Below are 71,380 nucleotides of genomic sequence, written 5' to 3'. Positions count from 1 at the left end.
TGATAATGTGACAATCGGGTACATGGGATTTTAGTGAGACACTGGAATTGGTCAATGGGAGATAAAACTTTATGAAAAATCATTGCAATGTGGAATTTTGCATGCTTACTTTTTTTTAATTTAAGCATATGGGATTTGACAAAAAAAAAAAAAAAAACATGAAACTTTTCTTTTCTTCAAGCCATGCTCTGAAGAGGGACAAAAAAATGTTGGTAAATTGGAAAAAATGAATTTACATTTATACCCTTCATTGTACTAGTATTTGTTTAATAAACTCCATTTCTCCCTCTATATAAACCAATAATCCTTTCTCCTTTATCCTTCACACCAAAGCCAAAGGCAAAGACTCCATCTCTTCTATCAAACAGCTCTCTTTTCTCTCTTTCTTGGCTCTTAAAAGACTTGAAACCTATTTTTTGAGAGGCTTTTCTCATTGAAAAGTGCAAAAACAATAGGAAAAACAAAAGCCAGAATCATGCCAGAAGCACCAAAAAACACCCAGAAGCCATCAGATTACAACCTGGAACTGAAGAACAAGAAGACCCTTCAGTTCATTGAAGATGTGACTTCAAACGCTGATGAAGTTCAAAAGAAAGTCCTGGAAGAGATCCTTTCACGCAATGCTCATGTTGAGTACTTGCAAAGACATGGCCTAAATGGTCACACTGATCGAGAGACTTTCAAAAAGATCGTGCCTGTCATCACCTATGAGGATATCCAGCCTCATATTAACCGTATTGCCAATGGTGATACCTCTCCAATCCTTTGTTCCAAGCCCATTTCTGAGTTCTTGACAAGGTCAGGATAAGAAAATGAACCAACCCTTTTTTCTATACATGTTAGATTTCAGTTCTTTTTCCTTTTTTTTTTTAATGGTATGCTTCCTCTGCTCCAAGTCCATCTCAAAGTTCCTGATTTTCATGCACAACAATAACTTTTTGGTTTCTTTGCATTTTTTTAAGTTGGTTTTGGCTAATGGGTAGTTTTGGTTTCTTTTTTTCAGCTCTGGGACATCAGGTGGGGAGAGAAAGTTGATGCCAACGATTGAAGAGGAGTTGGGGAGGAGGTCACTGCTGTATAGCCTATTGATGCCTGTTATGGGCCAATTTGTACCTGGTCTAGACAAAGGCAAAGGAATGTACTTTTTGTTTATTAAATCGGAGGCTAAGACACCTGGTGGCCTTGTGGCACGCCCAGTTCTCACTAGCTACTACAAAAGTAACTATTTCAAAGATAGGCCATATGACCCTAACACAAACTACACTAGCCCAAATCAAACCATTCTTTGTCCCGATTCCTACCAAAGCATGTACTCTCAATTGCTTTGTGGACTTTGCCAACACAAAGAAGTCCTCAGGGTTGGTGCTGTTTTTGCCTCTGGCTTCATCAGGGCTATCAGGTTTCTTGAAAAACATTGGCCTCTCCTTTGCAATGATATAAGAACTGGAACCATTGATGCCCAAATCACTGACCAATCTGTCCGAGATGCTGTCACAAAAATCCTGAAACCTGACCTTAAGCTTGCTGATTTTATTGAGGCTGAGTGTAGCAAAGATTCATGGCAAGGGATCATAACAAGGTTATGGCCTAATACGAAATATGTGGATGTGATTGTGACTGGGACCATGTCACAGTATATTCCCACTCTTGATTACTATAGCAATGGCCTCCCTCTTGTCTGCACTATGTATGCATCTAGTGAATGCTATTTTGGTGTCAACCTGAAGCCTCTTTGCAAGCCAAGTGAAGTTTCCTATACTCTTATTCCGACCATGGCCTACTTTGAATTCTTGCCAGTTCACAGAAACAATGGAATCACCAATTCTATTTCTGTTCCCAAATCTTTGAATGAGAAAGAACAACAAGAATTGGTTGACCTTGTTGATGTTAAGCTTGGCCAAGAGTATGAGCTTGTTGTCACCACTTATGCAGGCAAATTTTTTGCTACATCAAGTTAAAATTTTAAGAATTATTGTATAGTTTTAATTGTCTGCTTCTATTGAATGTTAAAACTCTAATATTTTTGCAGGACTTTACCGCTATAGAGTTGGTGATGTGCTAAGGGTAGCAGGGTTCAAGAACAAGGCACCACAATTCAATTTCATATGCAGGAAAAATGTGGTTTTGAGCATTGATTCAGATAAGACTGACGAGGTTGAACTTCAAAATGCTGTCAAGAATGCAGTGAACCATTTGCTGCCATTTGATGCAACATTGGCTGAGTACACTAGTTATGCAGATACAACTACAATTCCAGGTCACTATGTGCTTTACTGGGAACTTAGCCTCAATGGCACCACCCCAATTCCTCCCTCAATTTTTGAGGACTGTTGCTTGACCATTGAAGGGTCCCTCAACAGTGTATACCGCCAAGGGCGTGTATGTGACAGATCAATTGGACCTCTTGAGATCAAGATTGTTGAACCAGGAACATTTGACAAGCTGATGGACTATGCCATTAGCTTAGGTGCATCAATTAACCAGTACAAGACTCCAAGATGCGTTAAATTTGCTCCCATTGTTGAGCTTTTGAACTCAAGGACCGTGTCCAGTTACTTCAGTCCTAAATGTCCCAAATGGTTACCTGGCCATAAGCAATGGAGCAACAAGAATTAAAGGCAATGGAGGGACTATTCTTAAGTGGTCTCTTTTCATGGAAGTTCACAACAACTGTTTCTGTGATCATGTTAGGGAAAAGTTAATTGGACCCATTCTAGGTTAATCCCCCACATGTTTTTATGTTTCTTTTTTCTTTTCAATTGTTGTTTTATATGCATAGGGAATTTTGATTTAGCCATGTACAAAAACAGTTCATGTTTCAAGGAAAGCTCTTCCAAAAAAAAAAAAATTATCTTTTTGCTTAGCTGTTTTATCTCTTGATAATCATCACATTTCATGGGAATTTGGTTCTTAATTCCAGCCAGGAATCATGCCCACTGAAGTCTCATGGGCCATTTACTAAAACGGCAAACAAGAAAGACAACTACCATAAACACCCATCTTTTTCCATTATTTTCAAGATGATAGCAGCTTTTGATGAAAGACCTTTTCAGCATCAATTTACATGCATGTTCCAAGAAGATTAAGCTTAGATTTAGAATTGTTCTCTGAAACTCAATTTGCTTGTTCCTCAATACTTCATCAAATCACATCACTTGACCTCTCAGTAATTTTTTTGACCCCATTCATTAGCTGAGATTGAAATTAGATTAAAAGAAATCATCTTCAAAACTAAAGGGTACTTTTCTCTCAACCTCCAACTCCCACCCCCTTTTCAATATTTTATTGTTTATATTCATGATATTTTCCTATGAAGCCAAAGTTATAAGGTATGTATTTAAAAGGAATGTGACAAAATTCAATGTTAATTAAAACAATGTCAATGTAAGCCAACTGTGAGAGTGTGTCACTTGGCCCCTGCAATTCTGTGTCAGGCCATAAAATTGTCCTGGTATTCATACAAAATGGTCATGAAAAACTCAAAAGACAAGAACTGCTGATCAGGCGTCAACTTGTGTTTTAAAGTGGCATGAAGAGATAAGGTAGAATCAGAGGCTGTTCCCTTTAATAGTGCCAATCTCTGAGTAAACAAATAAAAGCAGTTTTGTTTTATCAGAGGACAATGTCAGGATCCAGACAGACAATTATAGTAGAGTCACCAGACATAAAACACAGAAAGAAAGAGACAATTCCCAGGGACAGTTTTTCAGTTTTCAAATAAAAGCCATTTTTCTAAAAGAAATAAAGAAAGATTAAAAAAAAAAAAAAAAGCAATTGAAAGTGAATGAAGAGGAGATTAGGTATTTTTCTTTCTTTGCCTTCCCTTTTTTTTTTTTTTTATGTCTGCCTGTTGGTTTATTGTTGTGGTGCAAGGGACTGTTGCCATGATCATAACAATAATAACATGGGAAATTTTCTGGTAGAAATGAATGCTTCCTTTTACTTATGAGTTTTCCACAGCACACATTAAGGTTGCAATCACATTATCAACTCAACAAAAGTTGGTAGTTTTCTTTGTTCAATGTACAAGAGATGGTGATTTATTGATGTTGAAGTTTCTACTAGAAAATGAAGGCATTTCTAGGTCTTGATTGGACCTTTACTAAAATTAAAAATGTGGGATTAGGTTTTCTTATATAAATTAAAAAGAAAATTACATGACTATATAATTCAATGGAGAGAAACAAGCCTACCTTGTAAGAAATTGATCACAATTTAACATTTTATTCCTAACTGTTTGCTATAACTTGATTAAAATCAGGTCATAGAATATAGTAGAACTGACTTCAAATGGTGTGTTTAAGAATCTTAAGTTTCCTTTGCTTAGAAAAACTATGTTCCCTCCTGACAATAATGTCATTAGATGGTGGAATATCGAATTTTTAATTTCAATAATCAAAAATTAAATCTTAATAACTTCAAATATTAAAAAAAGAAAAATTGTTCTCTAGTTCATAATTTTCACCTTGAGATACTCAAGTTGACTTGGTTTTTTATGAACCAATTTAAGCTCATCATACAAGTCATGCTAGTGAACAAGCAAAAATGATAATGAAACTTTGATCAAGTAAAAAATTAGCCTTAATTAGGATGTGTATACCTAAAACATTTAGTTTAAAAGATTCTATAAATCTGAATCATAAAATGTGAATTCCAAACAGCCCTTAAGCTTGGAAAGAAAGAAATAATTGGACACTTGACTTGGAGAACAACAACCTAAAAAGTTGTGGTGAAATCTCTTTCAAGATGGTAAGCAAGAAGTGTCATCAAAGCATAGCATCTTTTTGTCTATAATGCAAGGTTGATGCTAACTTTATCCACTATTAAATGCCTTCATCATCCATTTTATAAAAGCCTTCCTCCTATACCTTTTTTTTTTTTTTCACAAAAGACGTCGTATTTAAAAAAATTATAAATATTAAAATTTAAATTATAAATTTATTAAATATTATATCTTAAAAATGATTAAATTAATCTTAATAATGATTAAATCATAAAGTCTTCATTCCATTGCTTTATTCATAGCAACAAACATTTTTATGGCAAATAGGTCACTTCACCAACATAATGTTGTACACCATTTTTTTTTTAATCACAAATCAGTGATAAGGGAGATTTGTAGGTAAGGGCTAACACTCCAATCCCATAAACAAGACATTTGAAAGCAACTTCACCAATGATTCTATGAAGTGTGGAAAGAAATGAAATGGTACTTTGAATAAATTATTGAAGTGATCAAATTATATTAATGAAACGAGTTAAGCATTGGATTTTTTTTGAGTGATTACAAAAAAATTGGAGAGTGTGGTACTTACTCCATTGGGAAATCCAAAATCAACCCCTCAAATAAAGAGTTAAAAATTAAAGATCAAAGACAAATATCTTTTTCATAGTCCAATAATCACATGCTTGAACATTATCTCTTGGTTTTATGCCTATTTTATGACTATGAAAGAGGACCCCCCCCCCCCCTTCTTTTGCAAGTTAGTGGCACTATAGTTGTGTACAAGATTTTTTTCTGTTATATAAATCAATAATGGGATTAAGATCAAATTTGTCATTTTATTATGAGTTAATATTGAATTTGCTATGTAATTTAATTTCATTAAAATTTATCATTATACCTTTAATTTTATTTATTTTTTAACTCAAATTAACATAATTAATAAAAATTTGCCACATACATTAACAGAATTTTATAAAATATTATAATTCAATTGTTTTTCTTTAAAAATTAATGCAATTGAAAGCATAGTAATAAAATTTAATAAAATTGAAATACAATGATAAACTCAATATTGAATTTTAGAATTGTGACAAATTAGATCTTAATATTGTAAATAATAATATAAATTAAATAAATTTTAAATAGAAAAATACTATTATCAATTCAATAAATTTTCAATGAAATATCAATTTTAATTTATGTTGATAATTTTAAAAAATATATATGTATCCAAATACATTTTGAAAAACAACTATGGCAGCATTAGCTTAAAAAAAAAATTTCAATAATTATTTTTTAAAATCTAAAAAACATTTTTAGGTTCTATCCGCTTACTAACATAGAATCAAAGCCCAACGTGTATCAGACTATCACGATCACAAGTTTAATAAATCGGCGAGGAGGACTTGAAAAGATAAAAAGGCGACAACTCCACGTGCACTTTATGTCAGGGGCCCACGGTGCTACGTGGGACCCAAGGTCCACCTAGATCACGGCTGCAGAGATGGAGCCGAAAATAATATTTGAGGTGGGGGACACTTCTCAGACCAAGCCACGTGGCAAGCATTCACATTTGACCATACCGCCAGACGTATGGTCCTTTGTGAGGACACCTCTAGATTGAGACCAATCACGGCACAGAAAGCGACGAGGGCTGATCTTCTTTCGGTTGGAGCCCAGCCAAAAATATGAAAAACGCCAGGCGCATTGGTAGCCGTTGGATGTGAAGACTTTGAGATGATTGGAAGATATCCATTTAGTCAAATTATTTTATCGTGCTGAGAGCTTATATGAAGGGATTAGGAACGTACCGTGACACACTATCCATAGGAAAGCTAATGGATATAATCGATATGCTTTGCTAGTTTGGCCAAACAAGGCAGTTAGAGATTCTCATCGGTGGAATAGTCTTTGATATAAAAGGTGCATTGTATGCAAGAAGTATAGAAATTCACATTTAATTTTTTAAATATTATTTGTTTTAATTTAAAAATTTTATGATTTTTATTTATAAAAAACATTTTATAAATTTAAATTTAAATATTTTTTTACATATTATAATAAATTTTTAAAATATTTTGATATAAAATTAATATATCACTAGCAGATTGATGGAGTGTTACAAGAATCCGATCTTATGTAAATTAACAAAGCCACGTATGCTATATATATATATATATAAATAAATACTCAATGAGATATTAAAGTATAATATTGATTCTCTTATTGTTGTGATTGTTTTGATTTTGATTTTATGTTAGATTGGTGACAAAAGATGCACGAAAGGCATTTTTAAAATGATTTTAATGTTTTTGGATATCTAACTTGCTTTGCTTCCACCTTGGCTCCAAACTAAATGTTGAAATTCTTTTTATAGGTTTTAAGATTAGGTTGAGTGATTCCTTTGAATTGAAGTTAGAAAATACTAATTTGGACACTATCTCTATCAACAATTTAAGAACAAGTGTTGAATGTTGTAGCTTATTATTCATATAAGAAAGTGAAGTCCTCGTTTATGTATATATAAACCTTATAAAATTGCAAGAGAATCATGAATTCATATGGTTAATGAACATGGACAGTTTTATTTTCATTCAATTCCCACATGCTTTTTAGATATGCCAAATGAAACACCCTCAAATATCAAGTTAAAAGGATTCTTGGGTTTTGTTTGGGTTTAATCGTATATTTTAACAATTGCAAAGTTTTGTTTGAGTTTAATATTATTTTCGAACGATTTTAAAAGTTTATTTTCTCACATTATTAGAAAATATGATTTATCGACATAATTTTCATTATTAATAATTTAAATTATTGAGAAACAAGGCTTTATCAATGGAATTTTTCTCTCAATAATAACTTAAATTCCTTTGGTAAAATATTTTATCGATGAAAATTTTCATTGGTGGTAAGCATATCGATAATAGTATTCCATAGGTAAATTTAAAATTTCATTAGTGATTATTGACATAAAATTTTGTCGGTAAATTTTTCGTTGTTTATTGCGTTGGCACTCCATCAATAAAATATGTTAATAATTTATTGCTAATCCATTGGCAATTCGTCAGTAATTGATTGATAATCGGTTAGTAAAAGCTGATTTTTGTCAATAAATTTATCTGTATTTTTTTGTTTTGTTTAGATTTAATCTTATCTTCTAACAATTGTAACATCTTGTTAGAGTTTAATCTTATCTTCAGACGATTTTAAAAGTGTATTTTCTCAGATTATCAAAAAATAAGATTTATCGACATAATTTTCATTGGTAATAACTTAAATTATCAAGAAACATGGTTTTATCGATGTAATTTTTCTCTCAATAATAGCTTAAATTTCTTCGGTAAAATATTTTATCGATGAAAATTTTCATTGGTAGTAAGCATGTTGATAATAGTATTTTATCAGTAAATTTAAAATTCCATCATTAATTACCAACGTAAAATTTTATCTGTCAGTATTGCTAATCCGTTGATATTCTATCGATAATTGATGATAATCGGCCGATAAAAGTTGATTTTTATCAATTAATTTATAGGTATTTTTAGGTTTTGTTTAGGTTTAATCTTATCTTTATAACAATTGTACTATTTTATCAGAGTTTAATCCTATCTTCCAATGATTTTAAAAATGTATTTTCTCACAATGATATGATACGTTTAAAATTTTATTTTCTTTACCATCTGAACTAATTTTTGTGAGTAAACATATATACTTATAATGTTAAATATCACTTTTAGGTTAAAGAAGGAAAAATGGTAGAAAGTTAAATGTTGAGTTGAGAGTGATTAAAAGATGAGGAAATATCACAAAGAGAAAGAAACTTTTTTAGTGTGATATGGAAAGGTAGAGGTTTTGCTTTTTAGGGACAAGGACCACTATAGCAACCAATTACAGTTTAAATTTGATGTTGATTATGAATCAAAAGATGATTGATGGATAATGAAATTTTACAACAATAATAAAGCAAAGGACGTTGCCTAGAAAATCAAAGTAAAAAGAGGTACCTTTTAAACTATTGGAAGGTAAAAAAATTTAGGTACGGAGAGATCACTTCATTTTTAAGCTAGAAGTTATTAACATGCGACGTGATTCATGAACACTTCTAATTAATATACGAATTTTTTATTTATCATATTTAAATAAAAAATTAACAATAATGTAAATAAAATTCTTTCATCCTAATATAGATGTAGAAAATAATAATCCTGCCAAATTATATAGTCGATTTCTTGTTCAAATTATTGTCGAAATAAGATACATGAATGCTACAAGAATTTAATAGATGCATGTGGAAATCGTGAAAATGATGGCTTTGAAAAATACAAGTCGGAGATGTAATTTACAAAGTACAATAATAGAACCCATTCATTGTCTATGAAATTTATTCTCAAAGGAGATAATTTCAAATTAAACAAGAAAAATCTAAAAAAAAAATTATTTTTGTTATATTCCGATATATATTTGATGCGCACAAAATTTAGGATACCCTCTATTTTTTTTTTTATGAAATAGAGTATTTGAGGATATTTATGACTCTTTAGTTTGTAAATATTAGTCTTTTTATCTAAATTATTATAATTAAAAATTTAATATTCTATCAACAGATAACGTGATTGTTACAATTTATTAGTTAAATTTTGAGAATTTGGTCAAAGGAAGGGATAATGTATTTCAAAAGAAATGGGTATCATGTTGTAACAATGGTTAGAAGTGTTATGATCATTTTCATCTGACGTGAAGATTATAACATTATGTCGTATATAAATGATGTAAGTTAAACAGAGGTTGTGATTCTTTGACTATCTTTGATCTGATCCCTGTTGGATAATAATTTTTTTTCTTTGCACTCATGCAGCTTCATCTGCAAATAGTTGTCGGCAACTTGGATAGTTAGTATGTATTAGGAGAAGTCTTCTTGTAAGTAACGGATTCAAAAAAAAATTTCGGGACATCTATTTATATAATTTATATAAAAAAAAATGTCGATTTATCAATTTTATTGACGGAAAGGATATCTAAAAAAATTTTAGGGGTGTTTAAAATTTTTTTTTAATTTTTTAATTTTCAATTTTTAAAAATATCCATGAACACCTTACTTTTGAACGTGGATCCGGGCCTACCTATGGTCTGAGACTCCTATCAAGACATTTGGTTCATATAATTGAAGGTGCGGAAAGATGACTGGAGCACACCAATTAGGACAATTCTCTTTGGTTAAGCAACTATGTCAGATTTAAGATTAAGACAAGTTTTGGTTGTTGAATATATTAGAACAATAATAGACTTTGAAATGTTCTTCTAATTTCCATGATAAAATTCTTATTGAATCCAATCCTGGAGGGACGAGAATGCAGTTACTCAGTAATGTTAATAGTAATCTTTTTTTTTTTTAATTTCTGATGTTGATTGCTGAGGTTGAAGCAGACAGTTGGACAACCTGGATAAATTATTCATGCAAAAGCCTTAAAATACTCTTCTGGTCGGCAATCTGAATTGACCATTTGTATGTATTGAAGAGTCACATTATCCATGCAAAAAGCTTGAAAACTGAAATTTGTATCATTGATTGATGATTGAAAGCATTGTTTAATAAGCTGAGAAAAAAGGGTATATCTTTCTTTCAGAAATTAAAAATTGCCAAAAAAAAAGGAAAACCTGCTGTAATCGCACTCGGTGGAGTCAGCATTCAATCAAGTTCAAGACTAGGATTAGATAATGTTCTATTTTTTTATCAAGTGATGTCTTCACTTTTCAAGTTGAATGTCTGAGAAAGAAACAAGGATAACAACAACACTTGACATTTTCATGTTTGAATCTGAGGCAACTTTAGCTTTTTCCCAACAGCTGAAATTCCTTGTTTTTTTATGAGCAAGGATTATTTAACTATATAAATGAAACCCTCACTGTATGATCTGATGTTGGGATATATTAAGAAGTACATGTCCATGTCTTCCCACCATCTAACACTGCTAAATTCAACTGATTAAACACGCTTCTCTGCTGGAACCTGTTTTGTATTCAAATACATGAAGCAGACTAAATCAAACTGATAAAATTTTACCAATGAATGGTTGGCTCAAGTGGTAAAAATAATTTACTCTTTTTTTTCAATTACAGGGCGTAGGAAGGTAATTTTTCATAAATTCGTCAGACACAACATAAATAAACTTACTTGTACCTGTAGAAACAGTGAATATACTAGGCAAATCCTAAAAATCACTTACTGTTTTAAAAAAAAAAACATGAATCAGTTTTGTATATGAGAAAAATAATGATATACAATATGCTAGAGTTATAACAGACAGCTTTGAATGTTTGTACCTTTGAGATCCAATGTAAAATACTGATAATTAGCCAACTAAACCACTCTTAAGCTAGCTTTATAAATTATTCTCTTCTTACCTGCCATTCTCCCAACTAACTACTCTGGTTGACTTAAAACAAGATGATTTTGACACTGTTTTCAAGCTTGCATCATTCACTGACTGCTTGTTAAAAAAATTATTTTGCATTTTGAAGAAGGAATAATGGACCAAGAGTGGTTGAGAAAGAGTTGCAGATTTTCAAATCTGTTATTTTCAATACTGATGTGTGTTTGCTTAGATGCCAATTGCCAAATGGTATGGAAAATATTCCAGCAGACTCTTCTAGGAGTAATTCATGGAAAATTTATTGTTTTTTTTCCTATATATATTTTTTATATTTAAAACTACCAAGATTTGAAAAGAATGCAGCATTTTACTAACAAATCGTACGATTATTGGCTCAAAAATATTGCACATATTAGAATTCAAACTTTTAAATATGTTGGATATTACCTTTTATCAATAATTATATAAATTAATTAAACTAAATTTCAAATAATCACATATATTTTTTCTGTATTTGGCATTTATTATAGGTATATTTAGTGTTGACAACGGGTCGGGACGAGTTTTTGCTCGCCTCGAACCCGACCCGATTTTATAAACATAAAATTCGTATCCGTACTCGATTCGAAAATTTTTTTATTTTTTATACTCGAATCCGACATTATATAAACTGTACCTGATCCAACTTGACCCAAAATTAATAAAATATTATTTTTTAAATATAAAATATTATTTTTTAAATATAAATATATATAATTAAAAAATAATTTTTTATAAAATATCGGATTGGATCGGGTTTGCCTAAAATTCGAACCAGACCCGACACCAATTTTCCCTTAATAATACTCGACCCGAAATCAATTTTGAAAAAAAAAAAATACCTTATAGGATCGGGTCGGATCAGATTCGGCTGGTTTCGGGTTGGACTGCCAACCCTAATATTATTATATGTACTTGGTTGGGTTTTAAAGGCCTAGATTTGGCATTCCTCAAGGTGGGCCATGTCACAGGAAGCATAACCACCTGGACTCTTTTAAGCCCATTTTGTTGCCTAGGCCATGCCTTCAGATGTCATAACTTCAAAGCCATGAATTTTGGATTTTTAGCCCAAAAACAAATTGACCCAAAATCAAACACTAAAAATATCAACTTTCCCAAAGTCCCCAAACCTTATAATATTTTCAGTTCAATTCGTCAGTTCAAAAAAAATATCACAATCTAATCTCTTCGCCCCTCTCTGTCTATCTTTCACATCTTCAATGGCTACTCTCTTAAACCCTTCTACTCTTCTTCTTCCCACAAAATCCTTTCTTCCGACTCGTCTCCTACTCGCTCCACCACCTACTCTCCAAGTCAACTCACTGACTCACCACCTTCCGTCCTCATCAACAACAATAATTCGTCCTACTCGTTTTATCAAAGCTTCTGCACTTGACAGTAACTATTCACCCAAGAGGAGCAGCAGCAATGAGCCAAGGGAAACGATAATGTTACCTGGCTGTGATTATAACCATTGGCTTATTGTTATGGAGTTTCCTAAAGACCCTGCTCCTACAAGAGAACAAATGATTGAGACTTATCTTAACACTCTTGCTACTGTGCTTGGCAGGTGAGACTTTCTGTTTTCTGGGTTTCTTTTGTTTAGTTACAAATCTGAAAAATATGAAATTTTGATGCAAGTTTTTGTGAGTTTTGCTTGGTTTTTTATGAAGTGTTTAAAAATTCCTCTTTTTGATTTTCTGGGTTTGTTTTGTTTTGTTGAGGAATGTCAAACTTTGATGAGATTTTCTGTGTGTTTTGCTTGGCTTTGTATGGAACTGCTGCAAATTTCTATTTTTTCTTGTGTGTGTGTGTGTGTGTGTGTGTGTGTGTGTATATATATATATATGTATATGTATTTATACTTGTTTTTGGCTTTCTGTGTATGTTTGTTTCCCTGGGTTCTTTATGAAACATAGAAAGAGAATTCCTTTGTTTAATTTATTGAGTTTAAGGTGGTGAATGTTACATATTATTTGTTTTAGCCTGAGGGTTATGAATAAAGATGGAGCCTTGAATTGAATGAAAGAAATAAGATTGAACAATGCTTTGCTTACAATTATCTTGATTCTGCTTGAATGATCATAACTAGTAGTTGGCCAATAAAGTTGAAGTAGAGTGAAGAGGAGAATATATTGCAAGTTATCTGTCTCATTATAACGACTTTCAGACTACATTATAACGGTTTATCCTGAGAAATTGAGGTTAATGAGAACAGAATCTTTGTCCTAGGCCGGAAATGTACCTCTTTACCTGAATCTGTCACTTCAGCTTTTGAGATCCAAGCAGGTTTGCAGTTTAGTCATTGTCAGGAACTTAAGAACTAGCTAGATTGATCTGCATTTGTGCAAATTAGCGCAGGCCAGATATCATGGATGAGCCTTTCTTAGTTATCAAGTTTTGGCACTTCTTTATCTATGTGTTTAATTATTATGAGTGTGTAATAAAATAACATACCATTTCTGTGAGTATATGTGTATCTGGTAATTGTAATAAAGAAATCTCAGATATGATTTTTTTTCTACATAGCATGGAAGAAGCAAAGAAGAACATGTATGCTTTTAGCACCACTACATATACGGGATTTCAATGTACTGTATCAGAAGAAACCTCTGAAAAGTTCAAGGGTATGAATATTAACCAGGCAGTTGTCTGTCTAAAGACTCTAAACTATGTTGTTATCGTGACTTAAGAATGAATTTTATTCTTTTGGATGTAGGATTGCCTGGAGTACTCTGGGTGCTACCTGATTCCTACATAGACGTCAAAAATAAAGATTATGGAGGTTGGTTGTGCTAAATTAACCAAAGTTATACAAAGAAATTTTTGTTTCACTTGACAGGTAGATTATGGTTATATAATGTGCTTTTGTGTACTTTTAGGTGATAAATATATCAATGGGGAAATAATTCCCTGCAAATACCCTACTTATCAACCAAAGCCAAGAAAAGAATCAAAATATGTGAGCAAAAGATATGAGAGACGAAAAGATGGTCCTCCTGCAGGACAGTCCCAATCAAAGCAGGCAGCAAGTCGGCCGGAATCATCATCTTGACAATGTACCAGAAATGCCTTTCTATACTCCTCTGAGTTATGTTGGTCTAAAGTTTAACTTTCATCATGCAAATTATTTTCTTTTGTTGGCAGTTCATCAATGTTTCTCTGCTAGGAGAGGTTGCACTCGTCAAGCTGATATCACTATTCTCCATGTTATTGGAATACATGTTCTGCAGTACTATATATCTGTTATATAAATTTTCCCCTGTAAAGTCTTCGAAGTCGCTTTTTGCAGACAGAAATTGACCTATATGAGTTTGTGGTTTGAATGTTTTCAATTGAGAAGAATGTTAGCATCACGCCGTTACGATTACCTTTGATCTCGCATCAGATTTGTTTCCCATTTAAACTTTCAGCTATATGGATGTGGTTGACCTTTTGGTAACGTGATCGATTTTGGTTATTTGTGCTTGCCTTGGTTTCCAGTTGCTTCTTTTCTTGGACAACTATGTATGAACATATGCAGGGTGTTTAGATATAAATACAGTTTCATGAAAGGCTGTGAAGTTCCATGAAGAAAACCTTCATTTATGTGTTAATTCATGAGTGTGGGATATATTCATGTAGCCAATCTCGAAATCAAATAAAAATGAGCTTCAAATCCTGTAAAAGTTTTGGGAGTGTTCGGGAGGGAATTTTTTGGTGTGTCCAGGAAAAATTTTCCTTCAAATTTTGTTGTTTTTCAATCTTTAGGATGTCCTTGGACACCATACTTTTGAATGTCTGAATCAGGATGTCATTGGCGACTATATAAGAACATCACACAATATCTTCTTCTTTCATCGTCATTCAAAATGGAAATTTTGAGTAACAAAATTGCAACCGTGTAGGCATAATCAATCTGTAAAACACAAATGTTTAACATTACAACTTCAATATAAATGGTCAGATTTCTTTTAATGACTGCCAACTGGTCAGATCATCTGTCTTTTTTTTTTTTCTTCATTCTCTCCACTCCTTCAACCCTTGACTTGCCTTGTCACACCATGTTTCATGAACCAACAGGCTTCAACGTGGGGTTTGTTTTTCACCTTTTCCAGACTTTGGTAGATTGATTTAAGAAAGAGAATGCAGCAACTAGGGATCCTTAGTGCCTAACAGCATTTTTCAGTCTGCCATTGATGACATTTCAAGTTAAAAAAACACCAACGCTTGGTTAATTTAAATTCTCTTTAAAAAAAAAAAAAAAAAAAACCTATTCATGAATTCATATTAAAGAAAAAAGGTATATACAATTAATCATGATTGAATTTGAGTGCCACTGGATGATTGGTAAATGAGGTGAAATCCCACTTCTAAGTCTTCCCATTGTCCTCCCTAGCCCATGATTCAGCCAACTGATTATTTCACATGGTTAATGTAGCAAAACTCAACCAAAATGAAAACATGAAAGGGAAAAAAAAAATCTTCAAATTAAATTGGTGGCTATTAGTAGTAAAAATAGTTAACAAAAGAAAGCTTTTTTCTTAGGAAAGCCATACTCTATGGCTTTTGTTCCTTCCTCAAAACCAATTGTTGTCTAGATAAAAAGAAAACAAAAAAAAAAAAAAATTGTCAGGCTAATTCTACTTATGTTTGCCTTCATAAGGCAAAGCTAATTGGTAGCTTGAACAGATCTCAATCTTTTTCCCCTTCCTCCAACACTAACTTAACCATGGAAGAGTTTTATCCTCCACTTTCATATTAAAGACATTTCATTCCCTTATATGCGGGATATGCTACACGCGATAACTAGCAGCTATCTATTAGTATACACGAATGTTAGCTCCAAGTGTCAAAAAAAGTTGGCTTTTGTTTTGTTGATTCGAGTTCAATTTTATTATGAAGCCATGAGAATTAATTTTTCATGAATTTATTAAATTTAACGTACAAAGGTGAAAGTAAAAAATAAATAAAAGAGAGGTTAAATAATAATTTTAAAGAAAATCAAAATAGGAATTAGATGGAACTGATCATTAGACAATAAGAAAAATAAACAATTTTGGAGGAATCGTGGCCCCTGGTTACCCCCTTCTAACGTCACCCTTGACAACATAAATAAATTTATTTGAACCAAGCCAAAAAAAAAAAAAAATGCTAACGGCTATTTGTGAAGTTTATGTGAAGGGCAATTAAGGCCTTGATCAACTAGAAATATAATGAAATTAGATCATGTTTTATGTATATAATGATAGATGAGATAGAATGATAAGTATACTCTATCATGTTTAGTTTATGTTTAAAGAAATTGATATGATTATGAGAATTAATTATTTTTTTGACATAAGATGATTCAATCATTTTAAAATAAAAAGAATTATTTTTAATCCGTAAGATTAAATTTATATTTTCATTATATCCTTAAAAATTATATTAATAATTTAAATTATATAAACTTTGAAAAAAAAAAGTTTTTGATCAATAAATAAAATTATCATATCTTTATTTTTGTACCTATCAAACACAAGATAAGATAATGTTATTTAATTTAATTCTAATTATAATATTATTTTATTTTTTTATCATAATTTTATGCATCAAAAATATTCTTAGATTTATTAGCTTATAAACAAACAAAAGGTTTAATTTAAAAGAAAATAAAGAAATATCTTCTTGGAGAAGGGAAAAATAAAAAAAGAAATTGAAATTAGAAGCTTTGTTGGGATATTTTAAGAACTTACTCTTCCTTTTTCTTTTATATTTGTTTTAAATTTCTTTAACCTTTTGGGAAAGATGATAGGGTTTATAACAGGGATAAGAGATAACAACAATCCATGGAAACAAAGAGAATAGTAGAAAAAGCAATTTTCCTTTCGTTAAAAATGTTCTAGCTAGTCATGCATTCATCTAATATAAGAAGCTTATTAAACTTTGTTTATCAAATAAACTTTTATAAATTAAGCTTGCTAGCTAATTACAAAACCCCTTCTAGGTTATTACAATTGCAAGTTTGTAAAGTAAATTACTCAGTTCCTAATTTTTTTTCCATAATTTAAAAAATTCAATTTTTTAATCTAATTTTTTAAAATTTATTTTAAATCGATTCATCCATTAATACATATTTTATTAACATTTGAAAGAAATAGAAATTAAATTTGTTACGGTAGACATACGCTTGATAAATACCGTCCAAATTTTAATTGTACGTTGATAGATGTATATTGATAGATTGATGAATTTTGAAACAAATTATTAAAAAAAATCACTTACAAAAAAAATCAAAATTTTAAGTCATGAATGAAAATAAAAATTTGTAAAATGCTTATGAACTAATGATAAAAGTTTTTTCTGTTGGGCTAAAAGCCTCCAATCCAATCACACCAGCGGAAGCGAAATTAAACAATAAATCAAACACACAAGAGACAACAATTTAACGTGGTTCGGTCCAACTGACCTATATCCACGGATGAGAAACAAGATCCACTAGTTGTAGAGAATTACAAACATACATCATATCATCAATCTCACTCAACAATCAATACTCATAAGACACTCTCAATCTCTTCTAGTCCTATAAAGTATTCTCTACCCAAACAAACACAAACCCTTGTGCACCCTTTCAACATAACCAAACACATACCCATATGCTCCCATACATCATACCTATGTGGACGCTCTCAGTCTCATCTAGTCCACTCACAAACAAACATACACACCCATAAGACGTAGAGCCCCAATACTCCTATGGGGTGTCTATCCCACAAAACCCTACAACTCTCTTACATCTTTTTCTCATACCTAACCCTGTAGAGACTTCACCTATTTATAACCATATAAACTTGCCCATTAAGAATCTTTCTCCTCTTAGAATTCTTCTCCTGTAAGTCAAACTTGCCTATTAAGAATCTCGTTCCTTTTAGAATTCTTCTCTTGCAAGTCAAACTTACCTATTAAGAATCCTCTTTCTCTTGGAATTCTTCTTTTGCAAGTCTTCTTGTCCATCAAGCAATATCTGACAAATCCCAAACAAATCTCTAACAAATCTCAAACAAATCTCTTATGGGATTTGAGTCAATATTTCCAACAATCTTCACCTTGACTCAAATTCCATCAATCATCTATATTCATGCTAGACATGCTTGGCTCCACTTGCAATGAAAGTCTCACAATCATCTTCTCTTTTCTTGTGTCTTCACGCTTCATACAAACCAATCCTCAATCTTAAAACTCAAACTCTTGTCTTGAATCGAGCTCCTCTAAGCTTACTTCTTCTCATATCTCAAACCAAGCTCTTCCCATATCTCGAACTGTCAATTCTTCCCATGTCTCGAACCATCAGCTCTTCCCACATCTTGAACATTTGACTCTTCTCACGTTTCGAACTTGTTGGGGATCACCACGGCTCTGATACCATTTGTTGGGGATCACCACAGCTCTGATACCATTTGTTGAGGAACACCACAGCTCTGATACCATTTGTTGGGCTAAAAGCCTCCAATCCAATCACACCAGTGGAAGCGAAATCAAACAATAAATCAAACACACAAGAGATAACAATTTAACGTGGTTCGATCCAACTGACCTACATCCACGGATGAGAAACAAGATCCACTAGTTGTAGAGAATTACAAACATACATCATATCATCAATCTCACTCAACAATCAATACTCATAAGACACTCTCAATCTCTTCTAGTCCTATAAAGTATTCTCTACCCAAACAAACACAAACCCTTGTGCACCCTTTCAACATAACCAAACACATACCCATATGCTCTCATACATCATACCTATGTGGACCCTCTCAGTCTCCTCTAGTCCACTCACAAACAAAAATACACACCCATAAGACGTAGAGCCCCAATACTCCTATGGGGTGTCTATCCCACAAAACCCTACAACTCTCTTACATCTTTTTCTCATACCTAACCCTGTAGAGACTTCACCTATTTATAACCATATAAACTTGCCCATTAAGAATCCTTCTCCTCTTAGAATTCTTCTCCTGTAAATCAAACTTGCCTATTAAGAATCCCGTTCCTTTTAGAATTCTTCTCTTGCAAGTCAAACTTACCTATTAAGAATCCTCTTTCTCTTGAAATTCTTCTTTTGCAAGTCTTCTTGTCCATCAAGCAATATCTGACAAATCCCAAACAAATCTCTAACAAATCTCAAACAAATCTCTTATAGGATTTGAGTCAATATTCCTAACATTTTCCAAGTATGTTAAAGTTTATTCTAAAAATTTGCTTAGTTATTATATTAATTAATTCTATAATTAGGAAAATAAAGAAACACTAATTTGAAGAAACCTATATAATTAAGATTAGATAGAGACATTTTAAAATATAGTAAAGATAAGCAAAAAGTTAATGCCATTCATGAAAATCTTATTATTATAACAAAGCATGCTGGCTATGAAGATCATTTGCATATGTTTATTGAAGAAACAAACCACATTAATTCTTAATCATATCATTAGTGGACATAATAATGATTAGCATTGATATTTTGCCATCTCTTTTATAGAGTTATTCCCTTATTTTAAGGTATCATTTCATGCTCTTTTTTCTTGAGCTTCTCACCATTCTATTTTTTTACTCAAATTCTTTAATGGTATAAGATCCCTCTCTTCTTTTATAAGGGTTGATCACACTTATTTTATTTCTTTATTCATTTTTATCATACCATATTTTTACTACATTGGAAGCCCTTTTTTATAGTAGCATTGAAATTATATTTTAATGCTGTAATTAAATTTTGATAAACTAACATGTCAATGCATAGTAACAAAATTATACACTATTAGGTAGGCCTATATATAAGATTTTGATGATGAATATCTTAAAAATACTACTTAAAATTATTTAATATATTCAAAGTTTAACTCAATAAATTTACATAATTACTTTTAAAAAATAGTAATCGACGAGTTTAGAATTTAAATCTTTTTATATAAAAATGGTTGTAATTTAGGAAGATCAGAGAAGAGAAATTGTAATCATTGAGATCAAATTCCAACTTTAGGAAAAGTTAATTTTTTTAAAAAATAAATGAATCATTTAAATTAAATCTTAAATTTAAAAAGAAAAATTTTAGATGATGAGACATTCTCCACCCATAATTTCATCTATGGTCATTTTTAATTTTTGTGTTTCTTATATTTAAAAAAATCATATATTTTTAAGAAAATATAAAAATATTTAATAGAATAATAATTTAAGAAGAGAAAAATTTTAAATTATTTATTTTGTTTTGAAAGGGAAAAACAGTATGCTCTTTGGGGATACTAGATTCCATAAGGAAATGTGGCCAAAAAGAATTCATTGAAAGAGGTCACGCAAATGTCACGCGTGGGGACCAGCATGACCCACACGTGGGCCAATTCCCAACCGGAAACCTGCTTTTAGCCTGGCCCACCCCTCCAAAACAATCCAATGCTCGTGACCATCTGAGCAACCGGCAGTGCCAAGTTGCCAGTCACCTTGGTCCACGTGTGTCAAATCATTTGGCCGGGTCACCAACCAGTTCCACTGCCCGTAACGCAATCATTACCCATCAAGACCTTCGGGCTTCGGGTTGCACTCCTCCTTCCCTTTCCCAAAGTGGCAAAAATGTAAATAAAAAATATATTTTGTCCCTTTTGTCAGAAATTGTTTTTTCCTAATTTTTTCCTAATTCTCCTCTCTCAAATAAAGCTGAATTTAAGTCTATAAATAAGACCGGAGTGTATTAGTATATATAAAATATTAATAATTTATATATTGATATTATATTTTGTATAAAAATTATATTCTATAATTTATATCGATATAAAAATATAAAATATTTTTTTTGTTAAATTTATATATAATTTTTATTATAAATTTAGTGTTATTTTTTAATATTTTATTTATATTAATTTTATTTTATGTCGTATTTTAAATTATAAAATTTATTATAAATGCAAGAAAAAAAAAGTTAAAATATGAACTGTGGAAGGTAAAATAACATATTCGCTCTTTAGTTACTCATCTGACAATATGGGGACTTTGAGAGTTTCTGCCTTTTTGACTGCAACAATCAACCGTTACATGCTTTATGAGTGTAATCTATAATCCAAGTTTAAGATTACGTTTTGACCAAATTACCCTTTCATGACTAATTAATCATAGTTTCATGATCACTATAATTAGGGTTAGGGTTTTTTATAATAATTTTGCTTGTCTTGGATCAGCATCCTTGTGATAATATCTGAACAAGAAAGATTGAGATTGATTGACCTTTTGTCCATGCAACAATTTGGTAGGGGACCTCTTTTTGTGTAAATTGTTTAAGTTTTGCTTGCGAGAAAAGAAAAGTAAATTAAAAAATAATAAGAATATTTCATTTGATTTGTTAAATTTTTCTAAACTTTAATGATTACAAAAAATTTTAAATAAAATTATCTAAAATTCAATTAAATTTATCGTAAGTTTGATCATTCAAAACTATTTATGATTGGATATTACACCTTCTAAATCAAAATCAAACATAAGGACAAGATCATATATGATAATTTGATAATGTTCGAATTTGTTTAATTTATTTCATTTGTTAAAAATTGTTTCCAAATGTTTTGTATTGCAATGGTGAATTTTGAATTCATCCATTAGGTACATATCAAAATGCATAATACCGTAAGAATTTAGAGTATCATATATCATGAAATAAGAAGACGTTTGATACAAGGGAAGTAAGGCACATTAGTGATAATTTAATTGGTTGTAATCACTTTCGTTTGGTTAACAATTTTACTCGTAAGATTGCAATGGAAATCATTTTGTCACTAACCTTCTCTTCTTCTCTCCCAACTAAAGCCGAAACCTAAATACTCCATTGAAGCCCCATCGCATTGCCTCCACTCCATTATAGTAAGAAGCTTGAGAAACCATTTTCTACTGTTATCAAGCTGCCTGTTAGACTTTGTGCTCAATGAACCGTATCTTCCTTGCCTATATGCTTCCTTCTTGAATCTTATGAATCTTGGTTGTGATGACCTTGGGATAAAAACTCTTGTGCCTTTGCTACTTTCTCTTTTTGCAGATTTGCTCTTGAACATGAGGAGATTGTGCTATAATTGGATAATTTCAGAGAATTAATTTTGAAACTTTTGACAACCATGAACTTGGGAAATTAACATTAGTAAATGCAAGAGATAAAACAATGTAATTATCATTTAATTATAAACATTATAATATAAATATTATTATAAAAACTATTGTTTTAGATAAATAATTTTTTACATGTATCAAGTTTATCAAATATGACCCAAATCTTTAGATAAGTTTTCATAAAATGAAATAAAATTTTATTATTTTTCAATTTTCGCATGACACAACGAATTTTCATTCAACAAAAACTCGATAATTATGCATAAAAAGGCAAGAGAAATAATGCAAATAACTCAAGATTGCATCATATCCCAATGGGCCACACCATGTTTAAAAGCTTATCACAGATATTAACACAAGGAGGAAAGCAACATATTAAAGAAAAATATCAATGAAATTCATATTTTAATTCAATGGGTACGTATATATTTTTTTAAAAATAACATTAAGTTGATTTAAAAGTTTAAATTTTAACACTCATAATTTTTTTATTATTTTTAAATTATGAATTTTTTTATATATATAAAAAAAAGAAAAATATCAATAAAACTTAAGAATATTGGATTAATGTTCATTAAGTGATAAATTACAAGAAAATTAATTAAACCCTGATAGGCTCTCCCTCCTTGTAAAGAGGCCCCATTCACCAACCAAGGACATAAGAGTCATTTCGCCTTTTTTTCAACTTTTTTTTAAACAGCCTTGCACTTTCATTTTTTTTTATCTCTCTCCTTCCATCTCTCTGACAGGCCAACACCCATTGTTATTTCTTTTTCTCCCCTTTTATCTTTTCCATATTTCTATACACTTGAAATATCATCAATGGCATTCCTCAGCAGCACCAAAACCAGGGTTTATATAAGAAATCTGCTTTGTTTTTTTTCCATATTGTTTTGCTTTTCCCCCTTCTCTTTTTCCTCTTCTTCTGCTTCAATCCATGATCTTCTTGTTTCAAGAGGGTTACCAGCAGGGCTGCTTCCAAAGGAAGTAAAATCCTATACCCTTTCAGAAAATGGAACCCTGGAAGTTTTGTTGGATGGACCATGCTTGACCAAGTATGAGAATAGGGTGTTCTTTGACAGTGTTGTAAGGGCTAACCTTACCTATGGCAGCCTCATTGGTGTTGTTGGGTTAACCCAAGAAGAACTCTTCCTGTGGTTACCTGTTAAAGACATCATTGTCGATGATCCTAATTCTGGTCTTATTTTGTTTGACATTGGTGTTGCTCACAAACAACTTTCCTTATCTCTCTTTGAAGAACCTCCCGACTGTAAACCTCAAGGTAAATCCATGTCTTCCTTTTCTTTCTTCTTTTTCTTTCTTCTTTTTTTTTTTAAATTTATCCATTAGTTTGCAAAATCCAAAGATAACCCCTGAATTAAAAAACTCCAACTTCTTTCAAGGATCATAGATCAGATTAATTCTCATTTTTTCTTGATAAATTTATTAACTGATTTATTGATAAAATATTAAAATTTTAATTTTAATAAGTAAGAATTATGTAGATTTTTTTTAAAATTTTTAATATATTTTTAAATTTTTTATCTTATTATATATTTAATTGAAAAAAATATTACATATTTAAAATTTTTTAAATTTATAATTTTTAAAATGTCAATTCCAATAATATATGACTGATTTAAGAGATAATCATAGCATATTAGAATGTTGGTGTGGCCTAGTTTTTCAGTGAGATATTTTTTGAAGGGTGTTTAATGTTGATGTAAACTTTGATTTTTTTTGTTATTGAATTAGGGTTTTCTGTTATTATTTTGAGAAAAAAAACAGCTTTGGATTTTAATTAATGCCTGGTTATGTCTGATTATTCCAGTTACATTCATGGCTGTAGTTTTCTCTTCTAGTCAGTTTCCTTTTTCTCTTTTCCTTTTTTGTTTGTATTCTAACTTTTATTTTTTGTTTAATTCCTAAAATTACAAAAAGAAAAATATGACAAAAAAATTCCATCAATTTCAATAGTACAAGGTACAAACACCAACAGCACAGAGTCCAATTACTCATTAGCAGCTTCTTGTAACAAAAAGAAATAATTATCCTAATGATATTTTGAAAAATAAATGTGAAAATTTGTCATTTTTTTCTTTCATTTTCTTAGTGATTAATAATAAATATTGGGTTGGTTTTTGCAGGAATATTGAAGAAGAATCATGTGAGGAAGGAGAAAGGGTTTGAGGCTATGAGATAGAAAAAGATTCCAAGCTGTTTCAATTTTTGTCTTTTTTTTTTATATATAAATATGTAATAATTGATTAGGGTTTTTTAATTATAGTTAAATATAATTAATTTTTGGTTATGTTTAGGAGTTGTAAAGTGGATTTCTTGGAATCTAATAATATCCTAATCAAGTTAAAAGGTCTAATCTTTTTTTTTTGACTTTTTGTTCCCTTCCTTCATTCCCTTTTGTTTTAATTTAATCCATTTGAAGATAAAAAAAAAATGATTAGATTAGCATCCAAGCAAAGGATAAATGCTTATTTATCTTTAACAAAATAATAATTAATCATTTACTTTTGATATTTTTTTAATTTTTTAAATGATTTTATTTTACAAAAGAAATCGCAGCTTTAAAACAAGAAAAATTATAGATACTGAAATTTAAATATAGATCTAATTATTTTTTAAAGATAAATATATGAATTAATTTAATTAAATCTAAATTTTTTTTCAATATTCTTATCCAAAAGGATATATCTCTAACTAACTAGTAACTTTATCAAATTTCAATATGAGAAAAGCCAATCAAGAATTCCAAACCTTTCAAAAATCAAATTACTTGAAATATTTTAGTTTTGTGATAAATTTTGATAAGAAAAGTTCAAATAAAGAGATAATATTTAGCATTTTCTTTAATTAGTGATTTACAAAAATCTTAATCTCCTCAAAATTTAAACCCAAAGTTATATTTTTATTTATATGTCAGTTACTTAATCATTATGATTAAAAACTTTTCATCTCCTAAAATATCAATATTTTTGTGTGAAAATTACTTTGAGCAATGCTTTTTTTTTTAATTAGAAAAAAAAAAAAAAGAAAGCCTTTATTCACGGCAAAATTTGTGTTGGCTTGGTTCACATACCTATAAAACACTTTTATTCATGGATTTTACTATAAATTTGCTTTAATTTATTAATTAAAACTTTATTTTAATCTCTCCTTTTTTATAAAAAAAAAATTACAATTTGAAATTAAAAAAATGTTAATATTGAAATTTATGTTTTTAAAAAATAATTATATAAATTAATTAAATTAAATTTTAAATTTTAAATTTTTAATATGTTATTCTTAATACTATAATATATACTACCATGAATTTTTTTTTTCACCATAATTGTTAACTTAATTATTTTAGGCGGGAAAAGTGGGGCCAATGTGTAAATGTTTTGTATTGTTAAAGGGACCCACAAGCACCTCGATGTGGGTTACATGAAGCATTTTTGCACTTTTGTTTTCATTGTCTTTGGCTTTTACTTTGGCTTTGGCATTATCACAATGTCTTTGCACTCCTCTTGGGATCCGTTTAACCTCTTTTGGATTGAAAAGACCCTTTTTTTTTTTTTTTTACTTTTTTTCAACTCCAATGAAAAAATAATTGCTGAAAATTTATAATGTAATGTATCTTTTTTTTATGACTTTTATAATTGTCTAATGTACATGATATTTGACATTATTTTTTATTAAGAATGACAACTGAGCAAATATCCATCATTTTTTAAATATTTTTATTCAAATCCATTTAATATTTCTAATATTTTAATCTATATAAATATTCATTTAAATTTAATATTATTATTCAAATTTCAATCCATTTAAATAAATATTATTCGTTTAAATATATGTATCTATTAAAATATTTACTTATTTAAAATAAACAAAAATTTAATTTAAAATTCAAATTCATTCTTAATTAATAATAAATAAAAGTTATTTTTTAAAGTTCATAACTTTTTACAAGTATAAAACTTTATATATTTTATATATGTAAACGGATAACAAATTCAAAAATAGATTCAAATATCTATTACTATTCACTAAAACTTAACTGATTTGGATATTAAATATCTAAAAGATATTATTCGTATCTGTTTCAAATTTATCATGAATAATAAATTTTTTATCCAAATCAATTAATTATCTATTTATAACTATTTGAATTTGATATAAACGAATTGAATAATGATGGATATCTATTTATTTACTATCCATTACTATCCTTAGTTGTGATCTTTGAGGGATTGAATTTGACAAGTATTGAAAATTTAGACCTTATTTGCAAATTAAAAAAATCAAAATGAAGATGGAAATTATTTTGTGGAATATTTTTTGTCCAAATAAAGAGTGTGTCCAGCAATAAAATGTTAATGATAGGAAAATTAATTGAAAAGATAATGTGGAAATTAGACATGGTGAACCCTAACAAAAAATCTAACCAACTAAGCTTAGATTATGAGTTCACTTAATTAAAAATCACATCTCCCAACTAATTAACAGTATTACTTAAATCAAGCACTACAGTTAGGAACTAATTAAGTATTAATTATTCTAGGACCTTTCCCTTTAGAATTTCCACATATGTAAGGGAATATGCCCTTGGCCTCTCCTATGGTGGGTTGCTTTGTCCTTTCATATGCATCAGTTTGTGAAAGCTTAGGTTTCTAATTATTTATTTATTGTAATTAATGAGGTGAAGCTTAAGGGTTAGCTAGTTATATTAAAGAAACAAGATCAAAGCTTTCTCAAAAGGGAAAAAGGAGGGTCATTATTTCGGGGAAATTTGGTTTTTAATGAGTTTTAAGGATCCCCTAATTATTATTTTTTTTTCATTAGGTCCTTATGCTATCACATGTTACTTGGGTTGCTGATAGTAATTAGAGATTTAAAATTTGATTTGTATTATCAAATTTAAAATTTAATTTAATTGATTCATATGTCATTTTTAACATATGATATTCAAAAAATTTGAAAATTAAACTTCAATGCATAAAATTATTTTTTTAATTTTTAGATTACAATATATTCTATACAAAAAAAATCGATTATATCATTTTCATATCTTTATTAAAATGAGCTTTCTTTTATTTTCATATTGCAAAATCTTTTATAAAAAAAGGAATAAAATTGTATTGTTTTTACGATTTTACTAAAATAAATTTGTAATTGATAACATTGATTTTTTTTAACCAAATGCTAAAATGAAGCTATGGAATTGAATTAATGGGAAAAGGGGAAATCATTTTTTTTATAAAAAAAAATTGGAAACATAAAAAAGGAAAAGTTAGTATCAAAAGGTTGTAAACATGGTTTTGGTAAAAGTGTGAGTAAACCTATCGATTCGTGTATTCGTATCTTATAAAATATTAAAATTTGTATATTCATATTATATTTTATACGAAAATTACGTGTCATAATTCGTATCAACACGAAAATTTAAAATATAATTTTTTATTTTGTTAAACTCATATATAATTATTATTATACTTTTAAGTCATATTACTTTCATATTTTATTTTTTTATCATATTTATATGGTATTATCGTGTCATATATTATATTATTATGTTTAAGCGTGAGGTAGATATAAATTTGGAATGGTTTTAATTATAATGGGATATGTATCATGGGACTATTAAAGCCCATAATTGTCATTGTGGATTGGGTTTAACTTTCAAGGGTTTAGCTAGCCTGTGGTCTTTAGCACAAAAAGGCTAGTTTAGAACCGTTGATCATGATGCTATTGAAGAGAAAAGAATCTCGGACCTTCCTAAAATAAAATTTGACAAAGAATAATAAGGACAAGATTTTTAGATAAATAATAATCCCTAATTTTTCTACTAATTAATGAAAATTTACTCCAAATCCATTTCTTGATATTCAATTAGTTTGTATATTTAAAGACAAACACAATTTTAATGCTTCCTAAAATCCACAAACAAATTTTCTTTAAATAAATGAATAGACAAAATTTTAAAATAAAAATTTTATAATTAAATAATTGAATAATATATGTTTAAAAAATAATTAAATAATTTATTCATCAGATGTTTAATTTTCTGTTTATACATTAAAGATAAAATTTATTTCATTCATTGTCAGTTGAATTTTTAAATTTTAATAAAAATATAATTAAAAATTTTACATTTATTATATAAAAAATGAACTCATAAACTAACATGATCAATATTTACAATAAATTTAAACTTTTTCTTATATAAATATAAATTTAGAGGTTCATGTGAATTAAATTTCTAATAGATTAGCATTATTTTGAGGTTTCTATTCATATAAAAAAATTATATTTCCAATTTTTATATTTTTAATTTTATAATAATCATTATTAAAAAAAAATTGAATTACTTTCTCGAGTCCTAGCTTCATTTTCTTTGTTTATATTCGTTAAAACATTGAAAACTATTTTTTTTCTGGTTTTATAAGTATTTAAAATTCAAACCTTTTATATTATAAAATTATTAAATGTTAAAATTTGATGAAAATAAAATATTAGAACATTTTTAGAAAAATAAATATTAGTAAGGGTATTTATAATTTGATTTCAATTAAATTAATTGATAAAATCGATTTAATTCACTTAATCAATTGATTATAAATTAATTTAGATAAATTATTAAAAATAATTTCAAAAAAATTATTTTTGATTAATTTGATTTTAATTGAAAAATAATAAAGTTTATATATATAATTCAAATTATATAAAATTTTTCATTTCATTTCAAATTAAAAATTTTAATATAATAATTTAATAATTAAATATTTTTATTAAATGATTTTATTTAATTTATTTCACATACAAAAAATTAAAAATTTATTTTATTTTATTTTATTATTTAACTAATCAAAAAATTAATCAAACCAATTAAATTAATTTTGATTGATTGATTCTTAAAATTAAAATTTTGATTTAATTAATAAAAATAAAATAAAATAATTTGATTAATTTAATTTAAAATTAACTTAACTGATCCAACGAACACTCGTGTTCCCTTACAAACGAAGCAACATCATCACGTCAACCGTCAACGTCACACCATAGAAATATCCTTTCCTTCTAAGAGAAGAAAAAAAAAGAAAACACAAAGATTTTATGTTTTATTTTTTATTATTTTTATGTAAAAATTCAGGAATTTATCCTCCTTGAGTTCTTCGAAACTCGCTAATTCGAAAAAGAGCAAACCTTGATTTCTTCCAACTCTTTCTTTTTTCCTGTGGAATCATCGATATGGGCGGAGGAGTAATGAGGGCAGCGGCGAAGGTCGCGGGAGTTGTTAACACCAGCCTTCGTGGCGGTGTGCAGGTGACTCCACCATCTGCGGAGCATTCCGTCATTCGTGTCGCCGCCTCTCATTCGGCTTCTTCTTCACCCGCTCTTTCTAGCGTTGGGGTTTCCTCCGTTTCTGACATGACCACGTCGGCCAATCTCAAGGCGTCTTGGGAGATGGTGGATGACTGGGAGTTTGCTGGTGGTGTTGAAGATGAGGGGTCTATGGTTGGGTCCACCGGCGTCTCCGACCGTGGAGAGCCGATGGCTCGGGTGTTGTTCGGCGGCGTTCCAAGCCTCGATGAGATTAAAGAAGCCACTGCTGACTTGAAGGATGCATTGGATCAGTAAAGATTATTGCTTTGAGAAATTTTTGTTTATTTATTTTTGAGAAAATATGATTCTTTTGATGGTTTTCATTAGCTTTTGTGGGTAATGATAAAAACACTTGATTCATTTCTTTTATATTAGATTGAACATGAATTAAGCTGAAACTTCGGTGGTCGTTGCTTTTCTAGGAAAAAGATGTTGAATTGCTTAAAGTTTTATTTTGCGTTTTTCTAATGTGTTGTTTTGGTGTTCTATTATTTTATTTGTTTATATGAGTGTAGCTTTACTGTTTCTATCAAAATTATGATATGGGAAACATCATCAAAAGGCTGCTTATAGTGGCAAAGGACTGAATTTTGATTATGGAAGGACTGAATTTTGATTATGGAAAGTGTTAACTTTTATAGAATCATTTCAAGAACCCCAAACTAGGAAGTTAGAGTTTTTAAGTGGTGGATTTTACTAGATATTGGATTTTTTAGTTGCTTATGATATCTTTACTTTGAGGGTGGGATGAATCACTGAAGTTTTGATTGGCGGTGTGAAAACTATATTGTTATTTTTCTAGAGTGTCATAGAGAATTTTTTGGTTATCAATTAATTTTCAGGCTTTATCTGTCATCTCCAAATTCGGCCGCTGCTGCTCATGTGTCTGGCATGTCATCGCTTTCAAACTCTGAGGAGACCAAAGATTGTGTTGCTTGTGATGTCAAAGCCATTTCAGTGTCAAAACCTGCTATTCAGGCATTCAAATTACTCAATGAAAATCCTGTAGTTCAGGTTGTGGTTAACATTTTTCTTTTCTTTCATGTTTTAAAGTACTCATAATTGCTTCATTATGTGGAAACCATTTCCCTCCAAAATCCTGGATCCCTATGACTTGGGAAATGTTAGATGTGTTTTCCCAATCATGTCTTACCCTCGGGTTGGTTTTCTACATGTTTGAATGGTAATCATCCATACAGATTGTTAATAGTGTTTTTAGGGTCACTTACTTTGGAAAAATGCTATGTTTGGTTGTTGATCTTGTAATCCTTCGGTTCCGTATTAGATTTGCTTCCTTTACCTGTAGGTTATTAGTTGATTGTTTTGATTTTGCTCTCAGTCTGTTGTTGCTTCAATTGCTGCTGATCCGAACGTATGGAATGCTGTCCTCAACAATTCGGCTTACATGGAGTTCATCCAGTCCCAAAAGACCAGTGAAGTTTTGCAGTTTACTTTTACGTTGCTTTCAATATTTGATAAATCCTTTACTCCTTTTGTGAATTTAAAAATGAATGTGTTGCAGATGATGAATTTGAAGATTATGGATCCCCTCGAAGTTCTGAATCTTCAGCAAACACCGAAGAGTATTTCGATTCAAGTCAACCTAAAGACCATGGAAATCCTTTTTCAGATTTTCTACAGAACATCAAGAACACTGTGGTTGAGACGGTGAATAAGGCGACTGATTTCCTCCAAAGCCTCTTTAATCCACCCCCTGCTGAAAACTCGAAAGAAAATGCTGGATCAAACAATTTTGACAAGACAATCGCAGCTAGCATGATGGGATTGGCAGTGATGGTTATCATGGTTGTGCTTCTGAAACGACCTTAGAGTAAAATTATGTGAATTTGCCGATCTTACAAACTCTATTACAAACTCTATCTTATAAATCAATATAATATAAAATGATTATAATTTTTCTTATAAGTCTATCCATTTTAATCATATATAATATAAAATAATTATTATATTATTATATCTATTATTTTATGTATCAAATACGATTTTAATTTTTAATATTTTAAATAAATTAAATAAAATTATCTAATAAAATATTCAAATATTAAATTATTATGTTAAAAATTTCATCAACTTATAAAGTAAAATGATTTATTTTATTTTATATTTGAATTTTATTACATATTGGTTAAAATTTTGATTAATTTAATTAATTTAATTTTTTATCTGAATTAATAAAAAATAATTTTTTAAAATTATTAATTAGATTAAATTAATTTGATTAAAATCAAATTATAAATACTCGGTATTTAACCATCTTTACTGCTATTTTTCTGTCTCAAAATCACAGATGAGTATTACCGAGTGGCAATTTCGATGAAGCTTCGTGCAAAAGCAGTGTTGCAACAAGAATTTTGTAAACCTACAAAACTGAATAGCCATGAAAAATTTTCAATAGGGCTTGTGAAAGAGCAAAGACCAACTTTTATTTTTAATTTAAATAAATTTTTATATAAAATATAATTTTTTATTTCTTTTTTATGATTCTAATAGATTCATTTTATTTTTTAATTTAAATATTTTTTATATAATTTATATTAAAAAATTTATTTACCTATCAATAAATATATTTATTAATTTAATAATTTAATTATATTTTATTATAATAAATAAAATAATATTAATATTTTATAAATTATTATCTTTAAACAATATTAATATCATTAATTTGTGTAACTATTATAATATACATGATTATTTTGATAATTTTAAATAAAATATTTGATTTTTTAAAAAATTAAAAAAATAATTTTTAATTTCTAAAAATTAATAATTATTAATAAAAAATATTTCAAATCACTTTAATATTTAAATTACCATTATGATTTAAAAAATGATATCAAATGCTAAATAAAGGTTATTTGTACATTGTGACATACCATGCTCTACTTTCTTAAGGGGCATTTCTGTCTTTCTAATTAATACTTTCCAAAATTATTAAATTTCATATCATCTAACATAAGCCCAAACTGGTAATTTCACAAGATCCTTTCTTTTATTAAGCCCATTGCAATTTTGCCCTTTTCTCACACCACAATAAGGTTTTGGGCTTGGAACCTTAAACCCTGATTTCCCACTAATATTAACCTGATGGCTTTGAGTGCGGCGGCGACGGCTGTGATGGCTGCTCGGGCGGCTCCACGGGGGATGATGCGGCTGTTCTCGACAACTTCACCTAATTCCTTTATGCCGCCGCCAATTGCGGCAATGGGGAACGGTGAGGGAACCCCTGGTCGAGAGCAAGCTCCTCCAAGTACCAACCTCTTTGTCTCTGGCACGTATCTTTTCTTTTCCATCTATAGCCATCATAGATTTCATGTTTTCTTATTTCTTTTGTGGGATTTTTTTTTTTGGTATTGTTTATATGTTGGTTTATTGGTTTGGTTGCTGGGAAATTGTGGGAAAATAGAAGAAAAGTTGTTTCTTTTAACGGGTTTGATTTAACTGGTCCTGTTCTTTTCTGGGTTATCGGTAGATTTTTGTTATATTTTTATTTATGGGTTGTTTTGCTCGTTCGATTGCCGGGAAAGTGTGGGAAACATGTGAAAATGAAGAAAAACTGTGTTTTTTTTTCCTTTAACTGGTCCTATTCTTTTCTTGGTTATTAAAAATTTTACTTATATGCTATCTATTGGGTTACCATGCCGTGTTTGATTGCTGGAAAGTGGAAGAAAGTTTTTTCTTTTGCTTTGGTTTGATTAACTGGTCAAGAAATGAAACCCATGTTGTGATTGATATTGTCTATCTCTTTAATTCATTTAAAGAAGGAAAATAAACATATGATATTTGCGCTTTCTAATTTGTTATTTGGTGGCTTTCTTTTGATGTGAAGCAAAAAATAATGAACTTTAGTTTAAGAAGTATGAATTTCATATGCAAAGTTAAATGCATTGTTATTGAAGTAAGTATAGTGTGAGTACCTAGCAAATATGAAAGTGCAAGTAGCACCTTTCTTTGAAGAAGGAAAGAAAAGGAAGGAATAGGGGATTACAAACTTTTTGGTAATTAAGAAGGTATCAAATGAATTTTTTCAACTCATTTGGTTGTCACAGTGCACAAAACTTAATATACATATGCCTAGGAGTCAAAGCAATTAGAGAGTATGAAAAGTTCATTTGCTATAAGTTCATGTAATCGATTGTAAAGTTCATAGAGTTTCAGTTTCTTGTGCTTCTTTTGGTGGCTATTTCTTTTCGTTGATTACTCTACAAAGTTTATAAGTGAAAATGAGAGCTGTATTCTTGTAAGATATTGAAGCTTTTAAAGGCTTAGCCATTTACAAATTGATGTAACCTATCATTTAGTCCAAATTTTGTATGTCATGACCCCCTCACATTCATGGATCTGACCTGTATTTGAGAGGGTTGTGATACATTACCTTTATGCTAATTACCATTTTGTTCATCCACTAAACATTTAATGTGTAGAATACCCTGTATCCAATGTTGGTGCTTTTCATCCCTTTTATTTGACGGGCTAAACATTTTAACTTCCTTCCATGTTTAATCTTATTGTTATGCTTGTCAATATGCTTAAAAATGTGTTTTTTGACCTTGCACTGGTAGAAGGGTATGAGATAGATGATACTTGTATGGAAGACATGGGACAAGGGGCTAAGATGTTAGGTTTCAGATGATTTGTATATTAATAAAGTGGAACAAGTATAGATGCTAGGCAGGATGTTAGTCTCTCCATGCAAACTCTTAATTTGTTGACGGTTTTCTTCTTCTCTTCATTTCGTGATAACTTTTGCTCTTATTTTATATTCATTCATTTTCTAACTATATCTTGTTCTCATTCTACATTTACGTATGTCTTTGTGTTCCATGTCAGATCTTCACAATTTAACATTCTCATTTGTACCACCTCCTTTCCCCATCCTTCCATTCTTGTTGCATTTTGCTTACTCTTGCTGCCAGAGTAAATATTCTGACTAAGTGGAATTGAGGAGAAGAATTGGCTCAGGCAGCATTAATTGTTTTGGAATTGGTGCTATGTTGAGTTTTTGCTAGCAGCATTTTGGTTTCTCTGCATTTGGGATTTGGTTTTATTTATTTTTCAACTATAGTATTAGGGGCATTGCATTGAACTGAAATATCAAGTTTGCTTTTCTGGAAAGCACTGTCACTATAAATATTGTCTCTTTTAGCCCTCTAGTTTTGGTTTTTGTTTTCTTATGTCTAGGATGGCATTGTAGGGCATTTCATCAACCTATAATAGATTTAGCATTAATAAGTTGGTTTAAAGCCCTTGCTCTCTCTGTCTGGGTTTATACTTGTAATTGGATTTCTGCAAACTTGTTTAATTATTTATGTTGACTGGGGTCACTTTTTCACCTTTCTTGGTTCATATTATGATATAATTTATTATTTGAATTTGTTTTTAGGGCTTAACAAACGTACTCCTTCAGAGAAACTTCGAGAAGCCTTTTCTCAGTTTGGACAAGTTGTTGATGGTTTGTCTCCCTTATCTAAAAAATTGTTGAAAACTGTCTTTTTGAGATTAATAACCCATTAGCCTTTTTTGTGTTTACAGCTAAAGTGGTTACTGATAGAGTAACAGGATATTCTAAGGGATTTGGTTTTGTAAGATATGCCACCATAGAGGAGGCTGAAAAAGGAAGGGTGGGAATGGATGGCAAGGTGAGATCCCTCTAGTTCCTTAATGTTGTTCATTTCCTTGAGGAATTTTTATGCGTTCATTTTTCCAATTCCAGGGTTTGGGATGCTTTCTGTTTTGATTTGAAGTGTTAAGATTATAATATTTTAAAACTTGCTTGCCTGATTCCGTGCACCCAACTGTGCTGTAACAGTTTGGGTCACATCTTTAGGTTTCATTCTCTCACACTTTCATACCAGCTGGCATTGGCATTCGGCATGTTCTTTTGTATTATCTATATATTTTTCCTATAGCAAAAGCCTTTTCCGGCTAACAATTCTTGCCATAATAGATCATGATCTCTTGCCTGAGTAATCGTCACCGATGCTTAATGTAGTTCAAAGATGGTTAGGAGATGAACACAGTGCTTTGCCAGCTGCACCCTTAAAATATTTTTGAAATTACTTTTGTAAACCAGATGTTTAAGTACTGTTGTAAACCGGTTACATCATTGAACCATGCTTTGCTGTTGTTTTATTTTGTTTTGTTTTTAAAGCACCATGGTAGATTGGAGAAAGTAATTTAACCACATTCTCTCCCTCACTCCCTCAGATTGTGTTACTGGTAAATTATTTCCCTTTTTTTTTTTTTTTTGCAGTTCCTCGATGGCTGGGTTATATTTGCAGAGTATGCAAGACCTCGGCCAGAACGCCCTCCACCGCAGAACAACATGACTAATTCAAATGGCTATAATTCGTATGCCCGTGAATGACTCGAATGGTTTGGGAACATGCTTTGTCACTTTTTCATCATGGTCGGAGACGGGTTTACAATGAAAGGGAAATTAATCTGAAGTTTGTAATATTAGACTTGAACTTAAATGCAATAGACATTAGATGGACTGAGGCTTATTACACAGGATTTAAGTAAAAACAAAACCCAAGGTGGAATCCTTTGAATTATTTTTCATGGACTCTCATGTCGATTGAGAACTCGTTGCATTATTTGATACTTCTCATGATGTTGGTTTCTACCTCATTGCATATTTTTGCTATGAATTTATTTTAAAAAAATAAAGCCTTAAAATTACTCTTATTTAAGTTTTTGATGCCAGGTAAAATAGTAAGAGAAGACATTATGAACCATTTTTGCGTTTGAGATGAAATCAAGCAGTGCCATTTGTTTAGCCGTATCTTCAATTGAAAAGTCATTGCATTGAAACAGATTGAAGGCCTGTTGATTAAGGCTCTATTTGCGAGTTTTTTCATTGCGTTTTATGATTGAATCATAAAAATTCGGAATTGTGTATTAATGCGTAAGTTAATTAAAGTAAATTTCGAGTTCAAATATCTTATGATCTTTAAAACTTGACAATAACACTACAACTAATAGAAAACTGTCACCATCAAAATTATGTAATTGATAAAACAATTTGCCTTCTATGGAGGCTACTAGACAAAATCATTTGATAAAACATGACAATAATCGTCTAGATGAAGCTGAAAACAGCGACTGCATACTGATTTCTATGCAGATAGTTTATCTGCATTTTGTAACATTAATTGCATAAAAAAAAAAAAAAAAATTATGCCGTATTACTCGGACACATGGGTGAGTGTTAGATCTAGATATATGTCTAACATGAGTACTGCTAAGCGTCTAATCCAAAGAGATAATGTGTTCATTTTTTTCTAATTTTTTCATATATTTGAAGAGATAAATTTTTTTTTTTTTTGTTTGAGAACCTCCGATGTTCAGTAATCACTTTAAATAAAGAGTTGAAGCAATATATGTATAGCCTGGCTGGGAACTTGCCAATTCTTTTCCCATGCACATTATTTCTCAGCTAGCGAATGATTATACGGCACTATTGCCTTGTTTCCCAAGCAAGTGAACAGAATTTTGTAATCTTCATTGAAAATAACTGAACACTTTGATATTTTTAAAACCTTGTCATCTCTATCAGACAAACAGGTGGTTATGGAATTTGATGGAAATTTTGGGTTGTGGAGGATATATATGCCTGGTGACAAAATTTAAAGCGACATCGTTTTTAAACAGCTTTATTGTTTAGCATTTTCAGTGCATCGATCAAAGACTCTTTGGTGTTGTCAAATTCAAAGGGTTAATCCTGGTTCTTGACCAGTTGTTTTCTTTGGGTGTTGAATCAGCAAAAGAAAGAATTCTCCAAAGAGAAAAACAGATATCAAGAATTTAATTCTGTTAGAAATGTGGATTTCTGCATACGCAATAGAATTTAATTTCTTTCACTTTATTATTATTATTATTATTATTATTATTTGTGATAAGTGGTTGTGTTTGTTCAAGGGTTAGATTACTCACCTAAACCTGAAGGTCCACTCAATTTTTGATAGAGAAGGACAAAAATTAAAATCGATTAAATTAATTTGAATATAATTTTTAGATTTTTTTAGTTTTGAATTGAGAATTGACAAAAGATTTAAAACTTGAATCCGATTCAACCTGATTTTAATTCACATTTATATTATTTATTTATATATATATGTAAATTATATTTTATAAAATATATATAATTTTTGTTTTTAATTTATATATATATATATAAATTGAATATAATATCATTAAACTTATAAAATTAGACTTAATGGGTATATTTAAAATTTATTTTAATTTAAACCAAACTTAAGAAAGTTTTGAAATTTTAAATTTTAAGTCAAACCAGACTTAAATAAATATATAAATTATTAATATCAAATATAAATATAACCTGAATTCAATTTGATCCGACCGATAAACACCTCTTGTATCAATAAATTATTCATGGTTCTCATGCAATGAAGAAGAAATTCATCAATCAATTTTAAATAAACATTATAATTTGTTCGACAACTTGATAATTCAACTTGATTTCCAAAATTAATTATTTATATTTAATTTTAATTATAATCATAATAATTGCAAAATGTCAGGTATTCATTTTGAAAAAAAAAAAAAAGAAGGAAACTTTCACGTATCATTAAAATAAAACCCTCTTCAGTTCACAAATCATTGTTGCAAGTGGACTTTTAGGTAGGAATTAAATTAATAGTGAAGTACTTATACTCAACTTAAATGTCAAGTTTGAGTTAAATTTAAACAATTTAAATGCAAATTTATTAGGTAATAATAAATTAATCATTTCAATTTTAAGAGATTTAAATAATAAAATATAATCAACTATTCTAAAAAGTAGAAATTTTTGGGGCTATAATAGAGCTTAGCCTCTCAAGTTAAGAGTGTGGTCAGGGTATATAAATAACCTTACATAAGTTTAAAGCAGTTGGTAATGTAATTATAATTAAACTTATGATCGAACGAAGATTTAATTCAGTAAATTTATATAATTATTTTTTTTAAAAATAATATTTAATATATTTTAATTTTAATTTTAATATTTGTAATTAATTCTATCGATCTTTGAAATTGAAAATTTAGTCAAAATATACAAATAAGCTTATGTAAGTAAGTCTAAAGTTGTTTGGTCATGTGACTATAACTATACTTCTAAAAGAATCGAAACTTAGTCTAATTTACGCAAACACTCTTAAATGATGTTGTTCAAGAGTTCAAATTTTAATATATGCAATCTTTTTTTATATCCAAATTACGGTTTTTATCTTTAAAAATATCGGTCTATCTAATATACATCTTTTTAATTAGTAAAAAATCAATATTAAAAATGAAACATAGAAAGTACTTTTTCATAACATTTATACTATAAATTTATAAATTACAAATAATAATGTTAAGTATGTTTAATTCCATCATAATTATTCAAACAATATGATTAAAAAATAATATGAAAAACTCGCATAAATGATCATGTGTATTTATATTATTTAATAAATATGTTAAACTTAAATTATATTAAATATTAATTATATTTATCTACAATTAATTGGATTCACAAATGATTAAATTCGGAAATAGTTAGATTCATTTAATTTGAATTTGATTGATAATAGTAAATATACATCTAAACCCAAAATTTAAATGTCATAAAATAAGAAGTGCATTTATCCATTAATTGAATTTATGAAAATCATAAATTCACAAATGCCTAAGTTTATGAAAAATTAAAAATCATTCATTCATAGTTAATTAAATTAATTAATACCATAGATTCATAAATGACGAAATTCATGAATATTGAAATATAGTAAATATAAATTTTAACTCAAATTTTAAATATACAAAATACAATAAATATATATTTACAATGAATTAAATTCAAAAATATTATAAATTCATGAATACTTAGACTTCATTTGGATAGACAGTAAGATTAACTGTGATGAGATTAAAAATAATAATAAAATTATTATAATTGTAATAAAAAAAAATTACTATAATTGAGATTAAAAAAATTTTGAATGAAAATTTTATACCGAATAAATCTCACTGAAATTAATACTTGAATTCAATTCAATTGATGATGAAGTGGATTCAATTACACCGCACCAAAAATGCGTTGAATTCAAACAGTCACTTAATGAAACCCATATGAAACCATGAGTAATCTTCCACTACACTTTTACGTATAAATCCAAAACCATTCATTTTCAATCCATGAACACTATAAAAATAGACCCACACAATTAACATCTTTAACATTCAAAAGAAACTAAAATAACGATGAAACTTACATAGCTCCTACTCTAAATCTTCTCAATCTTATTCTTTGTTTCCTTTAGTTGCTCACAGAACTATATAATTACAGATATAGATAGTTAAAATTTTTCATTCGTTAATTTATAAAAGTTATAGCTAGCCATGAGATCTTTTTTGGAGTTTGTGTCATGCTGTGTTACAACTCCCGAAGTGGCAACAGACGAGGAGGTGGTTACGGCGGTGACACCTCCAAGGAGGGAGGTGACAAGGCCTTTGATGCCTCCAAAAGTGGCAGCACTAAGTAAGAAGAAGATGAAAGTAAGGGTTGGTACACCAGGGTCTATGACTCCAGAGTGGAAGCCCTCGTTGTTTGTGATCTCAGAGGATAACTTTATTGTGGAGAAGAGGGAGAAAACATCTGCGGATAGGGTGGTGAAGAGGAAGAGCACCGCAGGGTCACGCTCCAAAGTTCATGTTCGAAGCTGTAGCGACGATATGGGGTAACTGAATTTTTATTTGTGCATCTATTCACGACCGACCCTGAGGGATCGATCTTAGAATCTCTGGTTCTGTAGACGCCTTATCCATTGGGCCATGGACTGTCAATCATTCAATGTTGTTTGAATATTATTATTTGCTTACATACATACACAACATCATATGAAAAATATATCATGTTTGGTTTTTAGTAAAAAAATTCAAGTTGAACTGAACACTTGTTTTGCTGAAATTTGCAGGCGAAATCCATTGCCGGTTGTCATTCCAGCGTTTTCTCCTACTCCTTTCATATTTTGATAAATCTTTTATTCAATGGATCAAAGGTGTCGTAGTATACATATTAATAGGAATAAGAGTTCTTGTAAAATTTCAAGTATTGCAATGAAATAGAGCAATTGTCTTATGGCCCTTTGGATATGGTTGGAGGGATTTTCACCATGCCTAGTCTCTCGCCACGTTGTGGATATCGTTTTATGATTGTACCCCTCTCAACGCATTCAAATGAAGCCTTAGTGGAAAATGGAAGAAATCAGGTTTTGTGTATTTGGTTTTGGCAAAGAAAGGGACTCGGCAATGGGAACATCTGCTTGACTTACTGAAAATTTTGGTCATTCTGATTCTGTTGCATAGATTAGCAGCTGTTCGATGTCAATGAATAATAAAAAAAACCGGCGAAAATCCCATTATGTGAACTTTTACATGCTCAATATTGTAATGAATCTGTGACAAAAATTGAAAATGGTAACAAATAATATTTTCAAGCACTCTCCTCCTCTTCCATTCCAGTCATTGTGTCATACAATGGCTTGTTTAGTGTCTCGGGTAAGTAATATGCGAGCATCCCTCCAATCAATTCATATGCCTCAAACACTACAAATGGAAAGCCACCACTGAAAGCCACAACAAATGGTGCCAAAATAGCTCCCATTTGAGCTGCCCGAGTTGCACATCCAAGGGCTGCATTTCTCACCACCGTATGAAAGAGCTCTGTTGTGTAGATGAACAACAGATTATAAGTTCCAGCCATGCCAAATATCCCCAAAATCGCACAAAACATTCTTATTATTTTCCATATTCCAACGTTTCCCATCACGATGCCCTTAAAACAAAAGATTGCACTGAACTGTTGTGTCCCAATTGCCAATGGCTTCCTTCCCAATTTATCCAACAGAAGTGCTGTTATGGTGAATGCTGGCATTTCAGCTACACCATTAAGGAGCACATTGAGGTAAAGGTTTGTGTCAAGGTTGACAACATTTAAGCTAAGGCCATAGTACACAACTGAGCATGTGAAATTGATTCCCACAGCTAGAACTAGTCGAATTCGAGTAATTGGTGATTGGACTACATCTATAAGAGAACCAGTGATTGCTTCTTTGCAACTTTGGTTATCATTTGAAGGATCATTAGCTTCATCATCCAATGCAAGGATAACCCTATCAGGAAGATGATGTCCATTAGACTTAGCTACAGTGCGCATAATTTTCATTGCTTCGTCCATTTTCCTACGAACAAGGTAACAACGTGGGGACTCAGATAAAAGGAATAACCAGAACAAGGAAAAGGATAGAGGGAATTGATGAGGCAATATAAAGAGCATGCCACGAAGGAAAAATGTAGGCTATGCCTGAGAGTAATGCTATTCCAGCTGAAAAGAAGTAGAATGTGGACATTCCAGCAGCACCACGCTTTGTTGGGCCAACAGGTTCAGTGGCCAAGACAAAGGAGCAGAGGCCAACGCCTCCAGTGCTGAAGCCCGTCAGGAAGCGAAGTAGTCTGGGGTTAATGATGTAAGGCAACCAAAGAAGGCATTTAAGATGCAAACTGCTGTTAAGGAACCTTTTTCTTCCCAGTTTTGAGTCTGATAGATGACCAAATACTCCTGAAAATATCTTGAAAATTGAATTTTGGTCATGAATTCAATCATCTGAAATCTCTTACAACAAAGTAATAAGTTCTTTTACTAAATGTATCAATGTTGAGTAATTCTTTACACTGATCCATGGTACAATAATCATGACTTGAAACATTCCAGAAGGAGAGCTGGCTTATGGTGCTGGATCACTCATTAACTTAAACGAGTAGATGATGTATAGACAGAAGATATATATATATATATATATATATATAATGTGCTTAAAAGGAACAAAACATTATAAACATCAAGAAATGATTCCATGGTCCAGTAATTGATCATGAAAATTTCCCTTTTTTCCGTCTCGAAAATGCCTATCAAATAACCAAAATATCAAAAGCTTTTCGATTAGATTTGCTTGATTTCACATTAAGCAGAAGGTAAATAGTCTCACAAATTGAACAAAGGCAAATATATCATTTGGGTTTTCACTTGCATTTGCAGGTAAACGTCAAAGAAAAGAAGAAAATAAAAAATGCATACTAAAATTTAAATCGAGGGCTAATTTTAGCAACAACTAAATGAGAAAAAATCATAAATATTCATCCAGAAATGTGTTTTAGCAAATCAATATAAAGAAAATGATTTATTTTTTGATTTTTCGAAGATTATAATTCTAAAGCTCTACTGATCCTTGTCCAAATATCACTAGACACTTAACTCATGTACTCCAATCCTGCTACTTTGTCCATTTTAGATCAAGCTACACTTTGACCATAATCAGCAACATGTCTTAAAATTTTCCAATTTTCTATTTCTCAACATGCATGTGTCCATGATAAGAGAAGCTTTAAATGGCAAACAGCAATCTGATTCATAGAAAGAACAACCAAAATCTCTTTCCCTGCTTTATATATATCTTCTATATATATATAAGAACCAAAGAGAAAGATCAGCTGGAAACAACTCACCAATCATGCAGCCACCAAAAAACACGGCCTGAACAAGTCCAACCTTATACTTCTTCGCACAAACCAATCCCCATTGAGCCACAGTGGAGCTTCCTTAACCGCCCTTCCATTTCCAGGACCACGGTTCAAGCCCACAAACACTGCCCTCCTTCTCATTGCACCTTGACCCTGACCCTTTTATACACCGCCAAGCAGGTTCCTGGTCTGCAAATATCATGACCATGGTGTGGAAAGCTTCCAGGGCCCATGCCAGGCATGTTAAAACAAAGTGTCTCAATTTCCAGGACCCAACATTTCCGCAATATTTTCGTAACATGTCGTCTATGCAAAGCTTCTCTGGTCCAGATACGTGTCCGGATTCCCATCCGGGCTCTTTGAATGGAGGAAGTAAGGGTGAACCTAGTGAAGAGCCATGGCTACTGAGATCTGATCCTGGCGAGGTAGCCACATATAACTGGTTTGTGTTTGTTTTTCTAGTTAATTTTCTGAAGAGGTAGGAACTTTTATATATATATAGAGAAATTCCATGTGTCTTCAGTTTATGACTTGGTGTGCGATTCTGACACGTGGAGCGTGATTTATTCATTGTTTGGAAGGGATGACACGTGGAATAAAGATAGCTGTTGACTTGAAACTTCGGATTCAGACGAGATTATTTAGAGCTTGAAATTTTATAATTATATAAAACGTCAACATGTCCGTAACCTCATTAATTAATAAATTTAAAAAATTATAAATTTGATATTTATCAAATATTTATGAATAAATAAGCTGAAGCACAAAGAATGTTGCTTTTGGCATTTCTTAATTAAAAAAAAAAGAAAAAGCTATCAACGATCACTCTTCCTTTATTAATTTTGTTCCTTAAGGAACCTGCAGCTACTCGAAGAGGTGATTCAAAGTGGGATTGGATCAATCAGCAAAGATGTGATCCCACTTTTTGCAGCTTTTCCAACATGCGTGTAACCATCTCCCTCTCTGTAAAGCACATCCATCACCCTTGCAAGGTTGAGACTACGATTGAGAACTGGTATTGGCATTTCTGTTGGTTTCACGAACTCTTCATTTACATCCTTCCAGGAACTCTCGATGTGCTTGTTGAATTCATCGTATGCCTCTTGTGCTGATACACCGTATTGTTCCATGTAACACTCGATGGCTGAGCAATCGTCTTCCCTCCTATGGTTGAACTGCAGCCGTAAAAAAAATCAGGTTAATTGCTTGATATAGGACTAAACTTCTATCCTGTTGCTCTTGTAAAGACCAAATCTTTTATTTGTTTCAAATCTAGGTAAAATTATTTTTTGATTCGTTATTAACAATTAGAATGCAATTTTTTTTTTTTTGTATAAAGGAGATCGTTGCGTGAAAATACGAAAAAGAATTATAAATGCTGAGATTTGAAGTATACCTTGTGTTCAGCAATGTCATCCATGAACCTGCAAATTATGGTGGATGCTTTGATGATCTTAGGGTCATTGGCTGCCCAATTAAAGGTCTCTGGGGTTATAACATCTCCCATGCCGACGAAAGCTGTGATAGCAAGCATGGCATAGCCAGAGGTTGGCAATGCATTAGCCCTAAACTCCTCGAATGTTGGTTTGTAGTTTTGATGCGTCCACTTGGCCTCTAGAAGGTAAGCTTGAGCAAGTCGTATCATCTGAGGCATCCAAATCCAACAACTATTTAATAATATTTCACAAATAACAACTATTATCAAACCAAATTGAGTATTAATTTGGTGATGACATTGTTGGAAATATTGACTCAAATCTTATAAGAGATTTGTTTAAGATTTGTTTGAGATTTGTTTGAGATTTATCAGATATTGCTCGATGGACAAGAAGCTTACAAAAAAAGAATTCTAAGAGAAAAAAAATTCTTAATAAGTAAGTTTGACTTGTAAGAAAAGAATTCTAAAAGAAAATGGATTCTTAATAAGTAAGTTTGACTTACAGGAGAAGAATTCTAAGAACACCTTATGTTATGGGGGCGTTCAGGGATTCGATTTTTTATGTATGATTTGATTTCTCGTGCACTGCCCCTTATAATTAATTGGTTTCGAATATAAAAAAATATTTTCTTATATTGGTCCATAACCTGACTTAGGTAAATCCATGAACTCAATTCGTTTATTCTTTCTTATTTTTACTAGTCGTCTGAACCTGAACCATGAATTGTCTTATGGCTCATCAATCAGATAGATGAATTTTTTGAACGAACTGTTCAATTCAAGGAAGAAGCGACCCCTTCTCTCACTACTGGTTGATCCCCGGATCTACCTCTCTCCCTCAATCAACTAAACTTATACTTGGATCTTGTTCGTGAGATTGATAAAAATTAATATTTTTTTTGTATTCTTCTAATTTCTATGTGTATTAAATAAAAATAACATAAAATAAGATAAAAAAACAGAGAAAATAACAAGGAAAAATAACATATAAAAATAGAAAATATTAATAATAATTAATAATAAATATTATTAATAATTAATAATAAAAAATAAAATATAATAAAAAATGAAGGATTCTTAATGGGCAAATTTGTATGGTTATAAATAGGTGAAGTCTCTACATGATTAGATATTAGAAAAAGATGTAAGAGAGTTGTAGGGTTTTGTGGGATAGATACCCCATAAGAGTATTGGGGCTTTACGTCTTATGGGTGTGTATGTTTATTTGTGAATGGACTAGAGAAGACTGAGAGGGTCCACATAGATATGATGTATGGGAGCATATGGGTATGTATTTGGTTATGTTGAAATGGTGCACAAGGGTTTGAATTTGTGTTTATTTGGGTTGAGAATACTTCATAGGACTAGAGGAAACTAAGAGTATTTTATGAGTATTGATTGTTGAGTGAGGTTGATGATTTGATGTATGTTTGTAATTCTCTACAACTAGTAGATCTTGTTTCTCATCCGTAGACGTAGGTTGATTGGACCGAACCACGTTAAATTATTATCTCTTGTGTGTTTGATTTATTGTTTGATTTCGCTTCCGCTGGTGTGATTAGATTGGAGGCTTTTAGCCTAAAAGACATATGGTGTTACTCATGTGTCATGTTCATCGTCAACATACCGCCTTTTTTGCATATTCAACACGGTATTGTCTCCCTTGCTCTGCCAATAGTTGTTCCATTTCTTCATAAACATCTAACAATGCCTTATAGCTTATTTTCATGTATTTCGGAAGTTGATCCATGCATTTCATATCCCACCTGAAACACAATTTAAGGTTATTAGTCTATTGATCATATCTATACTTCAAAATCCAAAGTTCAAAATCGATGTTTACAGTTTGTATATGTATCTAATTACCTCTCAATTGCATCTGTATATGTAATCAGCTCATCATATGTTCCATATGAATCATATGTATCATCTACAATCGATGCCATGGCTATTACTTTTGTCAACATCTTTCTTCCGAGAGAGTATTGGAGCTCAAAGTACACTCCCATTATCCAAAAATAACCTTCAACCACTCTATCTCTTGCAAATGGTAGCTTTCTTGTAAAGTCCAAATCTTTCCACCACCTAAAAAGCATCATATACCCCCCATTAGCTCAATATTATAACCTTCAGATAAATGGAGTAAGTGAAAACTATTCAAAGAGTAAGTCAAGGAGGCATCCAGCAAGTGTAGGTTTCGAATTCCAAACACTTGCAATCCCTTTCCTTATCTTCAGACTGCGATCTCATCTGTACAAAACAAAAAGAGTAAGGTACTAAATTAAAGACTTACCTACAGATTTCACTGAGCTCTTTCCTGTGCAAAAGTTGCACCAAGTTAAAGTCTATCTTTGCGAACTCCAGCAATGGTTTAATATGCGATTGATCATCTTGGTATATGGAAATGAATCGCCTAGCCTCGACCCTTGGTAAGCCTCTTCGGATTGACTGCTTTAAGGCATGAGCCACCTGTTCTGACAAAGGATAGTCTAAAGTTGGTGCTGCAAGAGTTAGGTGAGTGGTGGCGAAAGAAATTGCTTCATCTAGTATATCCTCCCCATGCACTCGCATATAGGAAGCTTCGTAAAGTTCCAACAATCCTCGCACATCACTCGTCACGGATGACTTGAAATTTCCTTCCTCATCTTTGAACTTTTTGAATGCCTCTGCTCAATCACCCAAACTCATTAATATATATACACACACATACACACATACGTTACGTATATATTAATGAATTATTATTCTGTAAACAAATTTATATAATTGCTATACGATGGTTAAATATATATACCTTAGATAAACACATATTAATCTTATAATCAATTCTCTTATGAAATTGAAAAATACAACGCAGGTCCTATAATCATATGATATTGAATGTATTAAGAGTAACTAAAATTTAAGCCTTAATTACCACATGAGACATCAAAACCATGCTCTCTAAGTAATCGAAATCGAAGAGCTGTAGTGTAGAGATCATTCTCAACATCATTGCTGTCATAGTATATAGCTTCTAAGGCATCTTCAATCTCTTTTTCAAAATGGTAGCTCACGCCCAACCTTTGGACTGCATCGATAAGGGGCAACCTTTGGTTTGAATCCATAGGTGCCACAAGCATCCTCCTCACTTCTTCTTTCAATCCTTCATGTTGTAGTTCAGTTGTAGCATCAATATCCTGCACAAGAATGAAAATTTCCTTATTATTAAACAACCCTATAAATAAGGAAAGGAAATAATAATTCAATATTGAGAGGGATAAATTTATCCTTTGAATTAAAATGTTCAAACACATTCAAAAATTGAAAAATAAAAAAATTTAAAGAAAATATTTTTGCTGAATATAATTTTCATCAATAAAATTGATAAATACATCGATAATTTATATATATATATATACACTTTCTTGGATCTGATACTGAATATTGATTTATATATACCTTCTCAGGACAATTGAGGAACACATCTCCCCAAATGCCAGGATGAAAATCGGCCTTGGGACGATTTTCCATATTGGAGGAAATAACATCATGGGGTGAAGGAAGAATTTGAGAAACCTGTGAAGCCATTTCTCTTGATGGGAATCTTAGTGTTGGAAGCAAATATTCAAGGGTTAAAGTAGCACAAACTTGTGTGTGGCTAAGAACGCAATTGGTGCATGAATTTATAGGTACGAGACATTAAAGTCCCAAAAAGAGAACTTAAACTGAACACATTATAACAAAAAAAAAAACGTGATGTAAGGTCCATTGAAGAAGAGGAATGCAATAAATGGAGAGAAAAGTCATTTTGAAATTTTCTTTTTTTTCCAAATTGATTCCTGCAAACACTAGTAAATGGTATTCAGAATGTGGTACAAATGTATGTGTTTTTCTTCAACAGAATTTTTGGTGCAAGTTTCGTTTTCTTTAAACAGAATTTAAGTGATCTTCAACGATTAGCAGCCTTTATAACCAACTTTTGCTTATAGTAAATAATTTTTATAATTTATGTATTTATATTACATAAAATATTAAAATTCATATATTTATATCGTATTTTATTTAAAAATTATATATCATATATCGACATAAAAATATAAAATATTTTTTTTGATTTTATTAAATTTAGATATAATTATTGTTAAAATTTTACGTTATATCACTTTCATATCTTATATTCATATTATATTAATATCGTATTATTATATCATATTTTAATTTATCGACATGTATTTGACTGTTTGAAATTATTTTCTTTGAAAACAACAATGGCAAGTTTTCATTAAAAAAATAAAACTTGAATCTCTCTCTATACAAATAAAAGAAAGTAACAATATTAACGAGTTAAAGAACACAATCGTGATTTGATAATTGATAAAAATAATAATAATATACTATTATTACGGGATAATACATGTAAATTACCTTTGGATTCAATTTTTAATATATTATAATTTTTTGTACTTATAATTTTATAAAAATAAAATAAAATTTCCGGTCAAACTTAATTCAAACCACTATAAAATTTTGAAAAGTTTACCCATGCCAAGAAAATTTTTTCTCTCGTGTAACTTTATCCAAGTGTGGAAAAGTGTTTACTTGGAGAGGAGGGGAGATATGTTTTAATTTTCCATGTTCAAAGGGAAACCAACCAACCATGCAAGCAAGATTTTTCTAATAAATTCCATATGGTGGCCAAATGCAGATGTGACTTCCTTGTCGTATATTTGGGACCCAATTCCAAAATAATACAAGTGTTTGTTTGGCTAATTATCAACGATATTCATATGCAAAATTTTCCAAGATCGTATCTTTTTTTTTAAGGCTTTGATGAGGTAGTTTAAGATTAAACGTCAGAGTTTTAGACGATGAAATAGAAATAATATAAAAAATATAAAAATGATACGATTTAAAATTGATAATCTATAATTTATAACAATATCTTGGAAACGTGACTTTACCGTGGTTATGGTAGAATTTTCCAAGATCTTATTTTATCTTAGGCTTTGATGAGGAAGTTTAAGATTAGACTTGAAAGTATTAGACGATGACATAAAAATAATATAATTTAAAATTAATAAAAATTTTATATAGGTTTAAAAAAAATATGTTTTATATTTGATATATCAACATAAATTATGATATAATAATTTTTGTATTATATATATTTGATATAAAATAAATACGATACACATATTCGATATAACATAAATATATATATATATATATGATAATTTGGAAATTGACAGATTTATTTGTAGGATAGAGTTTCAGAAATAGCTATGAATTTCTACCACCAATTAATTTGTTGGAAAGAAGCAAACAGGAGCAGTACTGCTCTTTGAGTCTTAGCACAAATCATTCAAACACGACTCGTGCATGTTGAATTGCAAACGCCACCACTTTTTTCGTCTGTATTTGGTCAATTCTAGACATTGCTATTTCAATCGTCCCAAGTGCATATGTCACAGGCTCTGACCTTAGACTCAGAATCTGTGCGGCTTTAGGCTTGAAATCTCCTCTTTTATGCCTAAGTCAGTCTAAAACACAAGCGTGCGGGCACTAGAACAATGAAAATGGCTAATTACGCAAGTTAAAGAGAAACAGGATAACAAGACAGAGTGCTGGAATATACTGTATATTCACTGAAACAGAAGTATTTGATGGTGTACAAATGAGGGTGGAGCAACCCTCTATTTATAGTTGAGGCTCCAGCTACACTTAATGGCAATATCCTTAGAATAGAGGCTAAAATCAAGGGATTATATAGATTACAATCAATTAGGATGCTAACTCTTGATTTTCAGGGTCAACCAAATCTACCAAGATGCTCCTGCTGATCCTGCCTGCTTCCAGAAGCTTCCCTTGCGTGTCCAGCACCTTGGGCCCTTCTGGATGTGGTGCAAGCAGCTTTTATGCCAGCCTTGGTCTCACGGGCTGGCCTGCAAGCTGGACGGGCGTTCTGAACTCGTTTGCTAGGCTTTGCGCCCAGATACCCGCCAGCATGCCTGGTCTACGGGCCTCAACCTCTGGCTCGTCTGCTAGTGAGCTTGATGTGCTTAGTGCGCCCATCTAGGGCGTGACATTCTTCCTCACCTGATTGCGCAATGCCCTCATTGCGTCTTTTGCATGGTACTACCTGATCTGGTCCTCGAACTACCATAAGTCTTCTGTTGGTTCCCAGCTCGCCTTATTATCTGGAAGTCCCTTCTAGCACACAAAGTACTCTTATCTTGGTTGATAGTTCTTTCGTCTCACCTCTCGATCAGCTATGATGCTATGAACCTCCTTCTCATATGAGGCCCTTGCTCCCAATGGCGCACGCTTTGACTTTGCCCGTCCTGGATCTCCCTCATCCTCATGGAACAGTTTGAGCATGCTTACATGGAACATCGAGTGTACCTTCAACTTGGGTGGCATATCCAGCTTGTAGGCAACCTTGCCTACCCTCTTGACTACTTGAAAAGGTCCCTCATACCTTCGGACTAGGCCTTTGTGCAGCCCCCTGTGGTGCACAATGGGATGCAGCTTCACCAACACCAAGTCTCCAACCTGGAACTGCACGTCCCGCATATTCTGGTCTGCCCACTTCTTCGACCTCTTGGCCGCCTTGTGTAGACAAACTCTGGCCAAGTCAGTTTGCTCCTATCATGGCTTGGTAAACTTGTATGCTACTGGATTTGGCCTTGTATAACCTGCAGCAATCGAACCGGGTGTTAGTGGTTGTTGCCATGTCACAACCTCAAATGGGCTCTGGTTCGTTACCTCGCTCCTTTGCAAGTTGTAGGAAAACTGCACAACATCTAACAGCTTTGGCCAGTCCCTTTGTGTGGTACTTACATAGTGCCTGAGGTAGACCTCCAATAGTTCATTCACTCATTCTGTCTGCCCATCGATCTGCAGATGCATGCTGGTGGAAAAGTTTAAGTCTGACCCCAACAGCTTGAACAACTCAGTCTAGAACCTGCCCGTGAAACACTCGTTTCGATTACTAACAATGGTTCTCGGCACTTTCTAGTACTTAACCATGTTTTTCAAGAACAATCGAGCTGCCTCTTCGGCTGGGCACTCTTTGGTTGCTGGAATGAAAATTCCATGCTTGGAAAACCTGTCCACCACTACCATGATGCTTCAAAACCCTTCTGTTTTGGGTAGACCGAATATAAAGTCTAGAGAAACACTCTCTCATGGTCCTTTTGGCACTGGCAATGGCTCCAAGAGACCCCTTAGTTTCTTGAGCTCCATTTTATCTTGTTGGTAAACAAGATAAGTCTTCACATAGGCTTTCATATCATCCTTCATGTGGGGCCAATAGTATCGGTCCTCGATCAGCGCCAAGGTGCGGCTCACTTCTGGGTGTCCAGCCCACCTTGAATCATGACACTCTTACAAAACTTCTTTGCGGAGCTTTCTGTGATGCAGCACAAACAGTCCATTGCCCCTAGTGTACAACAAGCCATCCTACATCCAAAACCACTTAGTCTTATCTTACTGGGCATACTTTATCAAAGCTTTGGCTGTAGGATCATGCGCAAGTCCCTCTTTAATGTACGGCACCAGTGACCCTTCTGGTTGGCTAATGGCAGCAAGGTTAGCCTTCCTGCTCAGGGCGTCTGCCACTTGATTTGCCCGCCCTGGCTTGTATTCCATATGAAAATCAAATTTCGTAAGATGCTTATGCTAGAACAGAATCGGTGCACCATATGGTGCCTTCGATGGCCTGATAAAGCCAGCATCAACTAACTCTTTAAGTTGCTTCCTCAACTCCTCCAACTCTGGTGGAGACATTCGGTAAGGGGCTCTAGCTGATGGCTTGACCACGGATACCAGCTCGATCTTGTGGTCCACCTCCCTCTTAGGTGGTAGCTTGCTAGGCAGCTTTACGGGTGTAGACACCTTATTTTATCCGAGATTCTTTATCAATTGAGACTAATCTAAGCTTAGTTGCAGGGATTTTTATTCATTTTTATTTTAGATTTTTTTTCCATATTTATCATTTTTATTTTTATTTTATGATTTATTTTTTTTCTTTCTTTTGATCATTTGACTAATTAAAAAAAAAGAAAAAAAAAGGAAAAAAAGCTGAAAGATTGAGATTAAGCTTGGTGATTGTGATGATTGTTATCTAGATGCTAATCTTTAGCATTAGATGACTAATTGGAATTGAATTGAAACTCTATCAGCATGGGTCTATATATCAACAATGAATATATAAGCTGAAGGAAAAAAAGATAGAGGAAAAATTCGAATAGGAGAAGGAAAAAGAGAGAGAAGCGAGGAAAAAAAGATAGAGGAGGAATCTGAATAGGAGAAGGAAAAAGAGAGAGAAGTGAGGAGGAAAGATAGAAGAAGAATTCGAATACGAGAGGGGAGGTGACCAAAAAAAAAAACCAAACAAAAAAAGGGTATCAACGAAAGAAAATTTGGAAGAAGGGGACGTGAGTTTCTTGGAGGAACTTATCCAAGTTGAAAAAATCGCTCTATTTTGTTCTCCTGCTAACCAAAACAGCCCTCATTTTTTTTTTTTCTGTTTACCACCTTTGCCACAGCCACAAGAAAAAGAGAAGCACAGATTTCAGCAGAATCATCCCCACAACACTACAAAATTCAAAAGCAAAACCCATCAGAGAAAATTGTTCAGGCTCAAAAGTTGGAAAAAGATAAGTCTTCTGTCTAAAAAAAAAAGTGCTTTTACCCAATATCAGCGGCATCTTCAATCGAAGAAAGAACCAAATTGAGGGTGGATCTCCCTCTTATCTACCTGGTGAGAAGCTTTCGTGACATTTCATTTGCCAGATCTTTGTACATGAACATGCTGTAACTGATTTTTGTATAGGACTACTGTTAGGATAATTAATTGATGATTTAGCAATTGAAATGAAATGTTGATGAAGCTTTGGCAGTAAGCAAATTTAGGCTTGAATCTTGATGTAGTGGTCACCCAAAGACTGGCAGAAATAGCAGGCCATTTTGTTTCATAATATCCTTAAAATTAATGAATGCATCCAGGAATCCTCCATAAAAAAAAAGGGGAAAATCAACCAACAGAAAATGGCAAAGCTTATTTTCACCTATCCTCAATGGAGAACACTTACGCCAGATCTGTTCTAGAGGTTCTGGATTTCCTTAGAGTAAACTTGACGAAAAGTCTCAATTAATTTTTTTGCTAGTGTTGAACTTTTAACTGCATCGAACATTTTTATAGAAGTTGGATTTGGTTTTGGATTTCTTTGGGGTAGACTCGACAATAGGTCTCACTCATTCTCAGGAGTGATTACGGAAACAAATGCTGAAAAGGCTCTTAAAGAGCTATGTGCCTACCAAGCTGATATTGGAACTGTGTTGCACAATGGTTATTTTTCAATACTTCCTGCACCTTAACAAGCTCCAGGAGACATAGTAAAAGTTAGTGTGGGAAGTAAAATTCCAACCAATATGAGAACGATTGAGGTGCTAAGTGATCAGTTATGTGTTGATCAAGCAATTCTTACGGGTTGCAATGACTGGTGATGGTGTCGATGATGCACCTGCACTTAAGAAAGCAGCTATTGGAATTACAAAAAGATTTGGAACAGTAGTTGCAAAGGCTGTTGCAGAAGGAGGGGTTATATACAATAATACAAAGCATCTCTCTAAATATTGGTGAAGTAGTTTGTATTTTTATGGTAGTTGTGTTAGGAATACCTGATACCCTTGCACCTGTCTAGCTACTACAGGTCAACTTGGTTACTGATAGAGCGTCTGCCATTGCCATTGGGTCTAATAAGCAGGACTTTGATGTGATAAAGGTCAAATCTCACAAGGTTGGTTAAGCAGTGGTCACTGGCTGGCTGTTCTGTCGTTATTTGGTGATCGAAGCAAGAAGGACAAAAATAGAACATGGGAACAACCAGATAAAGACAGAAAATAGAAGCAATAAGCCAAAACCCAAGAAAGAAAAGTGGAACTGGAAATTAGAAAAATGTCTCTTCCTTTCAAAGTTCTCATGACGGAAGAAGCCTAGCATCGCTCTCTCCATTACTTTTGTACTCTCTCACAGTCGAATGACGACAAGGAGGGTAGTACAAATGTTCATGAGTTTAACAGGCCTTTTCTTGGCTTTCATACTCATTTCAAATGGACTTCAGTTATTGGACATGTATTCAGTGTAGATTTTCCAGCTTATTATCAAGAATGGAATGCCACTAATCCTTTAGACCTATTTCAAGGATAGTTATCAAGACAGAATCAAGCCCAAAGGCCCATATTTCTAGACATCTAAATCAAGAGGCTCGTGGTTGTAGTCATTTGGTATTATGGTTGGATTGTGATAGTGAAGAAGGAAACATTTGTTTTGAAGTCATTGAGTGTACGAGATTTCATATGAATGAGGCAAAAAAAAGGGTTTATCGTGCTAGGTTTTTTTTTGAGGAAAAGTTAAAAGTATCAAATTTTCTCCAAATTAAAGTTTTCAAAAAATATTTTTGGAGAAAAGTTGAAAGTATCAATTTTTCTTAAAAATAACATTTTAAAAAAGATTTTTGAAGAAAAGTTGAAAGTATCAATTTTTTTCGAAGTTAAAAGTTTCTAAAAAATTTTTTTGGAGAAAAGTTGAAAGTATCAATTTTCCTTAAAAATAAATTTTAAAAATGAATTTTTGAAGAAAAATTGAAAGTATCAATTTTTCCTGCACAAAAACAATCATTTTTTTCTTCTTATTTTTTTTTAATGTTAAATAATCTAATGATGGAGCCTCTGTAAGTATTTTTTCAATTTTTTGCTAAAAGTATTAGAGTCAATTAAGAATAATTTCCAATAATTAATCACTTGGTAAATTTTTAAGGCTCATTGGATAACATAAATTTAAGTTGGTACCATCTTTTGATGGGCGTTGTGAGGGTGCTATAACCTTCTTCACACGTAATTGAACTCTCGAACCCTGTTCTGGTTAGTAGACCTGAACCTATTCTTTTAGGGACCCTTAAACTTAGGTGTTCTCTGAAAGGACAGATTTCTTAAGTGACCAATCGCACCTAGATAAAAAAGATTGGTGGCGACTCCCTTAAGTCAATATCTAGTGATAGATCCCCGGATCTAGACATTATGACAACTTGGCGACTCCATTGGAGACTTTGAAAGTCAGGCCAACAAATAAATTTGTGTTATCCAAAAGCCTAATAAAATTGAACCTTTTTGTATATGTGTGTTATTATTCATTCATGTTTATTTATTTTTTTAATTATGTCATTCATATGCATGTGCATAACATGAGTTTTATACTCGAGCTCCGTCCCTCTAGGAGGGAGTAAAGTACCTATTGCTTTCGTGAGGTCTAATGCCTCCGCAGTGGCTAGCGAAATACTCCCACTCAAATTGAACATTTTTCGCTTGTAGCCTGTAATGGGTGAGGATTAGGGTACCTTACTAGTCTGTGATGGACAAAGATGTAAGAAGCAAGTTGGGAACCTTTAGACTTTGACCTTAAACTACATATAGTGAACCTTAAGAGTGCCTAAACCTAGGATAGAGCCTTTTCTACCCAATGATAGATATATCCTGAAATTAAGACACAAAAAAGGTGTTTATCTAGTCATTTTGATTGTTTAACTTTGTGCATCATTATACATCAGCATCATTTTCATTTCATCTATGGAACTAACAATGTTGTTTGTCTGATTTTATGCATCTGCATTATTTTCATGATCATGTTTTAACACAATTATTTGCATCCATTTCATATTAGATTTCATTCAAAAAAATGTACATTTCATTCGTGCATCAACAAATCATACATAAAGTATAGCATAGCATTTCTAATCATAATTGTGGTGTTAGAGGTTCAAGGATAGCTCCACCAAACAACCCCACTCACCAATATAATACAAGAGCTCAAGCCAAACTAATGGAACAAAAAAATTTCAGTCGTCTCGAGAGAATAGAGAAAGCTCAGGAGAAGTTAAAAGGAGAGTTGAATAGGATTTTAAAGGCTTTAAACAAGTTAAACAAGGGAACACGAGTATAAAGATTAGGGAAAAATCATTAAAAAAAAAGAAAAAAGTTTCTTAGACACTGGTTTGAGGATGAAAGTGAAACAAAAAAAAAAGGTAAACTGATTTAAGATGGTGGTCCAAATTTCGAGTCGAATGTTAGTCATCGACAGCGAGTGGAAAGAGCCTGTTCTCAAGAAGCGAATTTCAATTATATATCATGCAATTGAACAGAACATCGATTATATTCCAGCAGCTACAGCTGAAGATGTGGAGCTTGCGGTGGCTACTGCTCAGAGAGCTCTTTTTAAAAACAAAGGCAAAGATTGGGCTTCAACTTTTGGCGTTGTTCGTGCCAAGTATTTACGGGCCATCATTTTCAAAATAACAAAGAAAAAATCTGAATTAGCAAAGCTTAAGCAATTGATTACAAGAAAAAATTTGATGAAGCAACTTGGGACGTTGATGATGTTGTTGGATGTTTTGAGTACTATATGTATCTTGCTGAAGGTTTAGATGCGAAGTAAAAGATTGTGCTGTAATATTGAAACCTTTCGAGTTGATATCTATCACCTGTTTGAAGCTGGCTGACGTGTGTAGGAAGGTTGGTTTTCTTTCAAAAACATTCTGACTAGATCGAGCCTGAAAGTTATGATTTTTTTGGCATCTTATCTCAATGTTGACAAGATTGCTTTTACCAGAAGCACTACAACAGGGAACATGATAATGGAAGTAGCCGCTCAAATGGTCAAGCCTGCATCTTTAAAACTCGACAGAAAAAGCCCAATCATTTTGTTTTAGGATCAAGAATATGAAAAGTCGTAATGAATCAATGGGACGAGATAAAAATTCTTCACCTGGTTGCCCAGGGGCATGATTTTAAAGAGGATGTTAAAACTGGTTAAATGCTACTTGTCATTCTAAGAGTTCTTTTAAAGTAATGTTAGGATTTCTTTTTTGCAATATGATTTCACTTATTATCATCTTAATAAGGGCAAGTTAATGAATTTCATTACATTTTCTCTTTCACTCGACCATTATTCTATGCCCTGTTACTTTTCATAACTTTACATTCTCATTCTTAAATTTCAGATGATGAATATTTAGATAATGATAACAATAATTCTGAGATTTAATTTTGAGAACTCATCCGTATTAATATGAAGAGATGATTTGAGCAAAAAGTAAGCTGTTATCGGAAGTGAAATAGATATGTCTTGAAGATGTGCAATATTTCATACAGGTTCATGAGCTTTGTTCAATAGATGATGTTCAAGAAAGGTATTCACAATTGAGATGAAAAATGGTCATCTTTCTTTTATCATTTGAAAAATCATTTATTGCTACCCCTGTGAGCCTATCATGATTTTTTTTTTTAAGAACCCCAACCAAGGATCACCCTCTACACTGGAGGGCAATTTTTGAAAAAAAAAATCACAAAAGGTCTCAAAGATGGAAAAAAAAGAAAAGCAAAAGAAAAATAAATGTCACACATGATTTGGGGCAAAGTAATGAGAATCCTTTGTGTGAAGAAAGAAAAAATAGTGAAACGATGTGGAGGGTAAAATGTCAAGTTGTATCAAATGATCCTTTGGTTTTGAACCTTTTTAATACATGTTTTGAGCCTATTATATCCATTTTTTTATGACCCTTCACTTTGGCCTACATTACAACCTTGAAAAGTCCATTTGGATCAAGTGTGAATACTCAACTTGAATGATCATATGTTGAACGAAGGTATGCTCATGATGAAGCAATGGAATCATGCTACATTGCTCTAAAGTTTGATGTATGAAAGATACCAACAATGGATGAAAAATGAGAAAAAAAAAAGAAGATGACGAAAAAGAAAAAAAAAGAAAGAAAAAAGGAAAAAATGAGAAAATGAAAAAAGAGATCCAAATTGAAAACTTGAAAGGGTGATTTTGGTAGAAAAAGATTCAAGTCAAATAGCTCACATGAATAGAAGATCAAAGACATTTGAAGATCCCTCAAAGACTGGGGCAAAGTTCGCCAAGCTCAAGATGACTTCAACAGTAAATGAAATGAGTTTTTGAAAAAGAATCCTAGATTAATGTTGAGAATTGTCTGAATATTCATCATTTGGACATACCATCCATCCCAATGACATATATCCAATTTATTTCTTTTCCCATTTATTTTGTACCAAAATAGATCTTCATCGATTATCTTTACCATAATTCACCTTGTGTTCTCTTATTGTTTCACCCCTAGAATGAATTAAGAAAATGCTTGATTGCATTGTATTTGTCAAGAATTGAAATAATAATGAATGAATGAATATGTGCTTAAAAAAGTCTAGCATTCATTTGAAAAAAAATCTAAGATGATGGTGGTAACAAAATAAAGAAATGGTAGAAACTTAAAAGAGATGATGAGAAAGGACAAATGATGTGATCAAATAAAGAATATGATGATGGATTAGACAATAAAATGAAGATTAGGCAAATCTTGAAAAGTGCTATAATCAAGTGATGAATATGGGGATGTATTGGTCGATATGACCTATGAGTTATGATTAAGTGATGAAAATAATATGGGACAACAGATGAAACTAGTGTTGAGAAGCTTATGAACAATGACTAAGTGACAGATGATGAAATTTATTTTGAAATGGCTAGTATTGAGAAGCTTATGAATGATAACCAAGTGACAGAAGATGAAATTTATTTTGAAATGGTTAGTGATGATAAGCCTAGCATGTGGGGTAATAGGTAAATTTTATTGGTGCTGAGAAACCTTCAAATGGTGATCAAGTAATGGAAACAATGATGATCAATTGATGAAGCTTGTTCTAAAATGTTGAGAAGCTAAATAAGGGGAGAATGTGAGATGGTAGGGTCTTGAGGACCACATACCATAATTATTTTAGAATTTTGTGATATAGAGGTCTGCATTACATGCATCATGAAGGCATCATTGCTTAAATAATACATGCATATGATTTGATGAATTAAACTTTGTTTGGACATGCATGGCACTATAAGAATATAGGTTGCCACATTTGCATCATTAAGAAGGCATTTGCATCTTTGGTTATGACATTCATTCATACAAATTTTTGAGTCACTTAAAAAAAATTATGAATATTTTGATGAGAAGTTTTGAGAACTCCAATGAGAATCTTTGAGTTTCAAAATGAGAATTTTTGAGGAGTGAAACCCTAAAGTTCGTCGAATGTGAATCTTTGAACAAATAAAAAGTTTTGAACTTTTGGATGTGAATCTCCAAAATACAAAGCTTCATTTTTTTGGATGTTAATGTTTCAAATGAGAACCTTTGAACTTAGATGCGAAACTCTAAGTTTTATTGCATGTGAGCCTTTGAACTCAAATGAGAAGCTTTGAATTTTTAGATGTGAATCTCCAAAATTCAAATAAAAAGCTTTAGATTTTTGGATATGAATTCCAAGTTTGCCAAATGAGAACCTTTGAAAAGCCTTGAACTTTTGGATGTGAATCTCTAAAATTTCAATGAGGATCTTTGATGCGAGTCTTACAAGTTGCAAATGCAAATCTTGAGATCTTGCAAATTTGAATGAAACTGAAATCTTGAGAATTAAATTTCAGTAAATTCTTACGAAGTTGGAAGGTTCTTACGAATATGAACCTATGAATGTTGAACTCAAGTTATGAATCTTTGAGTTCCCATTACAAAATTTCTTCAATCACGATTTTCAACTTTTTTGGACATGATTGTCAAGGAGTAATTTACTTTTCAAAGTCGTGGTGCCTCTGTTTAGATGAGCAATTTACTTTCTAAAAGTCGTGGTGCCTCTGTTTAGAGGAGCAATTTACTTTTCAAAGTCGTGGTGCCTCTGTTTAAAAGAGCAATTTATTTTTCAAAGTCGTGGTGCCTCTGTTTAGAGGAGCAATTTACTTTCCAAAGTCGTGGTGCCTCTGTTTAGAGGATCAATTTACTTTCCAAAGTTTCATTGCCTCTGTTTAGAGGAGCAATTTACTTTTCAAAGTCGTGTTGCCTCTGTTTAGGGGAGTTTTGTTTTTATTTTTCGAAGTCGTTGAGCCTCTACTTAGAGGAGCTTTGATCAAAATTAAAAAAAAAAATTGCCTCTGGAGCTTTGTTTATGTTTCTCAAAGTCATTGAGCCTCTGCTTAGAGGAGTTTTGATAAAATTTAAAAAAAACAAAAAAATAAAAAAAGCAAAAAAATTGCCTCTGTTTAGAGGAGCTTTGTTTATTTTCTAAAGTCGTTGAGCCTCTGATTAGAGGAGCTTTATTTATTTTTCAAAGTCGTTGAGCCTCTGAATATGGGAGCTTTATTCATTTTCAAAGTCATTGAGCCTCTGATTAGAGGAGCTTTGTTTATGTTTTTCAAAGTAGTTGAACCTCTGCTTAGAGGAGTTTTGATCAAATCTTAAAAAAATAAAAAGTGTCAAGTTGAGTCTTTATTGGGTGTCTATGTCTTTGCACAATTTCTATTTCATAGAAAATGTGCAAAGAGGGGCAGCTGTAGACACCCCATTTTATCTGAGATTCTTTGTCAATTGAGACTAATCCAAGCTTAGTTGTAGGGATTTTTATTCATTTTTATTTTAGATTTTTTTTCATATTTATCATATTTATTTTTATTTTATGATTTATTTTCTTTTTCTTTCTTTTGATTATTTAACTAATTAAAAAAAAAGAAAGAAAAGAGGAAAAAAAGCTGAAAGATTGAGATTAAGCTTGGTGATTGTGATGATTGTTATCTAGATGCTAATCTTTAGCATTGGATGACTAATTGAAATTGAATTGAAACTCTATCAGCATGGGTCTATATATAAACAATGAATATATAAGCTGAAGGAAAAAAAGATAGAGGAGGAATCCGAATAGTAGAAGGAAAAAGAGAGAGAAACGAGGAAAAAAAGATAGAGGAGGAATTCGAATAGGAGAAGGAAAAAGAGAGAGAAGCGAGGAGGAAAGATAGAAGAAAAATCCGAATAGAAGAGGGGAGGTGACCAAAAAAAAAAACAAACAAAAAAAAGGTATCAGCGAAAGAAAATTTGGAAGAAAGGGACGTGAGTTTCCTGGATGAACTTATCCAAGTTGAAGAAATCGCTCTATTTTGTTCTCCTTCTAACCAAAACAACCCTCATTTTTTTTTTCTTCTGTTTACCACCTTTGCCACAGCCACAAGAAAAAGAGAAGCACAGATTTCAGCAAAATCATCCCTACAACACTACAAAATTCAAAAGCAAAACCCATCAAAGAAAATTGTTCAGGCTCAAAAGTTGGAAAAAGAGAAGTCTTCTGTCTAAAAAAAAAAGTGCTTTTACCCAATATCAGTGGCATCTTCAATTGAAGAAAGAACCAAATTGAGGGTGGATCTCCCTCTTATCTACCTGGTGAGAAGCTTTTGTGACATTTCATTTGCCAGATCTTTATGCATGAACATGCTATAACTGACTTCTGTATAGGACTACTGTTAGGATAATTAATTGATGATTTAGCAGTTGAAATGAAATGTTGATGAAGCTTTGGCAGTAAGCAAATTTAGGCTTGAATCTTGATGTAGTGGTCACCCAAAGACTGGCAGAAACAGCAGGCCATTTTGTTTCATAATATCCTTGAAATCAATGAATGCATCCAGGAATCCTTCATAAAAAAAAATGGGGAAAATCAACCAACAGAAAATGGCAAAGCTTATTTTCAACTATCCTCAATGGAGAACACTTATGCCAGATTTGTTTCGGAGGTTCTGGATTTCCTTAGAGTAGACTCGACGAAAAGTCTCAATTAATTTTTTTGCTAGTGTTGAACTTTTAACTGCATCGAACATTTTTGCAGAAGTTGGATTTGGTTCTGGATTTCTTTGGGGTAGACTCGACAATAGGTCTCACTCATTCTTAGGAGTGATTACAGAAACAAATGCTGAAAAGGCTCTTAAAGAGCTATGTGCCTACCAAGCTGACATTGCAACTGTGTTGCGCAATGGTTGTTTTTCAATACTTCTTGCACCTTAACAAGTTCCAGGAGACATAGTAGAAGTTAGTGTGGGGAGCAAAATTCCAGCCAATATGAGAACGATTGAGGTGCTAAGTGATCAGTTATGTGTTGATCAAGCAATTCTTACGGGTTGCAATAACTGGTGATGGTGTCGATGATGCACCTGCACTTAAGAAAGCAGATATTGGAATTACAATGAGATTTGGAACAGCAGTTGCAAAGGCTGTTGCAGAAGGAGGGGTATATGCAATAATACAAAGCATCCCTCCAAATATTGGTGAAGTAGTTTGTATTTTTGTGGCAGCTGTGTTAGGAATACCTGATACCCTTACACCTGTCCAGCTACTACGGGTCAACTTGGTTACTGACGGAGCGTCTGCCATTGCCATTGGGTCTAATAAGCAGGACTCTGATGTGATGAAGGTCAAATCTCATAAGGTTGGTTAAGCAGTGGTCACTGGCTGGCTGTTCTATCATTATTTGGTGATCAAAGCAAGAATGACGAAAATAGAACATGGAAACAACCGGATAAAGACAAAAAATAGAAGCAATAAACCAAAACCCAAGAAAGAAAAATGGAACTGGAAATTGGAAAAATGTCTCTTCCTTCCAAAGTTCTCATGATTACAGAAGAAGCCTAGCATCGCTCTCTCCATTACTTCTGTACTCTCTTATGGCCGAATGACGACAAAGAGGGGCAGTACAAATGTCCATGAGTTCAACGGGCCTTTTCTTGGCTTTCATGCTCATTTCAAAGGGACTTCAGTTATTGAACATGTATTCAGTGTAGATTTTTCAGCTTATTATCAAGACTGGAATGCCACTAATCCTCTAGACCTATTTCAAGCATAGTTATCAAGACAGAATCAAGCCCAAAGGCCCATATTTCTAGACATCTAATTCAAGAGGCTCATGGTTGTAGTCATTTGGTATTATGGTTGGATTGTGATCGTGAAGAAAGAAACATATGTTTTGAAGTCATTGAGTGTACGGGATTTTCATATGAACGAGGCAAAGAAAATGGTTTATCGTGCTAGGTTTTTTTTGAAAAAAAGTTAAAAATATCAAATTTTCTTAAAAATAAACTTTTAAAAAGATTTTTGAGAAAAAGTTGAAAGTATCAATTTTTCTCGAAATTAAAAGTTTCCAAAAAATATTTTTAGGAAAAAGTTGAAAGTATCAATTTTTCTTAAAAATAAATTTTTTAAAAATGAATTTTTGAGAAAAAGTTGAAAGTATCAATTTTTCCTGCACAAAAACAATCATTTTTTTTCTTCTTATTATTTTTTTTAATGTTAAATAATCCGACGATGGAGCCTCTGTAAGTAAAACAGTAGTTTTCTTGCATACTCCTAAGGTGAGGGAATTTTTTTAATTTTTTGCTAAAAGTATTAGAGTCAATTGAGAATAATTTCCAATAATTAATCACTTGATAAATTTTTAAAGCTCATTGGATAACACAAATTTAAGCTGGTTCCATCTTTTGATGGGCGTTGTGAGGGTGCTATAACCTTCCTCACACGTAACCGAACTCCCGAACCCTGTTCTAGTTAGTAGACCTGAACCTATTCTTTTAGGGACCCTTAAACTTAGGTGTTTCCTGAAAGGACATATTCCTTAGGTGACCAATCGCACCTAGATAAAAAAGATTGGTGATGACTCTTTCAAGTCAATATCTAGCGATAGATCCCCGGATCTAGACGTTATGACAACGGGCATCACATCACTAAAGGTTTTCAGCACCTTTAGCACCTCCAAAGGTGACTTGATCTCCTTCTCCCTTGGCTCATCATATTTCAAGGATGCCAAGAACGTGTCTTCTTGTCTGCTTATCGCCTTGGTAAATTGGATTGCTGACACCACCCGCGACCCAACTCCAGATCCTCTCCTCAATGGCACTAGGCATTGGCACCGTGCATCCAGGATGCAAACATAATCGGTAAAAGGCACAAAGAGGGTGTTAATCTGAACAAGAAAATCCAACCCAATCATAAACTCATAGTCATCAAGGGGTATTACCTCTATGGTCTTTTTGCCTTTCCAGTCTCCAAGCTGTAACTTCACTCCCCGCGCTACTCCAATGGCTAGAACCTTCTTGGAGTTCACCATTTTAATGGTACCAGTCCATTTCTGCACCTTTAGTCCGAGCTTTTGAGCTCTATCACCTGAAATAAAAAGATGTGAGGCACCTGTGTCCATCAGTGCGCTCACCTTCTGACCTGTAACCATCAGATCCGTAAACATCAAGCCCTTTGGCTTGCGGCTTTCTTTACTCTGGATAGCATTGAGCACCAACGACCTAAGCTTTGTTGCCCCTGACTCTAGCTCCTCATCAGACTCCTTGTCTACAGCAGTCAGTTTACCCTTCTACGGGCAATTACATGTTATATGGCTCCCTCCACATAGGTAGCATGCTAGTGGCCCTCGGTCCCCTTTTGCTTTCCATTTACCTGCTGGTGGCTTCCTCTCGCCATCCTTGGTTGAACGATCTCGGTCTTCATTCTTGGACTCCTGATCATAATCTTTCCTCTTGGATTGCTTCTTCCATCCCTATCGTCCCCGCCCTTACCTTTGGGCTTGGTAGACTCGAACTTGTTCAGAGGCTTGAACTCTATCAAGGCCTCGGTAGTAGTCATGGCTTTAGCCAAGTCATGAACTCCCCTTCGTTGTAGCTCATGCTTCACCCACGACTTCAGCCCATCCATGAAAGCAAATAAGGCGTCCTTCTCACCTAGATTCGAGATCTGTAGCATTAGTTCAGAGAATTTCTGGACATACACCCTTATGTCCCCTTACTGGCTCAACTGACGTAACTTTGCCCGTGCCTCATCATCGGCATCCTCTGGGTAAAATTACTCTTTAAACTCCTTTTAAAACTTTGCCTAGGTTCCAATCTTGGTGCTCCCACGCCTGACATCATCACACATGCGCCTCCACCACAATAAGGTTACATCAGTGAGATACATAGCAGCGGTGCTTACCTTTATCGCCTCGTCTTGCATGCCCATGGCCTGAAAGTACTACTTCATACCCCATAGGTAGTTGTCTACTTCCTTGGCCACCTTAGTCCCCTTGAACTCCTTAGGTTTGGGGACATCTAATCTGGATTTGGACACTCCAGCAAACATGCCATTCCCAATGGCAGTCTTGCAAGCAACGAGTTCATTGGCAAGCTCTTCCATCCGTTGGCGCATGACCTCCATGCCATCGCGTAAGGTCAGCACTTCAACCTCCAAGGCCTCATTCTTTCGGGTGATCACATCCATGCCTTTGTTAAGAGCAGCTTACAGCTCACCTTGGATCTCTTTCCCCATGGAGTCTAGCGATGCAATGTGAGTCTCTACCCCCTCAAGCTTCTCTCTCATGTCGTCCACGATCACCTCCACCTTGGCCAGCCTACCGTCCATGGTAGACCAAATATCTCTAGAACTGGCTTTCCTCCCTCTTCCACGCCTATGTTCCTGGGCCTCTGGTTGTTGGTTAGCAGCGTCGCTTTGGGATGCCATCTTCTCAATCACGATCTAACCTACACAACACAAACACGCAGAATCGAACTTGCTTTGATACCAACTGTCACGAGCTCCGACCTTAGACTCAGAATCCATACGACCTTAAGCTTGGAATCTCCTCCTTTATGCCTAAGTCAGCCTAAAACACAAGCATGCGGGCACTAGAACAATGGGAAGGGCTGATTACGTAAGTTAAAGAGAAACAAGATAACAAGGTAGAATGCTGGAATATGCTGTATATTCACTGAAACAGAAGTGTTTGATGGTGTACAAATGAGGGTGGAGCAGCCCTCTATTTATAGGTGAGGCTCCAGCTAGCAATATCCCGAGAATAAAAGCTAAAATCAAGAGATTATACAGATTACAATCAATCAGGATGCTAACTCCTGATTTTCAGGGTCAACCAAATCTACCAGGATGCTCCTGCTGATCTTGCTTGCTTCTAGATTCTTCCCTTGCGTGTCCAGCACCATGGGCCCTTCTGGATGTGGTGCGGGCAGCTTGTATGCCAGGCCTTGGTCTCACGGGCTGGCCTACAACCTGGGCAGGTGTTTTGAACTCGTTTGCTAGGCTTTGCGCGTAAATACCCGCCAGCACGCCTAGTTTGTAGGCCTCAATCTCTGACTCGCCTGCTGGTGCACCTGATGTGTCTGGTGTACCCGCCCAGGGCGTGACACATGCACGTTGGAAGATAGAAACAGAGAGGACAACAAATTATATTAATAAAGTGAATAGCTATTTCACGTGAGCTTAATTCTAAATGGAATAACGAAATCACCATGGATTATTATTCCATACACAAAAGCTATTTCATGTAAGCTTAATTCTAGATGGAATAGGATAATTAAAGTTGATTATTATCCAATATATTACTTATGGAATTTTTTAAATCATACAAATAAATTTAAAGGATGGACAAATGTTCATTTAAGATATATTTTTTAAAATATAAATTGTTTAATAATTTAAATAAACATATGACAATTGTATAATTTTCTTTATAGATTTATACAAATTATATATCATAATTTGTATCGATATAAAAATATAAACTATATTTTTTATTTTATTAAATTTAGATATAATTATAGTTAAAATTTTATATTATATCACTTTCATATCTTATATTCGTATTATATTCATATCGTATTACTATATCATATTTTAATTTATCAAATCGACATATATTTGACTGTTTGAAATTATTTTCTTTGAAAACAACAATGGCAAGTTTTCATTAAAAAAATAAAACTTGAATCTCTCTCTATACAAATAAAAAAGAGTAACAATATTTACTCCTTATTAACGAGTTAAAGAACACAATCGTGATTTGATAATTGATAAAAATAATAATAATAATATACTATTATTACGGGATAATACATGTAAATTACTTTTGGATTCAATTTTTAAAATATTATAATTTTTTGTACTTATAATTTTATAAAAATAAAATAAAATTTCCAGTCAAACTTAATTCAAACCACTATAAAATTTTGAAAAGTCTACCCATGCCAAGAAAAATTTTTCTCTCGTGTAACTTTATCCAAGTGTGGAAAAGTGTTTACTTGGAGAGGAGGGGAGATATGTTTTAATTTTCCATGTTCAAAGGGAAACCAACCAACCATGCAAGCAAGATTTTTCTAATAAATTCCATATGGTGGCCAAATGCAGATGTGACTTCATTGTCGTATATTTGGGACCCAATTCCAAGATAATTCAAGTGTTTGTTTGGCTAATTATCAACGATATTCATATGCAAAATTTTCCAAGATCGAATCTTTTTTTTAAGGCTGTGATGAGGTAGTTTAAGATTAAATGTGAGAGTTTCTAATGATGAAATACAAATAATATAAAAAATATAAAAATGATACGATTTAAAATTAATAATCTATAATTTATAACAATATCTTGGAAACGTGACTTTACTATAGGTATGGTAAAATTTTCGAGAATCTTATCTTATCTTAAGCTTTGATGAGGTAGTTTAAGATTAGACCCGTAAGCATTAGATGATGACAAAAAAATAATATAAAAAATATAAAAATGATATAATTTAAAATTAATAAAAATTTTATATAAGATTAAAAAAATAAAAATATATATTTTATATTTGACATATCAACATAAATTATGATATAATAATTTTTATATTATATATATTTGATACGAAATAAATACGATACACATATTCGATATAACATAAATATATATATGATAGAATTTGGAAATTGACAGATTTATTTGTAAGATAGAGTTTCAGTAATAGCTATGAATTTCTACCACCAATTAATTTGTTGGAAAGAAGCAAACAGGAGCAGTACTGCTCTTTGAGTCTTAACAAAAACCATTCAAACATGACTCGTGCATTTTGAATTGCAAACGCCACCACTTTTTCCATCTGTATTTGGTCAATTCTAGACATTGCTATTTCAATCATCCCAAGTGCATGTGTCATGAGTCGAGACTTAAGCTCCGAACTTAAGCTCTGAATCCGTGTGGCTCCGGGACCTAGGCATTCATCCTTCCAGCATCTCAGATCAACCTTTTTGGCTTGATTCACACCCTTGTGAGGTATTGTCCGCTCTGACCCCTGATCTCACGGTTTTATCCTATAAAAGGCGTCTTATAAGGCAGAGGTGGTGTGAACCCTTTTATACCCCAGTGACCCTCCTATTATGTTCGATGTGGGATTCAAGACTTCCCCTTAAGTCCGTGACATTCTCCTGCACCCAACCTCGTGATGCCCTCGTCATGGAGGCTGACCACCCTGTCTACCTCCCTCGAGGCGCTTGGCGTAGATCGAACGATTTAGGGCTGGCTCTGATACCACTTATCACGGGTCGAGACTTAAGTTCCGAACCCATGCGACTCCGGGACCCGGGCATTCACCCTTTCGACGTCCCAAATCAGCCTTTCTGCCACGGTTTACACCCTTGTGAGGTATTATCCGCTCTGACCCCCTGGTCTCACGATTTTATCTTACAAAAGGTACCTCACAAGGCAGAGGTGGTGTGAATCCTTTTATACCCCAGTGACCCTCCTATTATGTTCGATGTGGGATTCAAGACTCTCCCTTAAGTCCGTGACACATGCACATTGGAACAGAAACAGAGAGGACAACAAATTTCAGCACAAACTTTCACCAAACAATTCTATTTCTATTATAATAGCTTCTTTTTGAATGTTTTAATTTTTAATAACAAGGGATGGGAAAGTTCAAGTTCACTTTGTCTGAACAAGGAAAAGTTTGTATCGCCAACCATCATGTGGTACGATGTTAGAGTTTTAAATTAAAATGCCGATGATTTCAAATAAAAAAATAGTTTGCATCAAAATCAAATGCTCGAATGCTTAAATAACGTCAAAAACAATGTGTTTCAGGTGCGAATTTTGGTCACTTTCAAAATGCCGTGTTTGTTTATGCTCTCCAACTGCAATCAATCAAAAAATATTTAACTTTCAAATTGACAACAACAATTGAAAAGGTTTTTGTCTTTGTTTATGCTCTTCAACTGCATCATTCACCCTGTTTAAAGAATTATGTTAGCTTTTTTTATATATTTAAAATTACAAAAATAAAGCCTTAAAATTACTCTGATTCAAGTTTCGATGCCAATATTAGGTAAAATAGTGAGAGAAGACATTATGAACCATTTTTGCATTTGAGATGAAAGCTAGCAGTGCCATTTGTTTAGCCGTATCTTCAATTGAAAAGTCATTGCATTGAAACAGATTGAAAGCCTGTTGATTAGGGCTCTATTTGTGAGTTTTTTCATTGCGTCTTATGATTGAATCTTAACAATTCGGAATTGTGTATTAATGCGTAAGTTAATTAAAGTAAATTTCGAGTTCAAATATCTTATGATCTTTAAAACTTGACAATAACACTACAACTAATAGAAAACTGTCACCTTCAAAATTATGTAATTGATAAAACAATTTGCCTTCTATGGAGGCTACTAGACAAAATCATTTGATAAAACATGACAATTATCGTCTAGATGAAGCTGAAAACAGCGACTGCATACTGATTTCTATGCAGATAGTTTATCTGCATTTTGTAACATTAATTGCATAAAATAAAAAAAAAAAATTATGCCGTATTACTCGGACACATGGGTGAGTGTTAGATCTAGATATATGTCTAACATGAGTACTGCTAAGCGTCTAATCCAAAAGTAATCCAAAGAGATAATGTGTTCATTTTTTTCTAATTTTTTCATATATTTGAAGAGATAAATTTTTTTTTTTTTTTTGTTTGAGAACCTCCGATGTTCAGTAATCACTTTAAATAAAGAGTTGAAGCAATATATGTATAGCCTGGCTGGGAACTTGCCAATTCTTTTCCCATGCACATTATTTCTCAGCTAGCCAATGATTATACGGCACTATTGCCTTGTTTCCCAAGCAAGTGAACAGAATTTTATAATCTTCATTGAAAATAACTGAACACTTTGATATTTTTAAAACCTTGTCATCTCTATCAGACAAACAGGTGGTTATGGAATTTGATGGAAATTTTGGGTTGTGGAGGATATATATGCCTGGTGACAAAATTTAAAGCGACATCGTTTTTAAACAGCTTTATTGTTTAGCATTTTCAGTGCATCGATCAAAGACTCTTTGGTGTTGTCAAATTCAAAGTGTTAATCCTGGTTCTTGACCAGTTGTTTTCTTTGGGTGTTGAATCAGCAAAAGAAAGAATTCTCCAGAGAGAAAAACAGATATCAAGAATTTAATTATGTTAGAAATGTGGATTTCTGCATACGCAATAGAATTAATTCCTTTCACTTTATTATTATTATTATTATTATTATTATTATTATTATTTGTGATAAGTGGTTGTGTTTGTTCAAGGGTTAGATTACTAGCCTAGACCTAAAGGTCCACTCAATTTTTGATAGAGAAGGACAAAAATTAAAATCGATTAAATTAGTTTGGATATAATTTTTAGATTACTTTAAGTTTTGAATTGAGCATTTGACAAAAGATTTAAAATTTGAATTTGGTATAACTTGACTTTAATTCACATTTATATTATTTATTTATATATATATGTAAATTATAAATAATTTTTTATATATGTAAATTATATTTTATAAAATATATATAATTTTTATTTTTAATTTTTATATATATGTAAATTGAATATAATCTCATTAAACTTATAAAATTAAATTTAATGGGTATATTTAAAATTTATTTTAATTTAGACCTTGAAATTTTAAATTTTGAATCAAACCAAACTTGAATAAATATATAAATTATTAATATCAAATATAAGTACAACTTGAATTCA

At 32.2% G+C, this 71,380-nt stretch overlaps 7 protein-coding genes and 1 pseudogene across 8 annotated transcripts; 6 read left to right on the top strand and 2 right to left on the bottom strand.

Annotated features, from left to right (window-relative positions):
- The first annotated feature begins 324 nt into the window (after positions 1 to 324).
- On the top strand, positions 325 to 2,871 carry LOC111302290 (indole-3-acetic acid-amido synthetase GH3.6). Its single transcript, XM_022898219.2, has 3 exons — positions 325 to 798; positions 1,004 to 1,932; positions 2,030 to 2,871. Exons 1-3 carry the CDS (start codon positions 476 to 478, stop codon positions 2,614 to 2,616), a joined length of 1,839 nt encoding a protein of 612 aa, XP_022753954.1. The 5' UTR covers positions 325 to 475; the 3' UTR covers positions 2,617 to 2,871.
- Positions 2,872 to 12,269: 9,398 nt separating this feature from the next.
- On the top strand, positions 12,270 to 14,506 carry LOC111302289 (multiple organellar RNA editing factor 9, chloroplastic-like). 2 transcript variants are annotated; one of them, XM_022898218.2, is made up of 5 exons: positions 12,271 to 12,706; positions 13,666 to 13,763; positions 13,856 to 13,921; positions 14,019 to 14,195; positions 14,284 to 14,506. In XM_022898218.2, exons 1-4 carry the CDS (start codon positions 12,357 to 12,359, stop codon positions 14,189 to 14,191), a joined length of 687 nt encoding a protein of 228 aa, XP_022753953.1. In that variant the 5' UTR covers positions 12,271 to 12,356; the 3' UTR covers positions 14,192 to 14,195; positions 14,284 to 14,506. The 2 variants fall into 2 exon arrangements, with proteins under 2 accessions (XP_089600558.1, XP_022753953.1); XM_089744432.1 differs by having other exon boundaries at positions 12,270 to 12,706; positions 14,019 to 14,506.
- An 8,479-nt stretch (positions 14,507 to 22,985) lies between these two features.
- LOC111302287 (uncharacterized) lies at positions 22,986 to 24,622 on the top strand. Its single transcript, XM_022898217.2, has 2 exons — positions 22,986 to 23,527; positions 24,393 to 24,622. The coding sequence occupies exons 1-2, from the start codon at positions 23,068 to 23,070 to the stop codon at positions 24,446 to 24,448; spliced, it is 516 nt and encodes a 171-aa protein (XP_022753952.1). The 5' UTR covers positions 22,986 to 23,067; the 3' UTR covers positions 24,449 to 24,622.
- A 4,739-nt stretch (positions 24,623 to 29,361) lies between these two features.
- LOC111302286 (uncharacterized) lies at positions 29,362 to 31,554 on the top strand. Its single transcript, XM_022898216.2, has 4 exons — positions 29,362 to 29,879; positions 30,471 to 30,642; positions 30,968 to 31,061; positions 31,151 to 31,554. Exons 1-4 carry the CDS (start codon positions 29,494 to 29,496, stop codon positions 31,456 to 31,458), a joined length of 960 nt encoding a protein of 319 aa, XP_022753951.2. The 5' UTR covers positions 29,362 to 29,493; the 3' UTR covers positions 31,459 to 31,554.
- Positions 31,555 to 32,674: 1,120 nt separating this feature from the next.
- Positions 32,675 to 36,277, top strand: LOC111301642 (organelle RRM domain-containing protein 2, mitochondrial-like). Its single transcript, XM_022897454.2, has 4 exons — positions 32,675 to 32,920; positions 35,033 to 35,101; positions 35,182 to 35,288; positions 35,903 to 36,277. The coding sequence occupies exons 1-4, from the start codon at positions 32,737 to 32,739 to the stop codon at positions 36,014 to 36,016; spliced, it is 474 nt and encodes a 157-aa protein (XP_022753189.2). The 5' UTR covers positions 32,675 to 32,736; the 3' UTR covers positions 36,017 to 36,277.
- A 3,587-nt stretch (positions 36,278 to 39,864) lies between these two features.
- On the top strand, positions 39,865 to 41,138 carry LOC149514549 (uncharacterized). Its single transcript, XM_089744271.1, has 2 exons — positions 39,865 to 40,376; positions 40,614 to 41,138. The coding sequence occupies exons 1-2, from the start codon at positions 40,039 to 40,041 to the stop codon at positions 40,669 to 40,671; spliced, it is 396 nt and encodes a 131-aa protein (XP_089600397.1). The 5' UTR covers positions 39,865 to 40,038; the 3' UTR covers positions 40,672 to 41,138.
- Positions 41,132 to 43,786, bottom strand: LOC149514548 (organic cation/carnitine transporter 4 pseudogene; annotated as a pseudogene).
- A 144-nt stretch (positions 43,787 to 43,930) lies between these two features.
- LOC111302285 ((+)-delta-cadinene synthase isozyme A-like) lies at positions 43,931 to 48,300 on the bottom strand. Its single transcript, XM_089744270.1, has 7 exons — positions 48,095 to 48,300; positions 47,574 to 47,832; positions 46,947 to 47,322; positions 46,520 to 46,738; positions 46,281 to 46,419; positions 44,612 to 44,860; positions 43,931 to 44,390 (listed from the first exon to the last, which is right to left on the bottom strand). The coding sequence occupies exons 1-7, from the start codon at positions 48,221 to 48,223 to the stop codon at positions 44,097 to 44,099; spliced, it is 1,665 nt and encodes a 554-aa protein (XP_089600396.1). The 5' UTR covers positions 48,224 to 48,300; the 3' UTR covers positions 43,931 to 44,096.
- Between the last annotated feature and the right edge of the window lie 23,080 nt (positions 48,301 to 71,380).

Source organism: Durio zibethinus, chromosome 15 (genome assembly GCF_047325235.1).
Source record: "Durio zibethinus cultivar Kanyao isolate XHJ-2024 chromosome 15, ASM4732523v1, whole genome shotgun sequence".
In the NCBI taxonomy this organism is placed as follows: domain Eukaryota; kingdom Viridiplantae; phylum Streptophyta; class Magnoliopsida; order Malvales; family Malvaceae; genus Durio; species Durio zibethinus.
This window is presented reverse-complemented; position numbering and strand designations above follow the sequence as displayed.

Bases quoted from the DNA above. Each gene is read 5' to 3' on its own strand.
- LOC111302290 (XM_022898219.2), top strand. From the start codon at position 476: ATGCCAGAAGCACCAAAAAACACCCAGAAGCCATCAGATTACAACCTG. The intron at 799-1,003 runs GTCAGGATAAGA...TCTTTTTTTCAG, and splicing joins ATTTCTGAGTTCTTGACAAG to CTCTGGGACATCAGGTGGGG. The intron at 1,933-2,029 runs GCAAATTTTTTG...ATATTTTTGCAG, and splicing joins TGTTGTCACCACTTATGCAG to GACTTTACCGCTATAGAGTT.
- LOC111302286 (XM_022898216.2), top strand. From the start codon at position 29,494: ATGGGCGGAGGAGTAATGAGGGCAGCGGCGAAGGTCGCGGGAGTTGTT. The intron at 29,880-30,470 runs GTAAAGATTATT...ATTAATTTTCAG, and splicing joins TTGAAGGATGCATTGGATCA to GCTTTATCTGTCATCTCCAA. The intron at 30,643-30,967 runs GTTGTGGTTAAC...TTTTGCTCTCAG, and splicing joins ATGAAAATCCTGTAGTTCAG to TCTGTTGTTGCTTCAATTGC.
- LOC111302287 (XM_022898217.2), top strand. From the start codon at position 23,068: ATGGCATTCCTCAGCAGCACCAAAACCAGGGTTTATATAAGAAATCTG. The intron at 23,528-24,392 runs GTAAATCCATGT...TGGTTTTTGCAG, and splicing joins TCCCGACTGTAAACCTCAAG to GAATATTGAAGAAGAATCAT.
- LOC149514549 (XM_089744271.1), top strand. From the start codon at position 40,039: ATGAGATCTTTTTTGGAGTTTGTGTCATGCTGTGTTACAACTCCCGAA. The intron at 40,377-40,613 runs GTAACTGAATTT...TGAAATTTGCAG, and splicing joins AGCTGTAGCGACGATATGGG to GCGAAATCCATTGCCGGTTG.
- LOC111302285 (XM_089744270.1), bottom strand. From the start codon at position 48,223: ATGGCTTCACAGGTTTCTCAAATTCTTCCTTCACCCCATGATGTTATT. The intron at 47,323-47,573 runs GTGGTAATTAAG...TGGGTGATTGAG, and splicing joins GCATGGTTTTGATGTCTCAT to CAGAGGCATTCAAAAAGTTC. The intron at 46,420-46,519 runs GTAATTAGATAC...ATTGTGTTTCAG, and splicing joins TATACAGATGCAATTGAGAG to GTGGGATATGAAATGCATGG.
- LOC111301642 (XM_022897454.2), top strand. From the start codon at position 32,737: ATGGCTTTGAGTGCGGCGGCGACGGCTGTGATGGCTGCTCGGGCGGCT. The intron at 35,102-35,181 runs GTTTGTCTCCCT...TTGTGTTTACAG, and splicing joins GTTTGGACAAGTTGTTGATG to CTAAAGTGGTTACTGATAGA. The intron at 35,289-35,902 runs GTGAGATCCCTC...TTTTTTTTGCAG, and splicing joins GGGTGGGAATGGATGGCAAG to TTCCTCGATGGCTGGGTTAT.
- LOC111302289 (XM_089744432.1), top strand. From the start codon at position 12,357: ATGGCTACTCTCTTAAACCCTTCTACTCTTCTTCTTCCCACAAAATCC. The intron at 13,764-13,855 runs GTATGAATATTA...TTTTGGATGTAG, and splicing joins AACCTCTGAAAAGTTCAAGG to GATTGCCTGGAGTACTCTGG. The intron at 13,922-14,018 runs GTTGGTTGTGCT...GTGTACTTTTAG, and splicing joins CAAAAATAAAGATTATGGAG to GTGATAAATATATCAATGGG.